Raw genomic sequence first — 72,089 nt, forward strand, 5'->3', positions numbered from 1 at the left:
GCCAAGACATGGAAACAACCTAAATGTCCATTAACAGAGGAGTGGATCAAGATGTGGTACATATACACAATGGAATATTACTCAGCCATTAAAAAGAACGAAATATTGGCATTTTTAGCAACATGGATGGACCCAGAAACTATCATGCCAAGGGAAGTCAGCCATACAATGAGACACCAACATCAAATGCTTTCACTGACATGTGGAATCTGAAAAAAGGACAGACGGAACTTCTTTGCAGAACAGATGCTGACTCACATTCATTGAAAAACTTATGATCTCCAAGAGGAGACAGTTTGGGGGGGTGGAGGGATGTGCTTGGGCTGTGGGATGGAAATCCTGTGAAATCAGATTGTTATGATCATTATACAACTACAGATGTGATAAATTCATTTGAGTAATAAAAAAAAGTAAAAAAAAATTTAAAACTTCTAAAGAGAATTTAATTAATCCTGATGAATTACATCAATCCTGAATTGTTTGTTCATAATAGGCACCAAAATAAGTCTTCTGAATTCCTTTGCAGTTTTGACATTAAAAAAAAAAATTAGTCCAAATCCATAGACTGTGCCAACAGTGGACTCTAACATAAACTATGGGCTTTGGGTGATTATGACACGTCAATATAAGTACATCAATTGCAACAAATTACCCGTCTGATTGCAGATGTTCATAATGGGCAGGCTATCCACTGGGGGAAGGGGTGGGTGTAAATGGGAAACTTGTTTTACCCTCCTCTCAGTTTTGCTGTGAACTTGGAACTGCTCTAACAATAGTAATAATGAAAACTAAAAAAAAAAAAAAAAAAAAATTTCAAATAATGGCCTTTACAAAATCCAGAAATTACAATCCCTGATCTCTTCTCTGGAACACATTCCCCCTAATAGGCCTGCAAGTTGAAAGTGATGCCGGAAAGATGTTACCGAAATCTGGGTTCTTGTTCGTTTGGCAGCCAAAGAATGAACTTTGAGAACACACAGGCAGCAAGCAAGCAAAGTCTTTATTACAGGAAAACAAATAGCTCCCAGGACAGGGTGAGAAGGGGAAGAAGAGTCCCCTCTATTGTCCTATAGGGGTTTTTATCCCTTAAAGATGGGGGTTACCAATGTGGAGTCCAGAAAGATGTGGTTTTCTCCCATTGGCCTTGCCCAGTTACCTGTATCAGTCCTTGTCCAAAAGTGGTCTTAGGGGTAGAAATGCACCGTAAGTTTTATGGTTTCTTTGCCCTTCTCTTCCTTAGACTGAGAGTCACCATTCCCCTCATTCCTTTTCATTCATTTGAGGAGTTGGTTAGAGATTAACTTCCACCTGGACTTAAAACAGGTACATTTCCTATAGTAAACAAGGCCTGCGGGGATGTTACTCCCTGGAGCCCTTAAGCCACAAATTTTAATCAATGGCCATAGCAAAGAATCAAAGCCCATGCTCCTACAGTAACTACATGAGTTATCTTGCCTCAGAATGGGATGACATATTTATAGTTTTTACATTCCAAGTTAAAATAGTGAAGTATGAGAAAGCAGTAAAACCATTTCTCAATTTTCATAAAGTGGTGTGAAATAAAGAGGTTCCACCACTGTGGCTCGGGGAATTCAGCTAGTTCCTCAAATCACCCAATGCACCAAATAACACTCAACAAATGGAAGTATATAACATGTTTATAGAAAGAGACACTTAATAGCATAAACGTAAACCTCAGCAAATAGAAAACTATGAGTCCTTAAAGAAAATGTTTCACAGAATAATAAAAAATAAAAAATTTATTGTCAATAGGTGTGAACTGAAGTTTGACACTTGCCATCAGCCTCTACCTGGAGCAGAACATGAGCCACTGCAGCTACCAACCCACAGCAACCCGAGTGGAGCTCAGGGTGGAGACCAGGAGGGAGGCTCTCTGTGCTCTGGGAAAGCCTTTGGATAGTTAGACAGTCTCAGGAGATTTTATGAGCCCAATTCCAGCATCTCCTTATATCCAGAAAAACACTAAAATCCATCATTGATGACTTAATGTTTGTGACTAGTAGTAACCTTCACAAGACCACCAGAAAACTTCTGTAAAATGTGTGCGTGGCTGCATGCACCTCCTCCCCCTTTTCATGACTTATATCTTGATAGACCCCCTTTCCTCTTTGGGACAGTATCTCATAACTATCTGAAATACTGTCTCTGGGCTGTAGTTAGTGGGCAAAACAAAAGATGTCCTGGTCACCTGTGAGAACAGCCACTCCCATGGGTGGGCCAATGAACCCTGAGGGAACTCAGGAAAGCATATCAAAGGAGTGATTCCAATAAGCCCAGACCTTTCTGCCTTCATATAGCAATGGTTTTCTGTAAATTTGGTTATCTATAAATCTTTTGTTCCTACTGCCTCCCCATTGTTACAAAAACCCATATGCCTAGCTTCCTCCCTCTCCTCCTTGGAGCGGTTTCTTGGGGCTACCTGAGATGCTGTCTCCAGGGCTTAAGTTCTAATTTCACCCCAAATAAAACTTAACTCTCAACTTTCAGGTTGTATTTTCATCTATTTAAACGCCCTACATTTGTTTCCTAGGATTTAGGAGTCAAAAGATATGATCATTTTTATGGGTTTTGACATAGATTGCCAAACTGCCCTCTATCAGAAAGTTGTTATATATATATATATATTTTTTTTTGTCTTTTTTCTATTTCTTTGGGCCGCTTCTGTGGCATATGGAGGTTCCCAGGATAGGGGTCTAATCGGAACTGTAGCCGCTGGCCTATGCCAGAGCCATAGCAACGTGGGATCCAAGCCGCAACTGCAACCTACACCACAGCTCACGGCAATGCCGGATCGTTAACCCACTGAGCAAGGGCAGGGATCAAACCCACAACCTCATGGTTCCTAGTCGGATTCGTTAACTACTGCACCACGGCGGGAACTCCCAGAAAGTTGTTATATTTTTATACAACTCCAGAAATTAATGAGAGCTACTTTCTTTTCACTTTTCATAATAATGTACATTTCTCTTTGAAACATTGTCATTTTTATAGATGAAAATGGTTATTCAAATTTGCCTTACTAGAGAGTAGATATTTGTTCATATAACTATTATCCATTTGCATTTGTTTCGTTAATAAATTGCTTCTCCATGTTCTTTGCTCATATTTCTACTGACTTTCCCTTACTGGTAGGAGCTCTTCTTTACAATAAAGTGACCCACTCTCTAAACCAGGTTTTAGACATGCTTTCTTGCTGTCACTTTTAGAAAGTTTTTCAATTCACTATTTGAAAAATATTCACCAAGCATTTTCTTCCAACAATCTTTAAAAACTAAAGAAAAAACAATAATATGAATTCATTTTGGAAGTTGTGAAGAAGTGAGGCTGTTGTTTCCGCCCCTCATTTGGCTACCCAGTTGTTTTCCTTTTAATAATTCATCCTTTCTCCACTGACAGCACATGTGAAATTGTGAGATGCTGTTGTTTTTAATACAAAAGGTACACATGCACACACAGACTTTTCTCCTTCTTTTACTAACGCAGACCTAGACCCCAGGTGCTTGTAGGAGCAACCTGTGTTTAAGTATTTATTTTAAAAAAATCACTCCAGGAGTTCCCATCGTGGCGTAGTGGTTAACGAATCCGACTAGGAACCATGAGGTTGCGGGTTCAATCCCTGGCCTTGCTCAGTGGGTTAAGGATCCGGTGTTGCCGTGAGCTGTGGTGTAGGCTGCAGATGAGGCTCGGATCCCGAGTTGCTGTGGCTCTGGCATAGGCAGGCAGCTACAGCTCTGATTAGACCCTTAGCCTGGGAACCTTCAATATGCGGTGAGAAACGGCCCAAGAAAAGGCAACAAGACAAAAAATAAATAAATAAATAAATAAAAAGTCACTCCTGTTTGTACTTAAGCACTATTCTCTTTTGCACAGCCGAATATTTGCAATTATGTCTATGTTGGGCATTCTGTTGCAAAAATAAAATCAGGTCAAGAACTCTGAAAAAAAATTTTAAAAATAAAAATAATAAAAAGCAATAAGTCAATAAGTTTTGGACCTGAGCCAGTCCCAATCTTGAGCCAATCATTCTCAAGGAACACAGAAGTATTTTTATTGCCATGCCCAGTAACTAATTTGATATTACCCAGTAATTTGGTACTAGTACTCGAGTAATTGTAGATACACTTACTAGAGAAAAGACTCAATACATTTGCTGTAGCCATATTATAACTCAATTTAAGAATGTCAGTGGACTCAAGACGAAGTTGATAATCACTTAAATAAAGGTTCGTTTCTGGAAGCTTGCGAACAGTGCGTCAGGGTTCTTTTCTGAAAGTTCTCAGATTCCTGGGTGTCAAGTGGGGCAAAAGGGCCACAGGAGGAACCCATGTTAGGTTCGATCAGGTCTAGGGAGCTGATAAAAACAGGTAATCGGGGACACTCTTTAATTTTTCAACTAGGGTCTCGATTTTGCGATTTTGAGTGACATCACTTGGGATTTAAATACCATGAGTGATTTAGCTCCACCAGAAGAAAACTACAGAGAACTATCTATAGTCGTTTTGTGGCCCTAGAAAAGCAAAATGCTAATTCCTAAATCTCAGAGAGTAGTTTTTATTCTCAGGGGGGAGCAGGGAAGAGAAAGGTAAAGGAGGGTTTTCTCCTGCTACCTCCTTTTCTAAGGTTTGCTCTAGCCGTCAACAATATTTTGGGGTTCACTGAGCCGAACCAGATCTCTCAATCGATTCTACCCAGAGCGCTAAGTATGGCAGGCAAAGCTACACGTAACGTTAGGAACATCCGCAACTCTAATCTCTAATAGCTTCTCGACGGCAGGCCGGGTATTAGCCCAGCGAGAAAATAAAAGACGTAAATCTGGGACCTTTGTATTCCATGGGGCGTTTCCAGCTGAGATCTGATTTCTAGAGTAAGCTCCACCCACCCGTTAGCTCCCTCTAGGAAATATTTTTATTCGACCTCTTCTCACCCAGGCCACCCCTCTCACCCCTGTTCCTCTACAACATCTCTTGTTACCGTGTTCCATTAACCTCACAGTCTTGTTTCCACCTCCTCCCGAAAAACTGCAGTTTTAGGGGTTACGGCCGCGTCTCCCTAGCAACCGTGTCTCAAATGGCCGCCGGAAGAGACTACGGTCACGTGGTCTCCGGACTTCCGGATTTGCAACGTGACTTCCGGTTGTCAGAATTTCCCCAGACGCGGCGGCGGCTGCAGAGAAGAAGCTGTGGACCTCGAGGTCGCTGTGGCCCCAGTGGTGGTGGGGTCCGGGTGAGCTCGCCTCATCCTGCCCCCTCTGCGATGCATCCGAGGCGCCCGGACGGATTCGATGGCTTGGGCTATCGGGGCGGTGCCCGGGATGAGCAAGGCTTTGGCGGCGCTTTCCCTGCAAGGTCTTTCACCTCGGCGTCGGACCTGAGCCACTGGGTGACCACTCCCCCAGACATCCCGGGTAGCCGCAACCTGCACTGGGGCGAGAAGAGCCCGCCCTACGGCGTGCCCGCCCCCTCCACCCCGCTCGAGGGCCCAGCGGAGGAACCCTTTCCCAGCGGCAGCGGTGGTAGCGTGCCCGGGCAGAACAGCGGTGAGGGAAATGGGGCACAAGCAGGGGCTGGTGGAGTAATGGGGCCGTAAGGGAATCCGCAGAGCCCAGAAGCCGAACTCCCAGGCCTGGAGGGTCCCGCCTCCCGGGCCTCTCGGCCTATCGCGCACCACACCCTCTGCCCTCTTTTCGTCCTCTGCCTCTCAGGCGGGGCTCCTCCCTCTTGCTCACACAAATGTTTTCTCCGGGATCGTCTCCTCTTGCTCACACAAATGTTTTCTCCGGGATCGTCTCCAAAAAAGACACCTGCCTTAGCTGTGGGGTGTGTGGTAGGAATTGCGGAGGGTTTTGGCGTATTACAACCCATAATCTGATTCAAGAAAGAAGGAAGTCGGTTTACTGTGTTGAGAATCATGCGAACTATACCTAACTCACCGACAGCTGTATTCCTTTGATTTAATTAATCACTGTGGCTTTGTGTTGTGGAAAGAGAAAAGCCCTCTTAGGCTCAAACCTGGCTCTACTTCTTGAAAGCTGAGAGACTTAATTAACCTTTGTAATCCCCCAGTTTTCTCGTCTCTAAGAATAACTCAGGGTTTTAGAAGTGGCAGGTAAAATGAGGTATGAGTTATGCCTAGTACAGAGTAGGCTAAAAGGATACCTCTCCTTTTCCCATTTAATCATAGAAGTCGTGCCCATGTTCTAGATCCCCCAACTGCCCCTGTATTTTCCCACCTAATGCTTTCATTTTTCTGATTTAAAAACTCAACTAAAGAATGAAAAAACAGGAGTTCTCGTCGTGGCGCAGTAGTTAATCCGACTAGGCACCAAGAGGTTGCGTGTTCGATCCCTGGCCTTGATTAGTGGGTTAAGGATTCGCGGCTCGGATCCGCGTTGCTGTGGCTGTGGTGTAGGCCGGTGGCCACAGCTCCAATTAGACCCCTAGCCTGGGAACCTCCATAAGCCGCAGGGAGTGGCCCTAGAAAAGGTAAAAAAAAAAAAAAAAAACAGGTAGTTTCAAGATAATACTTTGGAATTAAGATACGATTATTCTCTGTAGGATGTCAGAAGACCTGTGTTTTAATTGCAGCACTGTGTGATTTAGACAGTCTTAAAGTCTTCATAAGATGGAAAAATTTGCTGCCTCTCTTCGTTCTCCTGAAATTGTTAGAATAATAGATTGTATCATTAAATATTATGTATATTCTGGATATAAATTTTATTCTTATTTCTTTGATTTTGACTTGCAGGCACGGTAATATTTATTTGATTTGGGTTACTGGGAGGAATAGACTTTAAATACTATCCAGCGAAGATATTTGGAGGAGGATCATTGACTTAGTGTCATGCAATTAGTGTTTTCACTCTAGTTTGATTTTTTCTATTGGTCCCAAAAGGAGTACTGGAAAGTTACAAGTTAAATAAGTTGAAATGCATATATGATTGTTGCAGTTACCTTCTTAGGCAGTAAAGCTGATGTCTTTATCTTTTCATAACTTATGCTTTGATGGTTACAGTGACCGGGAGCTCTTAATAACCAGGGTATTGTGGCTTTTTTGCAGTAGTTAAGAGGCTGGTTGGAGCTCCTGTGGTGGCTGGGTTAACGAACCCGACTAGCATCCATGAGGATGCGGGTTCCATCCCTGGCCTTGCTCAGTGGGTTAAGGATCTTGAGTTGCTGTGGCTCTGGCATAGGCTTCGGCTACAGCTCCAATTGGACTCCTAGCCTGGGAACCTCCATGTGCCCGGCGTGCTGCCCTAAAAAGACAAAAAAAAAAAAAAAAAAAGAGGGAGAGAGAGACTGGTGAATGTAACTTTGCAAAGAGTTTAAAAGCCTGAGCGACTTATACAGTTGACAGTAATAAACCTTCCAGAAAATGTCATTCGTATTTCTGTTAATATTAGTGGATGACCTCTATACACAAAAAAGGGAAAAGCTGAAAGGAGGAAAGCATCTTAATTGAGCAAAAGAAGCGTCTTTCTGTCTAGCTTGTACATTTTTCAGGGCAAGGATGAACCAAATGGTTTCCCTAGAAACTGTTGACATGGCCTTGTTCTGGCAGGAAATAGTGAAGGCTTTACTTCATTCAAAAGAGCAGAGATGAGAGGGACAGATTGGAGAAAAGAGAATGAGAGAGAAAAATTACCCTTGTGAATATTGTATTATTACTGAAATTTACTGCCTAGTCTCCTATGGTTATGATTTATCACCTTTATGATTTTAAGGTTTTTAGTCAAAGAGAAAAAAATTATTTTAGTTTTTTAGGAATTTTTCCAGCTGTAAACTCTCCTAATGACTATAGATATGGCATCATCAGTAGCACATATGTACCTATAGTAGCCTATCACAGAAACCTAATTAAGTAGCTACTATCAAAGTATTTAAAACTTTGGGAGACAGAAAAAAGAGCCTTGTTTACCCATTTCAATGACCCTAAGTGCTCTTTCAATTTAATAATTTTCATGGTATTTATTTATTCATTTATTTATTTTTACTTGCGACTCTTGAAAGTAACAGTCAGAGCCTTCTCTAGGAAAAATTTTAAATTGTTTGTAGTCAGAATTTGAAAATTCCTAGCGCTTAGATTCTACCTGCAGATGTGTTTCATCTGGCCCACACAACATTTTAACGCTTATAAAAATAGTTGCCAGTATTTTAAAATTGGAAGATACTATATAAAAATGAGAATATCTCTTTAGGAAAAGCACAGCTTTGAAACCCTGGACTTAAGAGTCCCATGTAGTAACAATGAATTGGAGCTGAAAAGCAGTTGTTCCTTTAGGTCTATACCTTGTAACTTGCCACATGCAACAAAAGAGCCCTCGTGCCTTAAATGGACTCCCTGACCTCTATCAGAATTTGATTTAGGAGTTCCCGTTGTGGCGCAGTGGTTAACGAATCCGACTAGGAACCATGAGGTTGTGGGTTCGATCCCTGGCCTTGCTCAGTGGGTTAACGATCAGGCGTTGCTGTGAGCTGTGGTGTAGGTTGCAGATGAGGCTCGGATCCAGCGTTGCTGTGGCTCTGGCGTAGGCTGGTGGCTATAGCTCCGATTCGACCCCTAGCCTGGGAACCTCCATATGCCGTGAGAGCGGCCCAAGAAGATGGCAAAAAGACCAAAAAAAAAAAAAAATTTGATTTAGGGACAGGGAGTTTAAAAGAATGTCACAGTAGAAGAAAATATTTTTTGTTGTTTTTACAGTAAACCTAAATACTGGTTATGAGTAATCTTATTCCTTTTATTTTAGAACAGTTGAATAGATTTGCTGGATTTGGTATTGGACTTGCAAGGTAATTAATGTTTCATCTAAAGATTTTTAATTCAAGTTTTTATTTTAAGTTGTTTCTTAAATTTATAGTATTCAATAATTAGTATTGTTTCCTTTAGGTTGATTCTTTGGAGCAGTCGATTAAATATTGAAAAATGTTTTGCAGAAAAAAATTATTTAAAATCTATAACTTGATTTTTTTTTCCTCAGTAAAGATGGAGGATAGTCATTCAGTTTTGTAATCACAAATTAATTTTGCGAGGAATATTATAAGAACTTCCATGTGTCTATCCAAAGAATGAAATACAATCTAATCTTGTCTTCCCCTCCAAAAAAAATGATTGTCCGTTAAAACTTTTTCTAATATATTTAAATTATAACAAGATATTAAGCAACACGGCATCTAGGTTTCACTTACATAGTCATTAAAATCCCTATAACATAAATGCAGAGTACATCAAAACCAGACTTTATAGAATGGGGTTCATGAGAAGTAGATGGCTCTTCTGATAGAAACATTGTTCATAGAGCATCCTTGAAAGAAATGGAAAGGGGAAGGGGTGTTTAAATTGTATAGGGAAGAAGTTTTCCATATCAGGGATATAAGATGTAATTTCATTTTTATGCTGTACGTGTTAATATTGTGTGTTATTTCCTTTGCTTACCAGTTTGCAGGTCTGGCTTTAGTTTTATTCATATTGAATCTTGTTATTGATAGAATGCTTTGCAAACATGTCTAGACATTAGAAAACTCTTTGTTTTTTTACTCTTAAGAAGAATGCATGATTAAAATAATGCATGGTTCTGTAAGAATAAATTCAGATTACATATGCTGTAAGTTAAATATGATGTAAATATAAATTATTTTTTATAGTCTTTTTACAGAAAATGTACTGGCCCATCCTTGCATTGTTCTGCGCCGCCAGTGTCAGGTAAGTGTACTTCTGTGATTTTCTAAGAAATAATCCTAACCCTGATTTGAAGTAGAGACCTCAGAGAAACAGCTGAGACCCTTATTCTATGTGACATGTACCAAAATGTATGATATATCAGTTCTCAAACTTTTTGGTCTTTGAAAGCTCTTAAGTCTTAAAAATTATTGAGGTTTCCAAAGAACTATTGTTTATGTGGATTATATCTGTCAATATTTGCCATTTCAGAAACCGAAACAGGGAAAATTTTAACATATATTTTGAATTCATTAAAATAATAGTAAACTCATTCGATGTTAATGAGTTTTTTATGCAAAATCACTATTATTTTGAAAATACCTTTAATGTATCTGGCTAATATAAGACAGCCAGACTTTCACATCTGCTTCTGGAATCAGTCTGTATCAAAACACTGTTTTTGAAAGAAGTCTAGCCTTATATACATATGTCTTTAAAAATAGGAGTATCTTTTTCAGATAATTTGCAGATAATGTTCTTTGCTCCTATACCAAAACTCAGTGTCTTAATTTTTTAAAAGTGATTTGCAGTATGAAATCTGAAACCACATCCATTAACTTTCTGTACTCTTAAATTAAAATCTGTTAATGTGTACTTCCTGTTGAATGGATTTTTTTACCCATGCATGATTCCGTTACATCATGCACTGATTAATTGAAAAATATTGATTTACCAAATTACAGAGATCTTCTAAATGGTATGACATTTGATTTTATAGTATCAAAAAAACACATAATTAAACTCATTACCAGGGAGTTCCCTGGTAGGCTAGTGGTTAGGACTCAGCACTTTTACTGCTGCAGCCTGAGTTCACTCCCTGGTCTGGGAACTGAGATCCTACATCAAACCACTGCACACCACAGCAAAATAAAAAATAAAAGTAAAATCACTACCAATATCACCAGAAAAGCATTTCAGTTTTGGTAGGTTCCTGATGGTTGGATATAGGTTTTCCAGAATTCTAATTTTTGCTTGTAAGCCCAAACATCATTTGTAATAAATACTTTTGTGTTTTTTAAATCAACAAGCCCAGTTTTAAAACATGTTTGTCCCAGGTGTGAATAATTATAGTCTGTTAGTTTTTCCAGAAATGGTGTTCCATGAAAAAAGTGGATAGTTCAATCTTAAAACTCCACCAGACATGTTATTTTCCTTACGATAGCCGTCTTCATTATGAAACGTACAAAATATTAATGAGAAAGATGATATGTACTTAAGAGTCAAAAGTTAATAAAATTAGTATATTTTACTGTTTCCCCAAGGGCATTTTAGGGAGAGTGGCTTTTTCCTGTTGACAAGTGAGTCATATGAAGAATACAATTAGTATAAAAATACATTTTGGTGCTACTGCCTTGATTCATGCCATGGATAGTTAGCAGTTAGCATTTTTACCCACCGCTGCTTTTGCATTATTATCGGAAATGTCAGTACAATCAAAAAGGCAAATGATGCCTTAGTATCATCTTTGAAAAGTTAGAAAAGATATAATTAAAAATTAAACTGTTAACGCTTAGTACCACAAAGCAAGAATATAGAGAGAATTAGCTATTTAAACAGCATTTACAGGAAGCTCCCTGGTGGCACAGTGGGTTACGGATCCAGCATTGCTGCAACTTTGACTCGGGTTTGAGCTCTGGTCTGGGAACTTCTGCATGCCACAGGCACAGCCAAGATAAAATATTTTTTAATTTTTTAATTTTTAATTTTAATTTTTTGCTTTTTAGGGCCACACCTGTGGCATATGGAAATTCCCAAGCCAGGAAGGGTCTAATCCGAGCTGTAGCCACTGGCCTACGCTATAGCTACAGCAGTGCAGGATCTGAGCTGTCTGCGACCTACACCACAGCTCACGGCAAGGCCGTATCCTTAACCCACTGAGTGAGGTCAGGGATTGAACCCGAGTCCTCATGGATACTAGTTGGGTTCTTTAACCACTGAGCCATGACGGGAACTCCCTTAAGTACTTTTTTAAAATAAAATAAATATCATAAATAGTGTTAAATGCCCTAGAACAGTGAATTTCACACACAAATTTTACATTGCAACAATATTAGTGTGATCCAGTGTATACATATATATGAGTAACTTTAAAAAATGTTTTAAGAAATAATACCTCCAAAATGTATGATGCATTTTGATGGGTTTTTTTTTTTTTGGTCTTTTTGCTATTTCTTTGGGCCTCTCCCACGGCATATGGAGGTTCCCAGGCTAAGGGTCCAATTGGAGCTGTAGCCCCCGGCCTACGCCAGAGCCACAGCAACGCGGGATCCGAGCCGCGTCTGCAACCTACACAACAGCTCACGGCAACACCGGATGGTTAACCCACTGAGCAAGGCCAGGGATCGAACCCGCAACCTCATGGTTCCTAGTCGGATTCGTTAACCGCTGCGCCACGACGGGAACTCCTGATGCTATTTTATTATTTTACTTAGTATGTATTAATTACGACCCCCTTTACTTATTTCATAATTTACCAATTGTTTATAGCTTGTTATTGCTTGCCTTTGGGAGATAGGAATCTGCTATTTCCTGAGTCTTTTGTGGGTCCTTTGAGTCAAATGGCTTAGCATTTTGCCACACTGAATGTAATTCTTGTGTTTAAAGAAACGTAAATATCGGGGTTCCTGTTGTAGCTGAGTGGTTAACGAATCCGACTAGGAACCATGAGGTTGCAGGTTCGATCCCTGGCCTTGCTCAGTGGGTTATGGATCCAGTGTTGCCCTGAGCTGTGGTGTAGGTTGCAGACATGGCTCGGATCTGGTGTTGCTGTGGCTCTGGCTTAGACCGGCAGCTATAGCTCCGAAGAGACCCCCTAGCCTGGGAACCTCCATATGCCGCAGGTGCGGCCCTAGAAAGAAAGAAAAAAGAAATGTAAATATCAAACAACAAATTCCTCTTCATTGCATATTCTACATTACTATATATATTGTGCACTGATCTTCAGGGCAGTGTTTGTATAACCAACCACATGTACTGTACTTTTAAGTTATTTCAAATAGCACATTCAAAAGTCATTTTGCTCATGTGTAATTTATGCTGACTTTAGAACTGAACTTTTATTTATGCTATGACTCACTCTATCTTTCATGTCTTGTTATTTCTTGATAAAACAATAACAAAATAATCATGAAATATCTTTTTTATAGGTTAATTACCATGCTCGGCATTATCATCTCACTCCATTTACAGTCATCAATATTATGTACAGCTTCAATAAAACTCAGGTGAGAATTAGTCTGTATATTCTATTAAAGTTATTTATAAAAACCATCACCTTAGGAATCATTAAAGCATCAATAATTCCTTTTAATTTAGTTATTAAAGATATTTTAACTCTTGTACTAAAACTAATGTAACATGGTAATGACATCTTTTTGATGTTGCTGAATAATTAGTGAATTCACACCCTTGCCAGAATTAATTAAATATTATGGGTGTTTAATCTGTATTAGAGGTTTTTTTTTTTTTATGGCCACACCCATAGCATATGGAGTTCCTGGGCCAGGGATTGAATGAGAGCCATAGCTGTGACCTATGCTGCAGCTATGCCAACACCAGATCCTTAAACCCACTCTGCTGGGCCAGTGACCTGAGTCACTACAGTCAATTCTTAACCTACTGCATCACAGCGGGAATTCCTAGTGTTATTTAATTAAGTGGAGTGTTTGTCTTGGCCTAGATGTAGGTTAGCTGACAAATATTAAAATAAAATGATAGGAATTAATTTAGTTGAAGTTCTCTACTAAAATGTCTTAAAGAATAATGCCTTACTGGAAAATAGCAGTAAACATTTAATATCAAGTATTATTAAGACCTTTTTTGTGTTATTTAGGCATTAACAGAAATAATAAATTTTGTTCATTTTAGGGACCAAGGGCCCTTTGGAAAGGAATGGGAAGTACATTTATTGTCCAAGGAGTTACACTTGGAGCAGAGGGAATAATCAGTGAATTCACACCTTTACCAAGGTACCCTTTTGGCGTTTTCTCAATATTAGCTTCATATTAAAAATATGACAAAACGTAATAGTTTCTAAAAATACCTTGATTTTGAAAACTTGCCTGAAGTAGCTAAGAGAAGGAACAGAGAGTAAAGTTAATTATACTTTACTGAATTAGCATGTGAGAAAGAAAATGCTTCCTGGTCCAGTATCTATTGAGATATGTCTTTCAGTTCTTATTGCTATGTGTTAACAATGATCAGCTAAGGAACAAACATGAATGTGTGAGCAGTTCCTCTTCTTTAAGAGTCTAGTTGGGGAAGAAGACACCTGTAAGAAAATATTAGTAAATCGTGATTAGCGCTGTAATTAAATAAACCCCTTTCAGAGTGCAAAGGGCACTTTGCATAGAGTGATTGGCAGAGATTTCAAACAAGAACTGAAATCTGAGCTAGATCCTGAATTATGAGTAGGAATTAACTTGGCAGAGAAGCAGAGCAAGTAGAGGTGACAGCATGCCCAGTTTTATGGAAGTTGGAAGGTCTCCGAAATAAGCGTCTCATGCTTGGACTATTGGGCATATGTGAAGCAGAACACAAAAAGAGGCTGAGGTACTAGACTGAAGCATGGTTCTGCCTCTGTAAGTGACTTAGGCCTTACTTTCTATGGTGCTGGGAACCTAAGGGGGTTTTTGTTTGTTTGTTTTGTTTTGTTTTCATTTCTAGAGCCACACCCACAGCATACGGAAGTTCCCAGGCTAGGGGTCAAATCAGGGCTACAGCTGCCAACCTATGCCATAGCCACAGCCACATGGGATCTGAGCCACATCTGCAACCTACGCCACAGCTCACAGCAATGCTGGATCCCTAACCCACTGAGCGAGGTCAGGGATCGAACCTGCATCCTCATGGATACTAGTCGGATTCGTTAACCACTGCACCACGACGGGTTAACCGCTGAGTCACAAAAAGAATTCCCCTAAGGGGGTTTTTTTGTTTGTCTCTTTTTTTCACTATGTGGGTTCTCTGATCAAGAATATACCTGAGCGGCAGCATTAAAAAAAAAGAGGTGAACTGGTGGAAAACAGTTACAGTAATCTAGGCCAGATTAAGAAGGTCTGAAATATGGAAAAGAACCAGAAAGGAGGAGCTGGATTGACATATCAATATAATTGATAGATAATTGGTGCTAGATTGGGAAAGGGGTTACGGAAGAGTTAATTAGCATCAGTGACAGATTTCTAGATTAGACCTGAGTGGGAAAATTCATAAAGAAGAGTAAGTTGGAATGGAAGAGAAGGTAAGGAATGTAACTTGCAATAAATGAAGTTTGAAATTTCTGCAAGACAGCTAGAGGGACATGTCACGAAAGTGGTTGGCACTATGGATCAGCGTCTCAGAGAAAATTTGTAGCTGGAGGCATTGCTTTGAATGTTGTGGCACAAAAAGAAAATATTAGCAAATCATGGAGCATTCAGATGGATGAATTTCCCTAAGGAGAATGTGTAGATTGAATGACAGGACGTGGACAAAGACAGGATCCTGGGTGGTAGGAGAGTGCATATCTGTGCGCACTGCCCGTGTGTGGTAGGAGAACTAGTTGAGTGGAGTAGTTAGAGATGTTCACAAAACAAACTGAAAATGGGAGTAAGCTATAGGACTAGAGTCTCCTAGAAGCCGAGAGAGAATTAGAATTGTAGATCTTTTGGAGGGAGAGGGCAGAGAACCTGGGGATATTTGCTTTTGAGTCTTGTTTTCTCTCTGAAACACAATACAAAGTCATTAAGTAAAAGAAGGATCAGTACTAGGGTCCAAGAAAGCGTAAGAAAGATGATAGATGTTTGGGACAGTCACAACTATTCATAACAGAAAGGGACCCTCACGAGGAATATATGAGAATAATGTAAATACGTAACATTGGAGATCATACATTTCTTTAGGTACTATTTGGCAGGATTCTGTGATTTTCTGTATTAAAAGTAAATCCCAGAGATGGTATTAAAGACTTGGATCTGTTAATCCAAAATTGGCCCCTTGCAGGGTGAATTTTTTGTATTGACAGGGAGGTAAGGTAGTTGAAGGTACCGCCACTAGCGGTCAACCTTGAGATTCATTCTTTGTAGGAAAGGAAATAAAGGCAGGAGAGACTGCTACCAGGCTGCCAATGTGACAGCTTTCAAAGGACTGCATAGCCTTGAATTTCCTTTAACACAGCTTTGCCAAATGTTACAAACAAAAAAATGTTTTGTTCAGCTAGAAGTTTCTCCTCTCATACTTAATATGAATCTCTGCCCTTGGCTAACTTTATCACCCCACTGCTTTTTATATCACAGGGTAAGATCAAAACTTAGTACTTATCGCATGTTCTTGAAGTTCTCCCACAAACACAAATATCTATACAAATTTAACAAAATTCAAGTCCTGTCTGCATGGTAAAGCATAAAGAATTCTGTATTTGCAGTTAGAGCATTATTGGTCCTGGCTATTTGTTTCTGGGAACTTAGACAAGTAACACCATTTCTCTAAAGCAGAGATGAAGTAGTAACTTTAACCTCAGGTTGAAGGGAAAGGAAAAGAGAGATGGGAATGAGAAGGCAGAGAATTTTATTATCTTTCTTGGTCTATTGACATACAGACGTGTCCGTTATGTGGGTATGTATTTTCTCTTGGTCATTTTGAATCTTATTAAAGACAGAGAAGATTATTTTTGTGGTATTCTAGTTAGATTAAATTTTGGTGCTAAATCACACTCATTAATTCATTTATTTAGTTCATATTTCCTGAGTACCTACTATGTGCTAGGTCCTGTGCTGGAAATCAGGTATACAGTGAGGAAAAGAAACAAACAGTATCTGTGACCATAAAGCTTGGGATCTACTGTAAGAAACACATGTTAAGTAACATAATTCCACTAGTGAACAGATAATTACAAATTAATATTTGTTAAAGTAAAATATGATTCTGTGAGAGTATTAGAGGGTAATAAAGTGATACTTAAGCTAAGACCCAGATGGAAGTCAGGAGACACAGACCAGCTTGTGGCAGAAGGAAAAGAGGGTTCATGTAACTGAGGGAAGGCTCATAGGGCTGCAGCTCAGAGTAGGAGGGAGAGCAATCTGCGTATGAAAAAGCAACTAAGAGCCAGTTGCTACTTTTGTGTCACTTAAAGAGTAGTGCAAAGTTTTAAGCAGGAGTCAATGACATGGTCATGTTTATGTTTTTAAGGGTCATTGTAAGGAGAGATGAACAGAAAGTTCAGGAGGACCAAAGCAGATAGAAGGATACGTGTTCATAAGCTATAACAACCTAGGTGAGAAGTAATAGGACCATGATGGTATCTTTTGAGATGGATGTAAATGGATAATTTTGAGATATGTTTAGGTAAAATTGATGGAACTTGGTGATGGATTAGAGGTGGTCAATGATAGACAAGGAGGTGTCAAGAATGACTGTGAGGATATTGGCTTGTGTAACTGAATACCAAAGCTATTCTCTGAAATAATAGTGTAAACTTTTTTTTTTAATTTTTTTTTCTTTTACTTATTTTTTTTGTTTGTTTGTTTTGTCTTTTTGTCTTTTCTGGAGCCGCTCCGGCGGCATATGGAGATTCCCAGGCTAGGGGTCGAATCGGAGCTGTAGCCACTGGCCTACGCCAGAACCACAGCAACGTGGGATCCGAGCTTCGTCTGCAACCTAACCACAGCTCACGGCAATGCTGGGTCCTTAACCCACTGAGCAAAGCCAGGGATTGAACCCACAACCTTATGATTCCTAGTCATATTTGTTAACCACTGCGCCACGACGGGAACTCCTTTTTTTTACTTCTAATATCTTTGGGCAAGGTTGACTTCCTGGGGGAAAACAGAGTCATAGCAGACAAGGCAGCAAAGCAGTAACCCAAAGCATTTCACAGAAGTCAGCGTATGAGGAGGATGGGGCTCTCAGGTCTCCTAGACTGAAGTCCTTTAATTGCACAGTGATCACTAGGTACAACAGGTGAGGCAGTTTGCATTCACTAATATTTAGTTGTTTTATACTGATTATGATCACATCTGAGAAAAAGAACAAGCCTGTAGTACTTATTAAATTACCAAGCTTTTAGTTTCGCTATATTATCACTTTTAAAAAAATGTATATAACTTAGAATCTGCATCCCTGATATTTTTTATCTACTGTTCAGACCACTCCAAATTCTTCCCCAAACCTTCCCCCAGGCAGAGTGAGTTATAGACTTTGCATTGCTGTATCCTGAAGTACCTTTTCCTTTTTGTGTGGCATTTCTCATATCATTAACATTAGGAGCACCTGTGTAGTTCAGTCTCTCACAGAACCCATTTGGTTGAACTCCAACTTCGTTTGATACATCTCACACTTGTACTTCTATCAATATAACCATTTTGCCCTTTTCTCCTCATGTTGCCTTTTTCTCTTGACTCCTCTGAATTCACTGACTTGAAACATATTCCATTTTAAATACAGTGGAATCTTTCTTGAATTTAATAGATTTCCTTTCTGATTAACAGTTCTCAGGGACACTAGGAGAGTCTTAAGGAAAGAAAAATCACAAGTTTGATTTTGGACGAATTCATTTTCGGGTACCTTGCCATATCTAGGTGGGGTTGTCAGTAGGCAGATGATACATCGGGCTGCCACAGAGAGAAGTCTTAACTGAAGCTAATAGGTTTGGAGGGTGTGAAGCCTTGTCTTGGATGAGATTGCCTAGGGAAGGAGTTTAACATATAAAGTAAGAAAAGAAGAGGTCTTGAGCCTTTAGGGAGTCCAGAATAAGTTGCTGGGTTAAGGAAAAATGCCCTGGCCAAAATGACTCCGGTTAAGGAGTCAAAGTGGAGACCAGAGAGAGGAGAAAAAGCAGAAGATACGAGACAGTGGAATACAGGGGCAGGGAGTGCTTCCAGAAGGAGGGAGGGGCACCAGTGCCAGATGGCTGCGGAAAGGTCAGATAAGGTACAGACTTAAAAATGTCCATTGGATTTAGTGACATGGAGGTCACGGCCACCTTGGCAAGAGCTGGTTTTGTAGAATAATAGGGTGGAAGCCAATTTGGAATGGGTTCAGAGGTGAGTGGGAACATAGGACATGGAAATAGCAAGTTTGCGAAGTTGGCTGTGATGAGTGGAGATTAAAAGAAGGAGCTGGAAGATGAGGGGTTTGGTTTAGGTGGAGGGAAGATTTTTTTTTAAGAGGGCAGCTGTTTCAGCATGGGAAAATAAGAGGCAGTGGAAGGTAAAGACTGCGTAAATACAGTCATTTAAAAATTCTATTTTTGTATATTGATGTGTGAGAATATGTGTGTTAGTCCATCAGATGGAAAACATTTAATAAAAAGCAAGTCACTTCTCTCAATTTTGTTGCTCATTTGAAGGGCAGCTTTTGCTTGTGAAATAGTGAATTAAATATATTTACATATTTGATATTTGACAGTGAAATATAAAAAAGTTTAATCACAAGTACATTTTTGCACTACTCTCTTTCCTGAGGCATTTAAATATGCTAATTTAAATTTCTAGAGCTGTAGCATTGTTTTACTCATTTTATTCATTTATTTATTTATTGCCTTTTTGTCTTTCCTAGGGCCACACCCGCAGCATATGGAGATTCCCAGGCTAGGGGTTTAATCGGATCTCCACTTGGGATCTGAGCCGCATCTGCAACCTACACCACAGCTCATGGCAATGCCAGATCCTTAACCCACTGAGTGAGACTAAGGATCAAACCTTCAAGCTCATGGTTCCTAGCTGGATTTGTTAACCACTGAGCCACAATGGGAACTCCAAGTTTTACCCGTTTTATGAAGAAGTAAAGAGCCAGATACAAGGAAGAGCATTTTTAATTTTTTTGTTTTTTTTTTTGTCTTTACCTGTAGCATATGAAAGTGCCCAAGCTCAGGGTTGGATCAGAACTGCAGCTGCCAGCCACAGTCACAGTCACAGCCATAGCAACGCCAGATCAGAGTCATGTCTGTGACCTACACTGCAGCTGGCAGCAATGCCAGATCCTTAACCCACTGAACAAGGCCAGGAATAGAACCAGCATCCTCATGGATACTAGTCGGGTTCTTAACCCACTGGAGCCACAACAGAAACTCCCCTGCTTTTTTTTTTTTTTTTTTAAGATTTTTTTTTTAAGATACTTCGTTCTAAATTAATTTATTTATTTTTTTGCTCTTCCTACCTTAATAATCCTAATGACCTTAAGAATTGGCAGTGGTAATTAGTATTCAAAGGAGAGGTGGCCCAGTCCTTACAGAAACACCGGTCACAGACCCCTCTGTCCATAATGTTAATGACATGCTCAAAATTAATGTCATGATAATCTGTGGTAACTGTTTCTGAGGCCATAATAAGAGTAACAGCAGTGCCCAAAAGATTTATAAACCATTTAGCACATTTAGTTTTAGAACCATAAAGTCGCTGTCTGTAAGATGGGTGGCCTAATCTTCTACATTTTTCAACTTAATCATTAAATGTCATTCCAGCTATATTTTTCTGTAGTTGTTCAGGCTTAATATAGTATTCTAGTATTAACTCAATCAGAATGGCACCCAGAATGCTCTCTCAGGTCCTATAAATCAGACATGGTCGTTCTATTGTAAAATTTCTCTGCATACCTTTCAGTCTCCTAGAAAAATGAACAAAAGTTTGCATACCACCCATCCTGTAAGTGTCCCAAGTTTGTTTTTAGAGCACTTTATTATAGCGTTTTTATTAGTGATTTTCTTCATCTTTTTAATATAAAATTCATGTGGGTATATGTATATATATGCATGTGTGTGCATATATATATATATATAATTTGTTTGTTTGTTTTTTCTTTTTACGACCACACCTGCAACATTTGGAAGTTCCTGGGCCAGGGGTCGAATCAGACTTGAAGCTGCCCTCTACACCACAGCCACAGCAACACCAGATCCTTAACCCCCTGAGCAAGGCCAGAGATGGAACCTGCATCCTCCCAGAAACAACACTGAGTCCTTAACCCACTGAACAACAGTGGGAATGCCTAAAATTATTTATTCCTTTATCTCCTTATGACTGTCATATTTACTCATTGCAGTAGAAAATGGTACACGGGTAGCACTGTCATCAGGGCACTGGTCGCACCCAGTCTCCCCTTTATTTTACACTTCTTTTCTCAGTCACTCCACCTTTCTTCCTCCTCTCCCTTCCATCCCCTCTGTTTGCCTTTTCAGATTTTTTTGCCTCCTTATTTACTTTCCCTTTTACTCGCTATATTTTCTCCTTTTTGATTTTTCTCTTGATAGAATTTTCTCCCTTTTTGTTTTTCACTTAGCTTGCCTCTCTTTTTCTTCTCTTTTCTTCTGGTTTCCAAAGGTAACCTCAACAGCAGGTCCTAGACCTTGGTTCCAGACCTGGCATTTTGCCTATATCCTTTGAACATATTCCTGTGATCTTTTTGACCTTTATTTTTCTCATAAGTAAAAGAAATAGGACAATACCTGCTTTGCTTATCTCATAGGATTCCTTCTTTTATAGCAAATGAAATGAGAGGCAGTACAGACAGAGAGTACAGCCATAGAGGTCAGGGTTTAGACGCAGTTCCACCACCAGCTAGTCTCATGGCTTTGGGTAAGTTATGAATCAACTCTGAGCCTGTCCTCATCCATGAAGTGGATGTAATAGGGTCACTGTGAAGGTTAGAAGTAATGCATGCAAAGCACTTTGCACAATGCCTGGTGTATAGTAGGAGCTCAAAAACATAATGGAATATAAAAAAGGTCACAAAATGGAATATAAAAAAGGTCACCTTTGTAAATTAGGTGCTGCTACACCAATCTGTGTGTCATTCTGCATTACAGTTACTTTCTTTTTTTTTTTTCTCCTTCTAGGGCCGCACTCGCAGCATATGGAGGTTCCTAGGCCTGGGGTCCATTTGGAGCTACAGCTGCCGACCTACACCACAGCCACAGCAATGCCAGATCCGAGCTGCGTCTGCAACCTGTACCACAGCTCAGGGCAAAGCCGGATCCTTTAACCTACTGAGCAAGGCCAGGGATCGAACCCAACCTCTTGGTTCCTAGTCGGAATTGTTTCGCTGCATCACAACAGGAACTACTTGTTTTTGTTTTTTTATTTTCATTCTTAACATACATATATAAAGCTTTTTTCTTCCTGTGTCTAATTTTCTTGCTTCCCTTTCCCTTTGCCATCTAGTCTGTTGTTTTTGAGTCTCCTCCTCAGATGTGGCATGCTCATTTTTATAATCAGTTATAACTTCCTCTTCTGTCAGTATTACAGAAAGACCTCATATGTTTTTTCTCTTTTAAACTCACAACAATTGTGACAGGTCCCAGAAAGGAAAATGTTCACAGTATATTTCTCCTACAGGTTAAAAACAATAAAAAATTAATAACCTTTTTGAAATTTGGTCTAATTCAAGATGTTTTAAATAACATGGCTTTTGTTTTATTTATTTTTAGGGAGATTTCACATAAATGGAATCCTAGACAAATAGGAGAACACCTTTTACTGAAATCGTAAGTACCAAAAGCTGCATTTATATTGAATTTTACATCAGTTTTTATAGAGGTAGAACTAAAAAAAAAAAAAAGCATTAAACAAATGTAAGAAAGTAGAACATTGACGTATTTATGGGACTAAACTTCATAAGAAAAGTAATGTAGAGTTTAAGAATAAAATCCTGAAATATATATTATCTTTTAAAATGATCTTTCTAATTCAAAGGGCTGAAGTCACAACCTAATTATTCAGTATGTTCTTAGGAAGTTACCAAAGGTCTTCAATTTATTGAACCTGAATTGCCAGAAAAATTATCGTCATCATTATTATTACTATTATTATTTTACTTGTAAGCAGACATACAAATTCATTTGTATGGTGATAAACAAACTCAAAACCTTAGTGTCATTAAAATGTAGTCCTTAAAAATATATTGTAATTATATTCAAAAAAAAAAAAATAAAATATAGTCCTAAAGGTACTTAATGACTTTACAACACTGACCATTTTTGTAGATTAGAATTTTACTCTTCACTTTTTAATTTTTTTTGAAGATTGTGAATTGGAAACCCCCCAGCTTGCTGGCTCCCTCTGTGGGATATTCCAGCACATTATTACTTAGTGATGTTCATTCACCTTGAAAACCACTACTTGCCAGGACCTGGCCCATAGGGTTAGGTAAGTCCCGCCTTGATATCATTTTAAATAACTATATTTTGCAGGCTTGCAAAGTTGTAGTATTACTAAACAGTGGCAATAGGAAGCAACTTTGCAAAGCTGTACAATATTGTTTTTTAATAATAAAAGGGGACTTCACTCATTGTGGAAAACTGGCTTAGCTCTGCTGGGTGGGACATCTGGGAATGGCTAATGCTAATAGATAGGACAGTAGCAGAACAGTAGACTTGTTCAAATATCACTAAAAAGGCAAGTCATGGAATGATCCCTCATCCTAAATTTTAAGTATCAGATTTATAGGCTACATTAGCTATATGCAGGTCAATGTCCAAACAATGAATCATAAACAAGCCTACATTTTACAGGTTTAAAAAAAATTATTTTCTTTGCAGGCTGTCCCTGTATTACTATTAATACTTAATTTCTCATCTTTAATTGCTGATTAAAGCCTTTTGTGTTATAGGTCTCTGAAGTACCTTTAGGCTAAGGTATTAGTAATTGAAAACCTTAAAAAATACTATTCAGGCTTGAAAATAAATTATGTTGATATATTAAAGTAGATATTTAAAAATTTACCTAAAATGTCTTGCTTCAAGTTTACTGATAAGTTTATTTTAATTTCTACAGCCTAACTTATATAGTGGCAATGCCTTTTTATTCAGCAAGTCTAATTGAAACAGTACAGGTGAGCTATTTTTTATTGTCATTTTTAATTAAGAATATTTTTGGACTATTTAGTATATTTATGCATGATAATGTAACAGAAAAATTTAAGATAGTATTCTTTTAAAATGTTTATTTCACAACTGTCTTAGATATATCAAAGATGATACACTAGGCACATTGCTGGTGTGTCTATTTCCTTTGTGAACTTCCTGCACACCTCCAATTTTAATTCTTTTCTTCCTTTACATAAGTAGCTATGTACTATCTATGGGTACTCTTCATTCAGACCTCTCAGAACCCAGCCTATGCCTTGCTCTGAATTACAAAAAAAACTATAGGTTTTTTTTTTCTTCAACTTTTAACACCCTTATGTATAATTCAAATGGTTATGGCTTATCAGACAATAAATCACTAATTACCTGAACATAAAATATGATGGAATAATCATCCTAACAGTGAGATGGTGGTTCCCACAGGCAGTTTACTAACAGCGTTCTTTTTAAATATGCCTTTTAAGGAACATTTGATGCTATGGTGTGTTAAGTACTACAACGCTAAAGCAACCTTCTTCTAACCACATGGTGGCGCATCAGGTACATTGAATTAATGTACTTTCTCACCAGGCCATTCCTATACTTAAAACTATGAGATAGGATAGTTTAACTTTACCTATACACAAATCCAGCTAATTGACTGCCCCCTGTTTTCTGTTACCAGTATTTGATCCTTCAGCATATTTTTGTCTTGAGTGTGTATGAATTTCATCTTTATTAAAAACTTCACTAGATCAACCTGTCCTCTTCTAATTATTCTTCTCTACTTAATTGCTTTTCTGGCCCCATTTTTGGTTTTTTTTAGGTATTTACTTTTTAGAATAATTAACTGAAGTTAATGTCTTGCTACCCAGATATCCTTTCCTGTACCCTTGTACTTGGTATTGTGAAATAAAACCTTTGTATGGGACTGAAGTTTGCAGTGATCACTCTCTGAGAAAGCCTCATCATATAAATAAGGGGGGGAAAAGAACAGCAGAAAGGTAGTTTTAAGGAAAAAGAACTAGACAATGTAATATATTGGGTGGAAACAAGTTTTACCTTTTGACAGACCCATGTCTAGTCAAAATTCTCTATTTAAACTAGACTTTAAGCAGTTGTCTTAACTTATCTAAATCTTAATTTTATCATCCATAAAATGGATGTAATATTTTACTACTGGATTATAATATTATTTATGTAAAGTGCCCAGCTAGGAGTTGAATCAGAGCTGTAGCTGCTGGCCTACGCCAGAGCCACAGCAACATGGGATCTGAGCCGCATCTGCAACCTACACCACAGCTCACTGCAACGCCAGATCCTTAACCCAGTGAGCAAGGCCAGGGATCGAACCTGGAACCTCATGGTTACTAGTCGGATTTGTTTCCACTGAGCCACTACGAGAACTCCCCCCCCTTTTTTTTTTTTAAAAACACAATATCTGCCCCCTATTTTTTCTGCTCCAGGTTCCACCTGCTGAGTGCCTCCTTTTGACTCCCTTTTTTCTGATTTCCTTTTTTCCCCCCCGTCTTTGAATTTTTTTCCCTTCCTACTGTCCCGAACATCCTCTTCTTAGTAATCTCCTTTCCATCTCTTCTCCTGTGCTTCTTGACCTTCTCTGCTTTTTATCCCATATCCACTGTTCTGGAGAACTCATTTACTCTCATGAATCCTCTTAACTCAAATCTTTATATGTACTAAAAAATTAGGACAGTTTTGTCATATTTCTTTCATCATTCATAGTCAGTCAGTCATCATGCTTTCTCAGGTAAATGGATTAGGATAGGTGAGCTAATTTTAGTTTCATGGTTTTAAATATATTCTTTTTACTGAAAACTCTTACATTTACATGTCCAGCTTGGACTTTTCCCTTGTAGTCCAGATGGTAAACTCCACTTTAAAGGTTATACCTTAGACTTAACATTTCTGAACTCTGGCTCTTCTCCCCCAAATTGCTACCCCCATAATATTGCCCAGCTCATTAGCGTTGCTGTTCTGCTACTTCCTCTGGCCAACACCTTTGAGGTCATCTTTGTCTTCTCTCTTACATACTCCAAAACCAGTCCACCAATAATTCCTATTAGCTGTAATTTTAGGATAAAAGCACAGTTGAAGCGTTTTATTTACATTCCTACCTGTTAGTACAACCCACCGTCTTATCTTTAACTCAGTCTCTGCTCTTATCCTCCTCTGCACAACAGCCAGTGTAACATAAACGATATGTCATCCATCGTGTGCTTAAAACCAACTGATTATTTCCCATTTGACTAGAGGCCAAAGTCTGCACAGTAGCATAGTATGGCCTCTGACTGCCTTTTGAACTTCATTTTGTGCTATTATCTTCTTCAGTCATTGCTGCAGCCAAATTGGCCTCTTAGCTGTTCCTTTTCTGCTAGTCCACGCCTCTGTAACCGGTATCAAAAACTTAATTATACACATCTCTAGAATTGTAAAAAGGCAGACACCTCAGGCAATAATGACTCACATTTCTTGAGTGCCTCTGGGTGTCAGACCTTTTTTCATGTAATGCTCCCAGCAATGCTGTGCATAAAAGGTAGATGGTACTAATGCCATTATTTGTAGAATGGTACACTGACTCTTAGGAGAGATTAAGTAAGTTGCCCTTGGTCACATAACCATTAAGTACATGATGGAGGCAGGGTTTAAACCCATGTTTGCTTAAGAACTCTAAGCACTGTTTTACCTCTTGAGAGTCCTGTAGTTGTTGCTTTTCAAAATGAGCTCTAGAAAGCTTCTTGAGGGTGGAGAAACCAATCAGGTGTGTTCCCCTCCACATCTCTTCCCGTTCCCCTTCCCCAATAAAAAGAGCTCCCAGCTTCACTGCTATCTGTTTCATGAGATTTTATTTGAAAAAAGAATCTAATGCCTAGATAACATTTGAAGTTTGCAGACCGTTGATGTTTTTCCTCTTTAGTCAGAAAATTAGGATTGAAAGGGGACCTAAAAGGAATCCTTTGTGGCAGAAGAAGCAAATGTTCACTTTTACTTATTTTATCACTTTCATTTCAGAGTGAGATCATTCGAGACAACGCTGGAATTTTGGAATGTGTTAAAGAAGGGATTGGAAGAGTGATAGGCATGGGAGTGCCTCATAGCAAACGCCTACTTCCGCTTCTTTCCCTGATCTTCCCTACGGTGCTGCATGGGGTTCTTCATTACATCATCAGCTCAGTCATTCAGAAAATTGTCCTGCTCATTCTAAAGAGAAAGACTTATAATAGCCACCTAGCTGAGAGCACTAGCCCGATGCAGAGTATGTTGGATGCTTATTTTCCAGAGCTTATGGCTAACTTTGCTGCGAGTCTTTGCTCTGATGTTATACTTTACCCACTGGAAACAGTTCTGCACCGCCTTCACATTCAAGGAACACGCACAATAATTGACAATACAGACCTTGGCTATGAAGTGCTTCCAATTAATACACAGTATGAGGGGATGAGAGACTGTATCAATACCATAAGGCAGGAGGAAGGAATGCTTGGTTTTTATAAAGGCTTTGGTGCTGTTGTAATACAGTACACACTGCATGCAGCTGTTTTACAGATTACCAAAATTATTTACTCTGCACTTCTTCAGAATAGTGTTTGAAATTTAGATTCCTGGTTAGTCTAAAAGACATCATCTGGATGCTTCGTTATGAAATTAGAAGGGATAAAAGTGAAATACTGGGGTGGGAAATGGATTAGAAAGTGAAACTGGTAGCAAAAGCCCATGCTGATTATATTAACTCTTGTTTAAAAAGGCATGAGTATATATTTTGGATTTGAAGTATTCCAAATTTGAAAACTGAATAAAAATAACATATGAATTAAATTCTAGCTAGTGTAGCACTCATGCTGAACTAAAAATGATCTTGGGAAGATGCAAAAATTTGTCGGCAAACTGAAAACAACATTTCAGTTATTCCACAGAGCCAAATTTATTTGATCTGACTTTAATATGTATTTCATGTTTAATTTCACCTTCTAGATTGATATTGGTATATCATTCTTACTAAGTGTACAGTAGCAGGAGATCGTAGTTTACCTTTAAGCAAATAAATTATGTTATCAGTAATAAAGACAAGGATTAGATTTGGCGCTCCGTAAACCGGAGCTAAGAGTTTTAAAGTGCACTGTCCCTGTATAACTTTAATGGCTGTACATTTATTGTATAAATCCATTTATATGCATACATTTAACTTGGAATTTCCTTCATCCCTGTAAAATTTCCACACTAAGATCAGCTTACTGCATCAAATGAAGTCATGTACTTTCTGCTTGAATGTCACGACAAACCATTAAAAGCCAAGGGACCTGAAAGATTTAAGGCAAACAGCATTATTTGCCCATATCCAAACTCACCATTTCAGTGCCAGCACCTTGAAATTCATCATATTTTTATAAAGTTTGATTTGCTAACCTAGTTTTATGAATCATCAGGCTGTTTTTAGAGCTGCTCTTAACAGAGGTAGAACATAAGATAATCATGATAACTATTCCTGTTTCCACATTTACAAATTGTGTACTGAAGGGAATGTTACTTGCCTTTCATTTCTGAATGACTTGTCTTAGAGGAGACACAATTAACATTCACCTGGGAATCTGTCTCTCTTGCCTTCCATATAGTCATCATTAAATAATGGCCTCAGTTTTTTATTTTCTATTAGTTTTGTGTATCGTTTCATCCTCCAAACTAAATACACATAAAGGGAAAAACAGATTTATCCTTATCAGCTTTTATTGAAACTTGTTTGGATGAATACTGAAGAAAATGGAAACCTTAAAGGAAGTTTGTCCTTGCTTTTTATGTGTGAGGAAAAGTAAATTTCAACAAGTAATAAGGGAAAAAGTTGATGATACACTTTAAAAAATTCTCTGTTCCTAAATTGAATTTGGTGGGAGAGACTCTTTGTATAGTGAAATGATATGCATTTGACTGATCATCATTAAACATTTCGAAGTTTCATTTCCTCGTGTGAGTGATCAGTTTTACTGGGAACCCTTTAGCCCAGTGACGTACAGTGACTGCCTTGATGTTGTCCAACTTGGAATGCATACAAGCTGAGATTTATTTTACTTGCTACACGTCAGCAAAATGGTTACATTTTGTGACTAGTAACATTGGAACCAAAAAAAATGATATCCAAAATGTGTAAAACAGTATATAGGTAGCATCTCTACTATCTTGTGTGTTTTAATGACTAAAACTCCTAAGTTTTCCATGTTAAAATTCTACCAAGAGGGGGAAAGTAAAATTAAACACACGTTGTACTCTTCCAGATTACTGTTTACTTTGTCCAGTTTAGTGACATTTAAATTGTTTTCATTGTTTTTGAATTACTGCATACATTTTTAAATGTTTATAATATGTCCAACTTCCTAAAGACGCTTTATTTTATTATAATCAAAGAAGATGGTTTTAGATAAGAGTAAATTTCAAGTTTCAGGAAATTTCTAGAAGAAAAGAATCTGAATGAATTCAAGTATTTACTAATGAAAATCTGTGGGATCCTTTAGCTAAAAATAATATTTCAAGATTATTTGACAGACAATGTCATGAAGATTCAGTTACATGAATTGTCTCGTGGAATTGTTACAAGATGATAGGCTAAACCACACATAGGTAGGCTGCTCTTATTTTCTGTCTCTTTAAAAAAGGAGAAAGAATATAAATTAATAATAAAACTAAAACTGAAATGTGGCATACAAAGTACTAATCTTTTAGTACCATTCCAAATTAGGTGAAACATAAAAAATCTTTAAAATTCAAGCATTTAAATGCTGGCCAAATATGTTTAACTGCATTTAGAAAGGAATATGTGAAATAAACATTGGGCATGTTCTTTCCCTTTAAAAATTACTTTATTTCTTTAGTATATGGGTGCCAAAATCAAATACCCATGAGCTACTTTTCTTAAGATAATATCTTAGAATATTTTTAATTCCATATAATTGATAGCATCATGAATAAGATTCTATTAAAATGTTCCATAGTCCCAGTGGTCCTCTTATATAAACTAGACTTTGGCCATGGAGCTGGAGTATGATATGCTTAATTTACATTGCAGGGTTTAATTTCAGTCAAATAGTCTGAAAGCAATGGAATTAAAAACTGAAACACCTCGTAAATACTAACTTACTCTGTTAAGTGAATTTATGAATTGACTTACTAAATCTGTTTATAAATCTCCTTCAAGACACTCTATTTTATGGTTTCTTGAAAAATCATCTCAAGGTTTAAACAATTTAAGCCTCCAAACTCCAACACTAGCATTGTAAATATGAACTAGTAAAAACAAACTAATTTTGAAATGGCTATGGAATGTGGCATTTGATAACTTTAGCCAGTGTTTTGAGGAATAAAACTGGAGAAGAGGTCTTGCTCACCTTTGCAGATGTGCTTGACTCCCCACAGTTGTCTTTTCAGCACTGGCTTTGTTATGAATTTCTACGTATTCATACATCTCAGAAAAGAAAACAAAACACACAACTTTGATACTTGTTTTTGACAACTGAGACTGTGTAGGATGTTTGCCCTCAGTTTGCTTCCTAGATCTGTGGCGGCACAAAAGACTAATCCTACTAACTCTGGAAAAGAGCCAGGTGTGCATTAATTCTTTTCAATAATATATAAGCAAATAAAATCTCCTTAGTAACAATTCACATTGCACTAGAATTCAACAGATAACTTCAGCATTTCTTTCCCTTCTCTTTCAAATAGTTGTACATTGCTCTCCCTTTCCCTCTCCCTCCCTGTCATGTAAACTGGATATATAATGTCCTTTTAAGTCACTGAGTATCATTAATATGGTACCAAGTTGTATAGCAGAGTAACAAAAACTTGTGATTTGACAATGAATCTTATACAATATTACCTCAGCTAGAGGAGGTGTTTTGTCTGTGTGGGTGTGTTTTTGTTTTTTTTTAAGTTGTTTTTGTTTCACTGGTATTTTAATGTTTTAAGTAAATTGTATAATATGAAAAGGTTCAATAAAATGTTGAAATAAAATCAGTAATATTCTCTTACTGATGCTAGAGAACTATTCATTAAGAACTCAAATGCACTGTCTCGTGTGTTCCTATAGCAACCTTGTGAATAAGGCAGGTGCTGATATCCTCATTTTACAAACGGAGGAACTGAGGCTGGGAGTTTAAGAGCTTCACCCAAGATCATTAAGTTAGTAAGTAGCATAGCTCAAATTTGGCTCAGGTCTCGCTCAATTTTAGGTTGTTCACCAGGCCAAAGTCTGCCTTGTTTAAATAGTGGCCTTCAGCAGAAGAACTGAAGGAAGGACACTACTGTTATCACCAACGAATGACTTCCCAGCTTAACCTGTACTTGAGTCTGCAGTGGAAGAGCTCTTTGCTGGGTCCTTCCACAGTTCTCAGCATTCCCCTCTCTTCTCCAGGATGGAAACAACCTCCCTCCTTTTCTTTGAACCTTCATAGCCTACCTCTTAACTCTTTCTTGTAGCTTATGAACTTTCTACCTTGTCATCTGCGAGCATCTCTTAAGTTCTCTAATTTTATGCTAGAGATCATGTTTTCTCCCCACTCCCACAACACAGACACAGTTAATTACACAGACAGTGAATGAATAAGTGGATCTTATAAAGCTGTACATCATCTTGCCTATATAATTTTAGCTTAGAATGTCAGCACCAAGAATGACCTTTGGAAAGCATCTCAACTTTCCTTTCACAAATTTATAAACTGAGTAACAGCTGGTGCCACAACCCACATCTTCTCATTCCCAGGCTAGTTTTTTCTCCTACATCACTCTGCCTCTTTCATTCACCATTGACTCCCTCCTTTCCATCTACATATCTGTACAAACATACACCTGAAACTCTTTTGAGCATTGTGGTACTTAGTGGATCCTACTTTAAAAAAAAAAAAAAAAATCTACTTGTACATTTCTTATCACTTTTTTTGTTTCATTTTTGTCTTCACTGACTCCAATTTTTAACTCTGTTCTTATAATTTTCCTGACTCAGTTCTAAGACTTTCCTTTTCTGTGCCTAGGTCATAGCATCCACTCCCATTGTTTCCAGTGACTTCACAACATCACAGCCCTCATTCTCTAAACTCCAGACCCATGCCTCTAATTATTTCATAGATATTGATACTTGCATTCCCCATTATTGCTTCAAGTTCAGTATATTGAAAGCTACTTTTCTTTTGCAAACTGGCTCTCAGTTCTCAATTATGTTAACATTTTTCCAATCATATGCAATCAATTTGAAATTATTCAATTTCTCCCCAGATATTTCATAGTCAGTTGTTAATGCCTATCAAAAGAATAAGTCTTGGAGCCTGGAAAACCTGGCTTTGAATTCTGGTTCCGTGACCTATTAATATACTCTCTGAGCCTCAGTGTCCTCGCCTGTGAAAGGAGGATAAGGCCTACCTCATTGAACGCTGAATGAAATAGTGTCTGTAAATAAACTGCAGCATTAAAAGTTCTCTCCATTCCAATCTCCCTCTACCACTGGAGTGTTTCTCATTGTCTCACATGTGTGTACTAGGTTTTCTCTATAGCCTCAGCTTATAAGAATTCCACAGGCTATGAGAAGTTACCCTCTTGGAGTTTCTGTTGTGGCTCAGTGGTTAACGAATCTGACTAGCATCCATAAGGATGCAGGTTTGATCCCTGGCCTTGCTCAGTGGGTTAAGGATCCGGTGTTGTCGTGAGCTGTAGTGTAGGTGGCAGGCATGGCTCAGATCCTGTGTTGTTGTGGCTGTGGCGTAGTCCAGCAGCTTACAGCTCCGATTCAACCCCTAGCCTGGAAACCTCCATATGCTGTGGGTATGGCCCTAAAAACCAAAAAAAAAAAAAAAAAAAAAGTTTCCCTCTTAACTGTCATTTTATTAACACTGCTTCCCTGCTCAGTTGCTTTCATTAACCATCTAATGCCCATAAAAGTAAGTTCCTGCTCCCCATCCAGGTGCTTCCACTTTCACAAAGGTTTTCTGTCTCTCCTCTGGCCTCTGACCACGCTCAACCACTCCACAGATGCAGGCACAAGTTAATCAGTCACCTCTGCACTCATGTTACTCTTGTTGCTGTCTATGCATCCTTGTTCAACAATTTCTGCTTCACCAAGATTGCTTCCTGCTGCTCAAATCCTAAGTTCACAAAGCACATTTTAAGTGCTAAATGCCCTAACATAGTAGGAGAGGAGCTAGGGATCAGACACCATCATGCGCACAAGGAACTGTTAGCCAAGCTTTCTCAAGCTATTCCCATCCACATCTACCTTTCCTTCTTTGAAGTCTCATAGAAACAATCGCCTTATTATATCTTGGGCAGGTGTCATGGGTTTCTTAGTTAACAACTGTTTATTATTGTTCCCATAAGACTGTCATCTCCATCATAATAATGGCTAAATTTTTTGGGGTGTTGGATGTATGCCAAACACCATACTGAATGCCTTACAAATACTGTTTATAAATTCTACAAACATTATTCCATTTAATCCTTACTGAGACGCCATGAGGGTTATCCTCGTCAGTTTATTTTCTACATCATTATATAATTATTATATATCATATCATTTAATAAAGATAACAGTTATAGCAATATAATTATTCATAATCTTAATATTCTACTACTTTATTATTATTATTATTATTGTTTCGAGGGCCGCCCCTGCAGCATACAGAAGTTATCAGGCTAGGGGTCGAATTGGAGCTGCAGCTGCCGGTCTAAGCCACAGCCACAGCAACACCAGATCTGAGCTGTGTCTGCAACCAACACCACTGATCACAGCAATGCTGGATTCTTAACCCACTGAGGGAGGCCAGGGATCAAACCCGCATCCTCATGGATATTAGTCGGATTTGTAACCTGCTGAGCCAGAAGGGGAACTCCCATTATCTCATTTTAAGTAAGAGAAAACCAAAGCTTAAAAATGTTCACAACTTGGAGTTCCCGTTGTGGCGCAGTGGTTAACGAATCCGACTAGGAACCATGAGGTTGCGGGTTCGGTCCCTGCCCTTGCTCAGTGGGTTAACGATCCGGCGTTGCCGTGAGCTATGGTGTAGGTTTGCAGACGCGGCTCGGATCCCGCATTGCTGTGGCTCTGGCGTAGGCCGGTGGCTACAGCTCTGATTGGACCCCTAGCCTGGGAACCTCCATATGCCGCGGGAGCGGCCCAAGAAATAGCAACAACAACAACAACAAAAAGACAAAAAAAAAAATGTTCACAACTTAGTGGAAGTCACATACTTAGCAGGTACTTGAGGTAGCAGAATCACTGGCTGGTTAATTACAGATCCCTTATTCTTATGACCTTCCAAATATCCTTCTCAAGATTAGAAATAAATTCATTGCTCCATCCCACCCCAGCACTTAGCACATTTCTTGGTATATACAAGCATACGAAAATGCAAACTGGGAGTTTCCATCGTGGCTCAGCAGTTAAAGAACCCAACAAGTATCCATGAGGGTTCGAACCCTGGCCTTGCTCAGTGGGCTAAGGATCTGGCGTTGCCATGAGCTGTGGTGTAGGTCACAGAAGCAGCTCAGATTCCCTATTGCTGCGGCTGTGGTGTAGGCCGGCAGCTATAGGTCCAATTGGACCTCGAGCCCGGAACCTCCATGTGTAGCCATAAAAAGACAAAAAAAAATGCACACTGTATTTGCTACTAGCAGGTAGCTTAAGATTATAATTGTATCACATAGAAGAGGCCCTTCTGATCATTAAATGCTCATACCTAGAAAATGAGCTCAGAACTCCTGTAAGTGCTAGCCTGAAATCCAGCCCTGAGGCTGGGACCCATCCTGAGATAGACTTTGAGGAACGGCTCACAGCCTCAGAACAAAGGTAGACTTTTTAAGACTATGTAGGGAATCTCTCTACCCCAAATCATATTCTACTGGCAGCTGTTTGAAACTATTTTTAAACAAAAGTATAACGTGCTTAACAAAGCCTATTTCTGGCTATTGTAAAATCTTATTCATCTGATCTATCTTGTTGATAGAGGAAAACTTTCCATGCCTTCCTCCAGCACCAGTGCTCAGGGAAAATATGTGTTTGAAATATGAACTTCTTTAATTACTGGTTTCGTCACCAGATTCTTGCATCCAACAATGGAAACTTAGGGCCCAAGTACATTTCATTTCTTTAAAAAGACCTATGATATGCTGCAGCTAGTAGAGCAGATACTTCTCTAGGCTAGCTGAAGCAGTTCTGAGCTAGGCAGAGAAGATGTACAGCCTAGGAAAGATAAACTTGGCATGATGAAGATTTGAATAAAAAAAGAAGTCTGTGCTCAGTTACCAAGTTTGCCATAATTGCTACTGAAAAATCCACAACACTGACATCATCCTCAGTCTTTTATAAACCAAAGGGAAGGACTTTTAAGTTCCTGGATAAAATATCAGCCTGGGTCCCCACATCAAACAACTCCTGGATACCAGCAGAACACCCAAGAATTCAACTCATGTCTGACGCTATCCATGTGGAAATAGCATCCCATTCCAGGTTAAGAATTTAGTTCCACAAGATTGCCCACCCCCATCCACTCACCCCAACACATCAGAGGCCAACCCAGGCTTTAACTTGTAATGACCCATGTCTACAGATTGGAGGTTCCTATGACCTCCTCCTTGGGTTTGGTTAATTTGCTAGAGCAGCTCACAGAACTCATTTTACTTTCTAGATCACCGGTTTACTATAAAAGGTATAACTCAGGAATAGCCAGATGAAAAAAAGGCATAGGGCAAGGTATGTGGGAAGGGGCTTAGAGCTTCCATGCTTTCTCTGGCTATGCTACTTTTCCAGCACTTCCATGTTTCACCAACTTAAAAGTTCTCTGAACCCTCCCCTTTTGACTTTTTATGGAAGCTTGATTTCTTAGTCAAGTGATTGATGAGATCACTGGTCATTGATAAGTGATTCACCTCCCGGCCCCTCTCCCTCCACAAAGGTGGTGGTGGGGGGGCAGAAGTTTCAATCCTCCAATCAAGGGGTCGGGTCTCCCGGCAACCAGATCCCACCCTTTGGTGGGCCCCAAAGGCACATTATTAACACAACAAAAGACACCTTAAAGGCTCTCCTCTCAGGAAATTCCAGGGGTTTTAGGAGCTCTACGCTAGAAGCAACTTTAAACACCAAGGACCTATTTCTTATTATAAATCACAATATCATAGATGGTAAATAGAAAAGTTGTTTGTTATGTAATTTTGCATTTAGCATTTTCTTGAATGAGATCCTGAAGCTAAGTTACATTTTTTCCAAGGATGACAAAAGGGCTCTCTGTTCCTAATGTCTTTGCAGAGTATCTAACCCCACTTAAAATAAAACTGGAATATTTACAGTGACACATATCTATGTACAAAGTATAGCCAAAGAGGGCAAAATTTGATAATTCTGTAGACCTGTTTTGTATTGAAATTTAAGGACTCATACTCAAAATATACAAAGAATCCTTAAAAGTCAATAATAAGAAAACAACCCAATTAAAAACTGGGCAAAAGATATGAACAGACATCCAGACATCTCACTAAAGAAGATATGAAGATGGAAAACAAGTATATGAAAAGATGTTAAACATCTTATGTTATTTAGAAATTGCAAATTCAAACAACGAGATACATACTAATTTGGTTAAAATCCAAAACAGTAACACTGAATGTTCACAAGAATGTAGAGTAACAGGAACTCTCATTTACTGCTGGTGCAAATGCAAAATGGTACAGACACTCTGGAAGATAGTTTGGCAATTTCTTACAAAACTAAACAGACTAAAACCATAGTCTTACAAGACAAGCAATCATGCCCCTAAGATATTTACTCAACTGAGTTGAAAATTCACGTCCACACAAGAATGTTCACACAAGTGTTTACAGTAGCTTTATTTATCACCGCCAAAAAGTGAAGCAATGGAGATGCCCTTTACTAAGTGAATGGATAAATAAACCAATCGTGGTACATCCATACAATAGAATATGATTCAGTTGTAAAAATAAACGAACTATTAAGTCACAGAAAGACATGGAGGAATCTTAAATGTTTGTTGCTAAGTGAAAGAAGCCAGTCTGAAAAGGCTACATACTGTATAACTGGAACAACATGACTTCCTAGAAAAAGCAAAACTGCAGAGACCCTAAAAACATCAGAGGTTGCTTCCTTGGGGGTGGGGAAGAGAAGGAGGGATGAACAGGTGAAGCACAGGAGATTTTGAGGGAAGAAAAACAATTCTGTCTGATACTCTAATGGTGGACATGATATGCGTATTGTCAACACCTGCAAACTGTATAACACAAAAAGCAAAAATTAATGTGAAGTATGGACCTAAGTTATTAGTGATGCATGAATATTGGTTCATTAACCGCAGCAAATGCACCATACCAATGCAAGATGTGAATAAGGGAAACTGGCAGGGAGGTGATGAGTATATGAGAACTCTCTGTACTACTTGCTCAATTTTCCTGTAAATCTAAAACTATTATTTTTTTAAAAAGCCTCAACTAAAAAAAAGTTTCCTTTTCTCCCTCAACATGCTTCCTTCAATGTTAGCTTCTTATACAACCTAAGTAAAGTAAAACAAACAAACAAAAATACTATTACAAATATATTACCGACAGAATTACAGACTTTATTTGAATTCCACCATTTTTTCCCGCTAAGGTCTTTTTCCAGTTCCAGGTGACTATCCAGGATCCAATATTGCATTTCACTGTAAAAATTCCACTCTTTCCCTTTTTAATCTCTCTATGACTTTGACACTTTTGAAGAGAACTCATCAATTATTTTATAGCTTGTATCTCAGTTTGGATTTGTCTTATATTTTTCACTATTAAAATGAGGTTATAATTTTTGGCAAGTATTCCACAAATATGGTACTATGTCTTCCTTCTTATCAAGCGATTTATAATGTGATAGTATATTATTACCAGTGATGTTAACCTTAATTACTTGATTAAGATGGTGTCTGCTGAGTTTCTGCTCTGTAAAGTTAGTATCTTTTCCTATGTGGTTAATGCAAACTCTTTGAAAGAGATACCTTGAAACTGAAAATTCTTTTTATCTTCAATTTTTTACCCACCATCTTTAATATTAATTGGTGTATCTTCCCTGCAAAAAATTATTATTGTGATGTGCAGGTAGTGGTAATTCTCTATTTCTATATTTCCTTTTAAATTTATTAATGGAAAAGTTGTAAGAATAACTTTTACACTTATTTATACCAGAATAAATGTGTATATAGAAGAGCACATTTGATTGTTGAGTCAAAATTCACAAAAAGGTAAGACATTTATAAATAATTAAGTAAAAATAGCAACCACCCTTATAAAACTAAAAGTACTTAAGATGCAAAGAAACAGATATAAGCTAATGATAGGAAATTTTAACATACCATTCTTAGCATAAGACAGATAAATAGGCCAAAAAAAGTATTATTAAAGATCTAAGTAACATAAACACTCAGGTAGAATTTATGGGTTATGTCTAATGTTACCTAATGTTGCATCCTGATACTACAGACTAGGTTTTCTTCTCAACATACCACTGGAACAAATATATGAATCAAATGATCACACAAAAATTGATCATATATTAGGTAATAAAGCCAACCTTATTAAACTCTATAAATTAGAAATATATTAAGCAGTATTTTCTAAACACCATGCAATAAAAGTAGAAATTATTTTTTAAAAATTTAAAAAGACCCTTTCACATAAAAATTAATACAACTTCCTCCTAAATAGCTCTTGGGTGAAAGAGGAATAAAAAATAAGGACAAAAAAATGCCATATGTTAGAATCTATGGGATATGCTTAAAACAGAGATAAGAGGAAAATTCATTGTGTTTAAACACTTTTTATCAATAAAATCAAAGAATTAAAATAAATTAATTAAATTCCAAGGTTAAAAAAGTATACCTGGAGTTCCTGTTGTGGCCCAGTGGTTAACGAATCCGACTAGGAACCATGAGGTTGCGGGTTCAATCCCTGCCCTTGCTCAGTGGGTTGACGATCCGGCCTTGCCGTGAGCTGTGGTGTAGGTTGCAGACGCGGCTCAGATCCCACGTTGCTGTGGCTCTGGCGTAGGCCGGTGGCTACCGCTCCGATTGGACCCCTATCCTGGGAACCTCCATATGCTGCAGGTGCGGCCCTAGAAAAGACCCCACCCCCCAAAAAAAAGTATACACAAAGAAAACATAAGAGGGAGTAACAGCGGAGAAAAAGCAATTAATGAAGTAGAGTGAAAAAAAAGATTTGACATAATTTTGAAAGGATTAACAAAGTAGACAAAGTAGAACCAATTCTAGACGTAAAAAATCAGTTAAATCTAAAAAGACCTCTAATTAAAAATTTTTTTTTGTCTTTTTGCCATTTCTTGGCCCGCTCCCGCAACATATGGAGGTTCCCAGGCTAGGGGTCGAATTGGAGTCATAGCCGCTGGCCTGCGCCAGAGCCACAGCAAGGCGGGATCTGAGCCGCGTCTGCAACCTACACCACAGCTCACGGCAAGGCCGGATCCTTAACCCACGGAGCAAGGGCAGGGACCGAACCCGCAACCTCATGGTTCCTAGTCGGATTCGTTATCCACTGCGCCACGATGGGAACTCCTACAGACAATATTTTTGTATCCTTAGAAAACCCTGGCATAACCATAATAAAACTTTAAAAAAACTCAGTAAGGGATTAGTAAGATGTTCAGTTGGATATAAAACTGATATATAGAAATAAATAACCTTTATCTATTCAAATAATAACCAGCTACAGGAATTAATGGTGTGGGTGGGGGGAAATCCCTCTTTCAATATCACAAGATTAAATATCTGGTAAAAAAAAAAAAAAAAAGAAGGAGTTCCCATCATTGCTCAGTGGTTAACGAACCCAACTAGCATCCATGAGGATGTGGGTTTGATCCCTGGCCTTGCTTAGTGGGTTAAGGATCCGGCTTTGCTGTGAGCTGTGGTGTAGGTTGCAGACTCGGCTCGGATCCCGCGTTGCTATGGCTCTGGCGTAGGCTGGCAGCTACCGCTCTGATTTGACCCCTATCCTGGGAACCTCCATATGCCGTGTCAGCAGCCCAAGAAATGGCAAAAAGACAAAAAAAAAAAGAGTATGACATCTATTTATGGATAGAATAACTCAACATCATCAAGATATTTATCATCCCTAAATGATTTATAAAGTTGATATAATCCTAATAAAAATGCCTACAAAATTTCATGGAGTTAGACTAGTTACTACTAAAGTTCAAATGAAAAAACAAACATGCGAGCCAGGACAAACTGAAACAGAAAACTATGAGTGACACCTGGTCTTATTAGACATTAACATATATTATTAAAGTCTCTGAAATGAAAACAGTGTAGGACCAGAGCATCAATAGACAAAGAAACTTTTTATTTATTTATTTTTACTTAATTTTGTTGTTGTTTTCATAAACAGCAGTTTGTTTATAATTTGAGGGGCAGGGAGGAGAATGCATTTAAAAGTCTGATGACTCCAGAGCCAAATTAAGGTGAGTTTTCAGATGAAAAACTGGTTACCATTTATCCTCAGTGTCTAATGCAGCCACTCAAGGCTCCTGCGAAATTCCTGAGCTGGGTGAACGGGGTCATATTGTGAATACCTCACTATAAAATGACTTGAGTCCAGTGAAATCGCATTAGGGTTAGGAATATTTCAGGGATCCCTAATAGTTTTTCATTTTCTAAAATTGGATTTTATTTTAAGTTCATCTAAATTTTGCATTCTGTACATGTGATGTTTGACTGTACCATTGAATGTTATGGAAGTTCAGCGTTGTATGGCTCTCTCTATACCGTGGTGTACTTAAATCGTGGATTTTTTCTATGCTAAAAATGTAGAATAAAGACCATTTTGAAGATTTGAATAAAGTGATGAAGTTGCATTACACCTCACTTCAAGGATTCTTTATTCAGCTTGTTTTTATATATCTTCTGTGTATGTTTCCTCTTACAGCCCTCCTAGAAGGCAGATGGGCCCTGCTTTCGTTCTGCTTTTTAAAAATGAAGACTTTGGGAGTTCCCATCGTGGCGCAGTGGTTAATGAATCCGACTAGGAACCATGAGGTTGCGGGTTCGATCCCTGGCCTTGCTCAGTGGGTTAACGATCCGGCATTGCCGTGAGCTGTGGTGTAGGTTGCAGACGTGGCTTGGATCCCACGTTGCTGTGGCTATAGTGTGTAGGCCAGCAGCTGTAGCTCATATTCGATCCCTAGCCTGGGAACCTCCATATGCTGCAGGAGCGGCTCTAGAAAAAGCAAAAAGACAAAAAATTAGAAAAAAAAAAAAATGAAGACTTTGAAATAAATTGAGGAGTACAAGGCTACGATTTGACATTTTCAACAGTTTCACTCTAGATGTTTAACTCTTCTTCATTTTATACTTCCTAAGCTCTTTCAGAGTTCTTTTTTATTTTTATTTATTTATTTATTTTTTGCTTTTTTTTAAAGGCTGCACCCTTGGCATATGGAAGTTCCCAGAATAGGGGTCGAATTGGAGTTACACTGCCAGCCTATACCACAACCACAGCAACATGGGATCTGAGCTGTGTCTGCAACCTACACCACAGCTCAAGGCAGTGCTGGATCCCTGACCCACTGAGCGAGGTCAGGGATGGAACCGCATCCTTGTGGATACTATTCGGATTCATTTCCACTGCGCCACAATGGGAACTCCAGCTTTCAGATTCTTTACAACCTATTATTGCCAGAGGAATTCAGAACATAAACTTAAAAATAAGAGAACAATGGATTTTCCTAACTTGCCCTTAAGTTTGACTTGAGGAGAATGTTTTCAGTATAACAATCTGTGTAAGTTGAGGGTGACCCTCAGATTGTCCCAAGTTCTGTGTGGAGAAATACTGAAATATAGTAATAAAGAACTACTGTAAACTCCTGGAATCTATGTTGCCAAGATTAATTCCTCAACTCTTGGTTCTTACCCTGGGAGGACTTGAACAATGGAGGCAATATATTTAACACCTCAAAGGAAATTTAGCTTAATTCCAAAGAAAACAATACCTGGAGAGCTAATGATTTCTACCAAAACATTGTATCTTTTAAACATACCACATTTTGAGATGAAGTTAGATCCAAGAAGCTTCTCTGGGCTTGATAGAAAGGACACTGGTGAGAAAAGTGGTAAATTGTTCCTGGTTTCCTGAGAAATTCTGGCCCTTGCCAGGGTGGAGTCTAAACAACTCATCTCCCAGGCTGTGTTTGGAATGACACTCCTCTAGGACAAACTTCCTAGGACTATTTTTGTTTCAAAGCCCTGAGATCATTCTGGGAACTGCAGAAACTTCCTTCCTCTTTTTGCATGGGAGAGAACAGGCAAAGGAATTAAGTAAACAAAAGGAAAGGTCAAAAAGTTTACAAGGATAAATCAAAACGTGAAGGTCGTTATTTCTTGCACATGAGAAACCGATTTCGGGTATCAGTGAAAAATTTTAATTCCAATAAAAATAGTTTAAGTCTGGGTTGCCGGGGAATATGGAAAGGATGGGTTCAGGTTAAGGGCTGTGGCCCGCCCCTCAGGGGTGACATCTTCAGGTCTTCCTGCCTCTCCTGGGCTGCGGGATCCAGCCTCTGGGAGGAGCTTCCATGGGATGCTATTTGCACTCAGGCTGTGACTAGGTGACCAAGTAGGGAACAGAGGAGCAACCAGTGACCCCCAACTCTCCTTCCTTATGACCTATGGAGAAAGACAACTCCCACTGGAATAAAATATTTGCTGCATAGTAAAGGGCTATTAATCCTAAAATGAAAAACCTTAAAAATGGATGGAATTAAGTTAAAAAAAAAAGTAGTAGAAAAATGGGCAAGAGATACAACACAGAAAATTCATCAAAACGATATAAAAATGACCTTTAAGTATGGGATAAATTGTTTGCCCTCATTCACAGTTACAGAATTAAAACTATGCTGATACCATTTCTCAAAAGATGAGATTAAGGAAAATTGGAAAGTGTGACAGGAGTTCCCATCATGGTGCAGCGGAAACCAATCTGACTAGGAACCATGAGGTTGTAGGTTAGATTCGCGGCCTCAGTGGGTTAAGGATCTGGATCTTGTGTTGCCGTGAGTTGTGGTGTAGGTCCCAACCTTGGCTCCAATCCCGAGTTGCTGTGGCTGGGGCATAGGCCAGTAGCTGTAGCTCCAATTTGACCCCTAGCCTGGGAACTTCCACATGGGTGGAGATCCTAAAAAAAAAAGCAAAAAACAAAAACAAAAACAAAAAAAGAAAAGTGTGACAATATCTTTTTGTAAATACTGATGAAACAGAGACTTGCATGCATTTCTGGTAGAAATACAATTAGCACAAATTTTTTTGGAGGAAAACTTGTCAATATCTAACAAAAAGTAGATATGCATTTACTATGTGACATATATACCACCCACAAAATGAAAATATGTATTTTCATGGTTACTTGTTTATAATTACAATATATTAAAAATCACCAGATACTTCTAAAAATGAGTGTGATTGAATAAACTATAGCTGTCTATATGAGTTCTATACAGCTGCAAAAAAGAATGGGAGAAGTAGAGTATCTGAACCCAACATGCTTGTAATTTCCATAAATAAATCTGTTGTGGTTTTATTAATTCTTTAAAAAATTGGAGTTAATATTTATAAACTGGGTAAGATATTCACGTATTTTTATGAGGTTACATTTATGCTTTTATTATAACACTATGTGTTCTGTAGTCACCTTAATTTGCAATTGTTTTCCTATACATGATTATATTATTTAACAAATACATCTGCATTGCTAGTATCTTAGTTGAGGTAATCATCTTCCAAATAAATTTTTACCAACCCCCCCTCCCAAAAAAAAGAATGGGAGTTCCCTGGTGGCCTAGTTGTTAAGGATCCAGCATTGTCACTGCTGGAGTGCAAGTTTAATCCCTGTCTCAGAAACTTTCACATGCTGTGGGTGTGGCCAAAAAAATTAAAAGAATGAGAATGTTCTTGTATGATTTTCACATATGTGGCTATAATAAAATAGCTATCCTATAAAAGGAAAGGGGAATAAATATGCAGACATATTCAGCAAAAGAGAAACTACTTGCTATCAAAATGATCTGAGTTATGCTATTTTAGCTGTTACCCAAAGAGCTTAGCCCATACTTGCTCCATACCTCCAAGCTATCAGGCTTGCTTTGGGTTCCTCCAGGTACTAAACCAATATCCTACCTTGTCTTCTGCCAAGAAAACCTACATGGGAGCAGTCTTGATATCCTCACTGCCTCTTAAGGAATTCCCTGGAAATTAAGAAATTGAAGGTGTGCTAGACTGGATTTCATTAATGATCAAAGGGAAGGAAATGATCAACTCATCTCTTTATCTTTAGCCAGCTTCTGCAGATAATGTCTCAAGAAACATCCATAAATTACAATATAAAAAAGTTCAACAGAAGGGAACCCTCCTACACTGTTGGTGGGAATGTAAATTGGTGCAGACACTATGGAAAACAGTAAGGGGTTCCTTAAAAAACTTAAAGTGGAGTTACCCTGTGATCCAACAATCCCACTCCTAGGCATAAATCCAGAGAAAACTCTAACTCAAAAAGATACCCCAGTGTTCACAGTGGCACTATTTGCAATAGCTAAGACATGGACACAAACTAAATGTCCATCAGCAGATGAATGGCTAAAGAAGATGTGGTATATCTATACAATGGAATATTGCTTAGCCATTAAAAAAGAATGAAAAATGCCATTGGTAGCAACATGGATGAACCTCTGAAGTAAGTCAGACAGGAAAAGACAAATACTATGTGATATGGCTTACAAGTAGAATCTCAAATATGATACAAACGAACTTATAAAACAGAAATGACTCACAGATACAAAAAACAAACTTATGGTGACCAAAGGGAAAAGGGGTGGGGGAGAGATACATTAGCAGTTTGGGATGGAATTAGTAGATACAAACTACTATACGTAAAGTTGCTAACACAAAGTCCTACTGTACGGCACAGGAAACTATTTAGTATCTTGTAACATATATTATACCAGAAATTAACACACTGGAAATCAACCATACTTCCCTTTTTTCGCTAGTGGCATGTGGAAGTTCCCAAGCCAGAGAACTTCTGTCACAGTAGTGATAATGCCATATCCTTAACCCACTGAGCCATGAGGGAACTCCATCAACTATATTTCAATTAAAAAAAAAAAGAATTCCAACAGAGAATTTATTAATTCCATATATCATATAACATATATAATCATCTATCAATGTCATACTATGTGACATTTTAATATAATACACCATTTGCATCATATCATTTATATCATAAATGTGACTATATATAAACTATGCCTACTTTTTGAATGTGAGTCTACATAGGCAGGGATCTTCTCTTTATCATTCTTCACTTTCTCCCTAGAGTCCAGCACAGACTCTAAAAATATTTACTGAATGAGGTAATGAGTGAGTCAGGAAACTTTTCAAGAGGAGAAATAAGAAAGGGTACAAACAGGTGGGATGGTGAGAAGTTGAAGAAATTCTATAGAAAATTCTAAAATGTATCTTAAAACTTAATCCTTAGGAATTAGAGACTATAAAACAAAGCAGTTTTTTTTTGATGTTTTGGGAATATGTATATATATATATAGTTTATCATTATATATACACCAGTTATTGACTTATGTCTCAATAGGACTAAGGTAATACTGAAATACTATATATGCTAACACTAGTGTTTCTATTTGCTTTCCTGTTCATCTTAGTTTTTCTTTCTTAGTTTCTTTCCAGCTATGCTAATGATCACTTCTTGTAATATTTATAAACTTGTCTGATTCCCAACTGTAGAGGCTTGCATGGTATACTGGAAGGAAAATGGATTTGGACTAGACAAATCTAGTTTTGAATTTCAACTAGATCTTTTACTAGTGTTGTATCCTTGAGAAAGTTAAACACTTGCACTTCTGTTTCCCTTCTGTTTTCTCTTTGATAAATTATAAATAGTAATACCAACCAAGAAAAAAAATGGTGATTATGTAAGAAAACATGTGCAAGGTTGTAGTGCCTAGTGGGTCCTCAATAAAAAGTAACAGTTGTAAAAAAAAGAAAGTAGACTTTAGACTTTTTTTTTTTTTTGCCATTTCTTGGGCCGCTCCCATGGCATATGGAGGTTCCCAGGCTAGGAGTCCAATCGGAGCTGCAGCCACCGGCCACAGCAACGCAGGATCCAAGCCGCGTCTGCGACCTACACCGCAGCTCACTGCAACGCCAAATCTTTTAGCCCACTGAGCAAGACCAGGGATCAAACCCATAACCTCATGGTTCCTAGTCGGATTCGTTAACCACTGAGCCACGACGAGAACTCCCAACTTTAGACATTTTAAAACTCTTGGCATTTAGCCCATTTCTTTGCTGCATCAGGTCCCTGATAAATGTTTGATGAGTTGAATTCCTTCTGCTGTCAAGAAATCTGTTTCCTTTTGTTTTCATTATAATTTCTTTCCTGCTGATGTTGCTGTCACCTAAAAAACATAATTTCTCTCTTTTCCTCCTTTTTCCTTTCTCTCCCCAATTATAGATATTTCTTCATTGCACTGTTGCAGGAAAATGTGATTCATGCACATTTCTCATTAGCTAGTACTTGTCCTAGATGAAAAATCTTGTAATCATTTTCTCTTGTAGTGTCTCCAAATGTCTGTTTGGTTTTGTTTCTCTGGTCTCCCTCCTCAAGCAGAAGATTGCTTGTCTTTTTGTTTCTGCAGTTAGAGAAGTCAGGTGAGGGGTACTTTGCAATGTTAAATATGCTTTGCTGATTAAAGAGGACATCTACGATGCAGCTGTTCCCAATATCCCATTGAAAAACCTCCCAGAGAAATAAAAGAAAAACTCAAAGCAATAAAAACAAGGACTGTCAACCAACTGCCAGAATCTCGAAGGATTTTCCACTAATTAAATGTTATGAAACTTCACCATATGTTGCTATCAAAGACTGACCCACAAGGAATAAATCAATTCTAAATGTCCAAAGGTAGGTAGGAATATATCTATCTTTTTACCCCTATTGTCTGCTCAATCCTATTTTTTTAATTCAGTCAGGGAAGAAATCTTTATAATCATTTTCTGGCAGAGTTCCCATGCTAGCAAGATCCTTAACTCCTACAATACATTCTTACAAGGCTCAGTAGATAAGTGTGTTAGATTTTATAGACATAAGGAGCTCCTCAAGTAGCTTCAGAAACCCAGAATTCTGTAACTGGCTTTCTGAGACCCAACCCTAGGAGCATCATAAGGTAAGAGGGTATTGCAGCTTTACTGGGATTTGAACTGATAAACTTTTTAAAGTTTGGGAAAATAACTTAAGAGCAAGTCATCTTTTTGTCTTCCTTCAGATGTAGGTTTATGTTGTTTTATGTTTTTTTCCTCCACCCAAACTTCACCACCTCCAAGTCACTAGCCTAAGTATAAAAGCTTAGAGGTAGTGCCAATGAAAAGTAGTTGATGCTACACCTGATTAGGCATTCCAGCTGCCTTGCTATTTTCATCAGTGGTTGGATATTTAAAACAACAAAGATCCACTGTCTTCTACTCATCAGATTGGTAAAAAATTTAAAATTTGAGTGTACAAAGTGCTGGCAGTTTTTTGGAGGAAACAGATTTAAAAAAAGAAAAATAATTTTACTGAGATATAATTTACATACTAAAAAATTCACCCATCTAAAGTATATAGTCAATGGTTTTTTAGTACCTGCACTGAGTTGTGCAACCATGATCACAAGCTAAATTTCTATAATTTCATCATCTCAAAAGATATCCCATGCCCGTATGTAGTCATTTCTCATATTCCATCCCATCCCACCCCCCAAAGACTTGGGCAACCATTAATCTACTTTACATCTCTGTAGATTTGACTACTCTGGGCATTTCATACATGGAATCACATAACATGTGGTCTTCTGTGATAGACTTCTTTTACTTAATGTTCTCAAGCTTCATCTATTTTGGAGCACATATCATGTATTCTTCTTCTTAGGACTGAATAATATTCCATTGTATGAATATATTGTTTTTTTTATCCATTCATCAGCTGATGGACAATTGGGTTGACTCTACTTTTTAACTATTATGAATAATACTATGAATATTTTTGTGCAAGTTTTTGTTTTCAGTAGGTTTTTATTTCTCTTGCCTACCTAGGAGTAGAATTGTTGAAACATAGGATAACTTGATATTTACAATTTTCAAGGAATAATAAGATGTTTTCCAAAGTGGCTGTACCATTTTACATTTCCAGCAATAATAAAGAGGGTTCCAATTTCTCCATATGCTTTCCAACACTTATTTTTTTGTTCTGTTTTATTATAGCCAACCTAGTGGATGTGAAATGATATTTCATTGTGGGTTTGACTTGCATTTCCATTGCATCATAATGACTAATGATGCGGATCGCTATCCATGTACTTATTAGTCATTTGTATATCTGTTTAGAGAAACATCTATTCACATTCTTTACCCAGTTTTAAACCAAATTGTCTTTGTATTATTGAGTTGTAAGTGTTCTTTATATATTCTGCATGTGAGTCTCTTATCATATACATAATTTACAAATATTTGCTCACATTCTATCGGTTATCTTTTCACTTTTTGGATGATAATTTTGCAGCATATAATTTTAACTTAAGGTAGGCAATTTAAATATTTTTCCTTTGTTTCTTGTGCTTTGGTGTTATGTCAGAGAAACCATTGCCTCACCAGAGGCATAAAGATGTATTACTAAGATTTCATCAATAATTTTATAGTTTTAGCTTCGATGTTTAAGACTTTGATCCACTGGAGTTAATTTCTATATATGGCATAAGGTAGGAATCCAACTTTATCTCTTACCTATGGAAATCCATTTTTCAGCACCATTTCTTGAAAAGTCTATTCTTTTCCCCTCTTGAATAGTCTTGGCATCTTGTTGAAAGGGAAAGAGATTCTTATACATTGCTGGCAATGATACCAAATTGGTATAGTATGTGGAGGAAAACTTGATGATATCCTTTAAAATTTTTATTTTTTAAGTTTATTTTATTTTTTTTCCTTATAGCTGGTTTACAGTGTTCTGTCAGTTTTCTACTCTACCACATGGTGACCCAGTTACACATACATGTATACAATCTTTTTTCTCACATTATCATGCTCCATCATAAGTGACTAGACATAGCTCCTAGTGCTATACAGCAGGATCTCATTGCTTATCCATTCTAAAGGCAATAGTCTGTATCTATTAACCTCAAGTTCTCAATCCATCCCACTCCCTCCCCCTTGGCAGCCACAAGTCTATTTTCCAAGTCCATGATTTTCTTTTCTTTGGAAAGGTTCATTTGTGCCATATATTAGATTCCAGATATAAGTGATATCATACAGCATTTGTCTTTCTCTTTCTGACTTACTTCACTCAATATGAGAGTCTCTAGTTCCATCCGTGTTCCTGCAAATGGCATTATTTTGTTATATTTTATGGCTGAGTAGTATTCCATTGTGTATATATACACCACATCTTCTTAATCCAATCATCTGTTGGTGGACATTTACATTGTTTCCATGTCTTGGTTATTGTGAATAGTGCTGCAATGAACATGTGAGTGCATGTGTCTTTTTCAAGGTAAGTTTTGTCCAGATATATGCCCAAGAGTGGGATTGCTGGGTCATATGGTAGTTCTATGTATAGTTTTCTAAGACACCTCCATATTGTTTTCCATAGTGATTGTACCAATCAACATTCTCACCAACAATGTAGGAGGAAGATTCCCTTTTCTCCACACCTTCTCCAGCGTTTGTTATTTGTGGATTTATTGACGATGGCTATTCTGACTGGTGTGAAGTGGTACCTCATGATAGTTTTGACTTGCATTTCTCAATTCATCAGTGATTTGAGTATTTTTTTATGTGCTTGTTGGCCATCTGTATACCTTCTTTGGAGAAATGTCTATTCAGGTCTTTTGCCCATTTTCAATTGGGTTGTTGGCTTTTTTGTTGTTGAGCTGTATAAGGTGTTTGTATATTTTAGAGATTAAGCCCTTGTCAGTTGCATCATTTGAAACTATTTTCTCCCATTCTGTAAGTTGACTTTTTGTTTTCTTTAAAATTTTTAAATATACTAATGCCCAACCTTAGGAATTCTTCTTCTAGGTGTCTGCAGTCTGGAAAAACACTTGTATGTCTTTACAAAGAGGCAAATATAGGAATGGTTTTGTAATGTGAAAGGAATTTGTAACAGTGAATAACTGAAACTTTCTATCATTAGGAAACTACCTAAATTAGCTATTTTATATCCAAATACAATGCAGCAGGGGGAAAAAGCAAATTAAAGACCAGAATGTACCATGTATTAGAATTTATAAAGAAAAAAGGAATACACCTACCATAAAACACATGCACACAAACATAAATACAAATGTACATATATTTTTATAAATTAAATACATTAAAGTATAGTTTTGTTTTGTTTTTGTTTTTTGTTTTTTGTTTTTTGTTTTTATTTTGCTTTTTAGGGCCACACGCATGGCATATGGAGGTTCCAAGGCTAGGGGTCGAATCAGAGCTATAGCTGCTGGCTATATATGTTACCACAATGCAGGATTGGATCCACGTCTACAACCTATACCACAGCTCACAGCAACACCAGATCCTTAACCCACTGAGCAGGCCAGGGTTTGAACTTGCAACCTCATGGTTCCTAGTAAGATTCGTTTCAGCTTCACCACTGAAATATATTTATATATTTAGGAACTCCCTAAAATATAGTTATAAATATACATATTTATAATGTCTATATGCCCATGATAATATATAATATATAATTATAAATATACATATTTATAATATGTATATGTATATACACACATACATACACATACAAACATATATATATATAGTCTCTGAATCTAAACTTTCATATAAAAATACCTAGAAAATGTTTGGAAGAGTACAAAGCAAATTTATAGCAATAATTGTTTTTAGAAAGGGACTAGTCGAAGGGAACTATTCCACAGCCACAGCAACCTGAGATCTGAGCGGTGTCTGCGACCTGCACCACAGCTCACGGGCAACACCAGATCCTTATCCCACTGAGCGAGGCCAGGGATCAAACCCACAACTTCATGGTTCCTAGTTGTATTCTTTTCCTCTGCACTACAACAGGAACTCCTAAGTTATTTTACTTTTTATGAAGAAAAATAATATATTACTGCTTCTGTGATTGATGCTAATAATAAAAAGAATAGTCACTAAACATACTACCACCTTTCACCCCAGTACATGGCAAATATCCTGAAAGAGGTTTGAATTTTCAAGAAAGTTTTCAGGTAAAGTAGAACTCCTTCCATTGAAACATGGTAAAAAAAACACATTTAGGTTAAATTATTGTGATAAAATATTAAAAATGGGGAAATTTTCTCAGTTTTAGCTAAGGCAATAAATATCCAGAACAAAACAACTTGTTCCAAGTATTTTTATATTCCAAAGTGAGGCACTGACCCAAATACACAAGAATTGCAAAGGATATGATAAAAAAAAAACAGTTATCAGAGTTCCCGTTGTGGCTCAGTGGTTAATGAATCCCACTAGGAGCTATGAGGTTGCGGGTTCGATCCTTGGCCTTGCTCAGTAGGTTAAGGATCTGGCGTTGCCATGAGCTGTGGTGCAGGTTGCAGACGCAGCTCGGATCCTGTGTTGCTGTAGCTGTGGCATAGGCCGGTGGCTACAGCTCCGATTCGACCCCTAGCCTGGGAACCTTCATATGCTGCGGGAGCAGCCTAAGAAATGGCAAAAAGACAAAAAAACCAAAAAACCACTTTATCAACCCATTGCCTATATCTTCTCAGAATTATAAAAGTTTTAAAGCTGGAATAAAAGAGTTGAAATTAGATAATTTCTTTAAAAAGAACTGTCAGTAAAGTATTTCTCCGATCACTATGATTATTGTCCACCCCTACTCCCTAAATGAGAGTTTAAAGCAGACCACACTCTAGCCTATGTAAGTGTCTTCTGGCACTTGAGAGAGACAGTGGATTTATGCCTGAATCACACCTAAAAATTCTGAAGAATGACATTTGGTTGAAGCAGAGTAGAGAGCTAAAGTGTGGGAAGTATCTGTACTCACTTCTATATATACAAAAGATACATGTGTATGACCAGATGTGGACAGTGCACATTAAGAGTTTGCTAGCTTCCAACCAGGATTTTGTATGTGTCAAAGAAATGCAGATGAGTGACTCTCTAGTGACAGGAAGTCTCCAAAGAATCCACAAATCATCCTGTGTCCCATCTAAGGTCAGAAATCCTCTACAAAGCTTACAATTCATTCAGAGCCTTTATGGTTCCTTCCTTTTCTCCCCTCCCTGCCTCTACCTTGGCGGAGCAGAGGTAGCCTCCTCAGAAGGAGGAGAGGAGACGTAGCAAGGGGGAAAATAGAAGCTAACAGCAAGTTCTTTCACTCCGCAGCTTCCAAACCTCCATCACCTCTCAGAAGAGGGGAAAAGTCTCAACTTTAAGTGAAGTCAGGAGTTTTAATCATTATGCTGAGATGCCCACATTAATTACTGAAATATGTTTGAGAGACCATTCAGGAGCAGATGAACCTTCTGTAAGTTTCACCACTTCCTGAACTAGCCTCATAGAATGAATGTGAAAGGCAGTTTTAGGAAAAAAGTCAAGTCGATGCTTGATTGCACTCTACTGGTCCTGCTCTTTTAACACCTCAGTTATATATATAGAGAGAGAGAGTGAGAGAGGGCAAATGAATGTAAGTCTGACAGCCTTTAGCATCAAAATACACAACTGAATATTTAAAATTTGTGTTTGATATATTTTATAGGTATAGTGGCTAATAAATTCTGTGTTTGCTCTCTTCACTATCAAATTCATGTATTTCATGCATAAGTCACCTGGAGTTGTTTGATACCCTGAGGTCTAAATAATTTTAGATAAAATAGTCATGACATAGGTCACATAGCAAATTAGAGTAGAGGAGTTACTTGGAAGAGAGTTATTGGATTTCAAACCCAAACTCTTTCCATTTAGGAAATATAGCTATACAAGTAAACATTATCTGAAATTTGTCAGACTTGGAAAACCTCAGAGAGGTAAGTAAAATGCCATTACCAGTCATTATGGATGTCTCTCAAACCTGGAACTTTTACACAAGACCGCCAGCCATGGAATCAGTCATAACATCTAACTATCGCCAAAGTAATAACAGCCATTAACTTAGTTGTTATAAAACCGTTCACAAACTGAAAAGTGTATTCAAGAATTTGACAGACTCACAGAACAAACCAGTGGTTACCAGTGTGAACAGGGAGGGCAGTAGGGGCAAGATAGAGGTAGAGGATTAAGAGGGACAAATTATTATTATTATTTGTCTTTTCTAGGGCCGCTGCTGCAGCATATGGTGGTTCCCAGGCTAGGGGTCTAATTGGAGCTGTAGCCACTGGCTTACACCAGAGCCACAGCAATGTGGGATCCAAGCTGCGTCTGCAACCTACACCATAGCTCACGGCAATGCTGGATCCTTAACCCACTGAGCAAGGCCAAGGATCGAACCCACAACCTCCTGGTTCCTAGTCGGATTTGTTAACCACTGAGCCACGACAGGAACTCCACAAATTATTATATGTAAAATAAATAAGACACAAGGATGTAATTGGCACAGCATAGGGAATATAGTCAATATATTATAGTAACTATAAATGGAGTATAAACTTTTAAAAATGGTGAGTCACTATGTTGTATACCAGTAACATATAATATTGTACATCAACTATACTTCAATTTGAAAATTTTATTTATTTATTTATTTATTTATTTATTTATTTTTGCTTCTTAGGGCCGTACCCGTGGCATATGGAGGTTCCCAGGCTGGGGGTTTAATCACAGCTACAGCTGCTGGCCTACGCCACAGCCACAGCAATGCCAGATCCAAGCTGCGTCTGTGACCTATAGCACAGCTCACAGCAACACCAGATCCTTAACCCACTGAACAAGACCAGGGATCAACCCCACAACCTCATGTTTCCTAGTCAGATTCGTTTTTGCTGTGCAGGAACTCCTATACTTCAATTTTTAAAATGTTTAAAAAAGATTTTAACAAATTAAATATAATTTGTGTTGTGTTTGTAAATTAAACAAGTGTCTTAATGATTTTTTAAAAATCCATGATCTATGGATTCCAAAGTTGCCTGAAAAATGTTTCGAGACAGGCTAACCTTCTCATGGTTGCCTCTGTCTTCAATTCCCTCTTTCCTGGGCTACATCTGTCTCACATTTTATACATCTAATGTGAAACAGTCCCTTCCTTGATTACCGACAGTTATCTACTTGCATTAGGTCTAAAGGAGCTTGAATAATGACCTTTTACCAATTACTTTTACTAAGAGTTTGGGGGGGTCATGCCCGGGGAAGAATATGTAGTTACTTTGCAGCAATTAGCAACTCCAAATTCAAAGTTAAATTCTCCATTCTTGGAAAGTTCTTTAAGTCACTTCTTCTTCAGAAAATTTCCATGGGTCTTTTCTCCAAGTCCCTAAATTAATACCATTTCCTCCATCTGCCCATGATTTTCTCCTTCCGATTATAAACAAATTACGTTATTATGCAGAGCAGTGGGGACATCTTCCTGTTATTGTTCAGATTTTTGTTTTCTCCCATAGGTGAATTAAGTCATCTTTGCTTCAGAATTTGCCATATCTGAGAATGCCTTGTCTCTGGGAAGTACTCACTCTAATTTTTAAAAAAATTGAAGTGCAATGAGAATTTCAGAATGTCAAGAGATTAAGACCACTGAAAGGAGACTATATATTTTTTCCTCTTGTCCATTTCAATATCTCTGGAATATACGGATATTCTTTCCAGTGTTTTCAACACTCTGTGTAAAGAAGTAAGTCCTGGGCATAGGAATGGCTTTGCACGTATTGAATAGGAACCCCAGAAAAGGGAGGGAAGGACTTCTTAGGGTAGAATTCTTGAACTGACAATGTAAGGATTTTATCTTTTGCCTTATGGATATGTCATAGGCTTCAATTTTTCCTTCAAGGAGATTAGACATCAAAAGCCTCTGGCCATGTCTCTTTGTAATGCCCCTTCCCCTACCTTGAACAGCCCTGTAGGGCTCAACTCACCTCTATATAACCTGTTCCCTGTGCAAATAAGTTACCTTGCCTGAAGAGATCAAATATGCCCCCATACAGAGATAAAACAACACTCAGCCCTTATGCACAGTGGAGGGGGCTGGAGCAGGAGAAATTGAATCTTCACTCAGGCCTGCCTTGAGGGATATAAGAACGACTGTAAAATGAATCGGGCCTTCTTTTTTAACTGCTTACACGTGAGTTCTCTCTCTCTCTCTGAAAGTGTACTCTCACTTTAATAAATTTGTAAAACATCCTCCGTTCCAATGCTTTGTTACAGCGAGATGGGGACCAAGCAAACTGTGACTCAGATACATAAGAACAGGTATTGCCCAATGTCCTCCTAGAGCCATGCATATAAAAAAGAGAAAACAGAATTCCTATATTAAAAGGATTTTCATAAAATGATAATTAACCATCACTCATTTCCCCATGGTAAAAATTATATAAGGACATTTACTCTGCTTTAAGCATAATTCATTATTCTTCTCTCTTCTTTGATGGAAAAAAAAACCCAAAAAAAAAAAAACCCCAAAAAACTATTTCTTGTCATACATGGCAATGCCAAGAGGTGCATAACAGAAGAGTTTGCGAGAGTTCCCGTCGTGGCACAGTGGTTAACGAATCCGACTAGGAACCAGGAGGTTGCGGGTTCGGTCCCTGCCCTTGCTCAGTGGGTTAAGGATCCGGCGTTGCCGTGAGCTGTGGTGTAGGTTGCAGACGCGGCTCGGATCCCGCCTTGCTGTGGCTCTGGCGTAGGCCGGTGGCTACAGCTCCGATTGGACCCCTAGCCTGGGAACCTCCATATGCTGCGGGAGCGGCCCAAGAAATAGCAAAAAGACAAAAAAAAAAAAAAAAAACAGAAGAGTTTTTGGATCATCCACTATCACAGTGTAAGAAAACTATGGCTCTGCCTGTTTTTGTAACTGAAGTTTCAATGGAGCACAGTCAAGCCCGTTTATTTACATATTGCCTATTGCTACTTTTGTGCATCATTAGCAGAGACAAGTAGTTACTATAGAGATCCTATTGCCAGGCCTTCAAGATAAATATGTTCACTATCTAATCCTTTACGAAAAAGGTTGACAACTTCTATTATACAAAGATCTTCTTTGCAAAGCCACTTACAAAGATATTTTTTCCAAAGATAGTTCTCACCTAAGCTGTTGCCAGCTCTTAAGATAAAAATTTTTCTCTGTTTCATATAGGTAGAGAACATATGAGAACATACATAATGTTTCAAATAGCATTCTCAATCCCCTCTTGGTTGCTCTTCTATTTAGAACAGGAGGTAAGGTCCAACAAACCTGGGTAGTAGGAAACAATGTACATAACCGTATAAATAAAGTAAGGTACCAAATGGATTATCCATTTTTCAGAGAAATAAGAACAATGTCTAATCAGAGATATTGTCTGTGACAAGTCTATAACACGTCATAAACCTGTTATGAGAGATGACAAAAAAAAATGTCATGGCAGTGAAAACTTTTATCAAGATGTTTCTCCCAAAGATAATGCTGGCTTCATCATCAGGGTTTAAATTGCTAGGACATATTAAGAATGATCAGGGCTTTTTTTCCAGGAAATATACATTCAGACCCAATTAGACTTAAAAGTTTGCACAGCAAAGAAAACTATCAACAAAACAAAAAGACAACCCATGGAACAGGAGAAAATATTTGCAAATAATATGACCAATAAAAGGTTAATACCCAAAATATAGAAACAGCTCCTGTAACTCAACATCAAAAACCCAAAAAACACAAAAGAAAAATAGGCAGAAGACGTAAAAAGACATTTTTTCCAAAGCCATGTAGATGGCTAATAGGTACATGAAAAGATGCTTAGAGTCATTAATCATCAGAGAAATGAAAGTCAAAAGCACAATGAGATATCACTTCATGCTTGTCAGAATGGCTATCATCAAAAAGAACACAAATAGGAGTTCCTGTCGTGGCTCAGTGGTTAATGAATCCAACTGGGAACGATGAGGTTTCGGGTTCGATCCCTGGCCTTGCTCAGTGGATTAAGGATCCAGCATTGCCGTGAGCTGTGGTGTAGGTTGCAGACACGGCTTGGATCCCGCGTTGCTGTGGCTCTGGTGTAGGCCAGCAGCTACAGCTCCGATTCGACCCCTAGCCTGGGAATCTCCATATGTGCGGGAGTGGCTCAAGAAATGGCAAAAAGACAAAAAAACAAAACAAAACAAAACAAAAAAACAGGAAAATTGACAGAGCACTATAAATCAGCTATAATGAAAAAAAAAATCAAAATCAAAAAAAAGAACGCAAATAACAAATGTTGGTTAGGACGTGGAGAAAAGGAAACTTTCATACATCATTGTGGGAATGTCAAATGGTGTAGTCACATGGAAAACAGTATAGCAGTTTCTCAAAAAACTAAAAATAGAACTACCATTACACCCAGCAATTCCACTCTTGGATATCTATGTGAAGAAAAGGAAAACACTAATTCTAAATGATACACATACCCCTATATTCATAGTAGCATTATTTACAAAAACCAAGATATGTAAGCAACATAAAGGCCCACCAACAGATGAATAGATAAAGAAGATGTATATATACATATGTAAGTATATATATGCATGTACATATCACATACATGTACACATATATACTATATACAATAGATTATCACTCAGCCATAAAAAAGAATGAATTTTTTTTTTTTCCATCTTTTCTAGGGCCACACTCGTGGCATATGGAGATTCCCAGGCTAGGGGTCCAATTGGAGCTGTAGCCACCGGGCCTATGCCAGAGCCACAGCGACGCAGGATCCAAGCTGCGTCTGCGACCCACACCACAGCTCATGGCAACGCCGGATTCTTAACCCACTGAATTAGGTCAGGGATGGAACCTGCAACCTCATGGTTCCTAATCGGATTCGCTAACCACTGAGCCACGACAGGAACTCCCGAAAAAGAGAATGGAATTTTGGCATTTGTGACAACATGGATGGATTTGGAGGTTAAGTGAGATAAGATAAAGACAGATACTGTATGACATCACATGTGGAATATAAAAAATACAATGAACTAACAAATGTAACAAAAAAGAAATAGTCACAGATACAAAGAACAAACTAATGGTTAACACCGGGAGAGGGGAAGGGCAATATAGGAGTAAGGAATTAAGAGGTATGAACTAGTACATATAAAATAAGTTATAAGAATATATATTGCATGACAAGGGATAAGAGCCAATATTTTATAATAACTATAAATGGAGTATAAACCCTTGAAAATTGTGAACCTCTATGTTGTACACAGGTAAGTTATGTAATACTGCATATCAATTTCTCTTAATTTCTAAAAAGTGAAAAAAAAATTTCACTTGGGCAGCAAGGTTTCTCTGCCTTCACATGGGGAACTTCTCACAACGCAAAATCCACTTCAGTAGTGTGGGATGTGATCTGGGATTGTGTGTCCCTAACACAGTCACCTCTGGACCACACTTTGAGTTGTCAAACTCTATTACTTTGTCTTTACCTTCCTGTGGTAACCAGGCTCTAAGATGACTCCCAAATCATCCTCACTTGCAGAATTCACCCTCTTGGGTGGTGCCCTCCCACACTGCCAGGGTGGGTCTGTGTGACAGTTTATATGTGATATGTCCCTTCCAAGGTTAAATTATAAAGACTTCTGTCATGGGTGTCCGCTCACATATGCTCGCTTGCCCTCTCTCTCTTTCCCTTCCTCTCTCACTCTCTCTTCTTCTCATTCCATCTGGGGGAAGCCAGTCACCAGGCTATAAGGCAACTGAGTGGAAAGGACCATATGCTGAGAAACTGAGTTACCTGGTCAACAGCTACTGAGGACCCAAGGCCTACTAACAACTATGTGGGTCAATTTAGAAGCAGATCCTTCAATTCTGGCTAAATATCAACATGCACGCAGCCCTGTCTGAAAGCTTGACTGCAGCTTCATAAGAGACCCCGAGCCAAACCACACAGGTAAGCCACTCTCTGATTCCCGACCCTTGGAAACTATGTGAGATAATAAATACATGGTTGTGGTTGTTTCCAGCTGCTAAGTTTTGTGAAAATCTGTTACCCAGCGATTGGTAACTAATATCTTTAGTTAATGATTTTAAGAACTTTTTCAGAGTTTGCACTGATCAAGAAAAAAGGTAAAATGCAGTTATTTGTGGCTGATCAGAAAAGAAAAAAGGTATTAATTTTAACTACACCATCTTTCAACATTAATCACCATTCTTTAATCTCAGACTCTTAAGAGGTACAGATAGCAGGATCATCAGTTCCCCTTGACAGATCTGGAATGTGGTAGGACCAGAGAAGCTTGCTACTGTTCAATATCATATAGCAAGTCAGCCAAATCTGGACTGGACCTCCACATTTCAAACTTCTCCCAAGGTTCTACTCTGCCTTTACTTACTATTTCTATCCATTAGTTGGCTGGTGGTCAACTAAATAAGGAAGGTGGGGGAACATTTAAGACTTTTGTTCTGGGTTGTAAATACTCAATATCAGAGTAAGAGGTGTAATGAGTGCTATCAGCTACTGCATCCCTGTGCCATTATTGTTTCATAAGATTGTAATCAGCTAAACTGTCATAGGATATATAGCCTGGGACCTAACTGGTTAAAGTTGCTAAACTCAGTCTCTTTCTAGAAAATTGGATCCTTAATCCAATTGGATCCTAATCTTTAAAATTCTTTACAGTATTTTAAAGAGAATTAAATAATTTAATATCTATAAATTACATATCATTGTGCCTTTGGCATAATAACTTTCAGTAAATGCTGAAAATATGTTATTTATTTAGTAATAGTTTCTTAAATAATAACAATCAGGCAATGGGGACCATGTTTCTTCTGCTTGCCGTAGACTACGAAGAAGAAAGCTATGAAAATTATAGTAAGTGAGAAGGAACAGAGGTTAGAAAAGTAAAAGATAAAATCAGTTATATTCATTTTAATTCAGATTATCTAAGAATAGATCATATAAAACTTTGGGAGGAAGATGTACATATTTATGAAGTATGTATCAAAGCATTTGAAACTGTATTCATCTTGCATTTAGCCTGCAGATTTCTGAGAGCTAGTTGCCTTATTTCTTCATTTAAATTGTAATACACACAATCATCTTTTCCTAGGTGACACTTTGAAATATGAAATGCAATTCCCAGTTGTGCAGGAGGTTTGCGTTCCTCTTAGAAATGCTGGGCCTTCCATGCATTTCGATCAGATGAAATGTGTCATCTTCAGTAAAGCTTTACTCAAGTCCTACAGGCAAAGGCAGTTTTTCCTTTGGGCTTCCTCAGATTACATTTTGCAACTTGCTCTTCACAGTGTTTAAAATACATCTGTTTACATACATCTTTTCTCCACTAGGTGGCAGTCACTTCAGAAACACAAAGTACAAATTTTTCCTTTGGTTTCATCTTTTGTTGAGAGGGAATACATAAACATTAACTGAGCAACTGATGAAAGGAACGAATTTTTTCCTTTACTATGGAGTGGAATACATAGAAATATATGGTCTTCTGAGATCTATATCTATATATCAATTAGATATAGATATAAATACACAGTATTAGAAAGTACAGTGACCTTAACCCTCATTCCAGACCTTTGAGTTTACTTGTGAAGGTGTGATAAAGCTGGCTAAATGGAAGACAAAGGAGAATTTTTTTTTTTTAAGTAACACTTTCAGGGAGTTCCGGTCATGGCTCAGCGTTAATGAATCTGACTAGGAACCATGAGATTGCAGGTTTGATCCCTGGTCTTGCTCAGTGGGTTAAGGATCCAGTGTTGCCTTGAGCCGTGGTGTAGGTCGCAGATGCAGCTTGGATCTGACATTGCTGTGGCTGTGGCGTAGGCTGGCGGCTATAGCTCCAATTCGACCCCTGTCCTGGGAATTTCCATAAGCTGAGGTTGCGCCCCTAAAAAGCAAATCAATCAATCAAATCAAATCAAATCAATTAATTAATTAACACTTTCAAAGAATATTTTGCAGTTCTGAGTTCAAAGGTCAGCTACTAGTATCTTATATCTTAACATCCAGAAGCAGGAATTACTCCTCAGTTGCACACATGGTGCTTATAGATCACCTATGAAACATTCATACCTTTTGGCTCTCAAGAAGTGTTTTGTTGTTGTGATTTCTGCACCTGCCTTCCCTGAGTGAATGATTTAAAATTAAATATCAGTTTACATGGGGAAAAAAAAGATGGCTAAGATTTTTGACAGTTTTTCTTTCTGCTCCCAGAGTGGCTTCCCAGCAGCTCCTCTGGCAATTGCTCTTGGCAGTATCTCCTGGCACAGGCTCCCAACAGCTGCTCCCACCTGCAGGGGCTCTTCCCTGAAATGGCTCCCACTGGCAGTGAGTCCCATTTTTAAAAGTGCAGGGCGACAGCAGCTCATCCTGTCTTCGCACTTGTCTCCTTCCTTCTCCCCTTGATGCTTGGTCCCTGCTCTCTTAGCACCATTTCTAGGGCAGCTCACAGAAGGATCCACAGAGTCCTCTGGGCAGATACAGAACAAAACTGCTCTTTGCAAGAGACAAGTTCAAAAGCATGAAGATAAAAATCCTAAGTTATAGAACATATTGCTATAGTCTCTGTAATTTTTTTATGGTCCACTTAATGCTTCCTGAGGTTCGGGATCCCCTTTTGGAGTTGTAGCTGCTTGAGGACATTACACTAACCCTCAGTGACTGGCAGAAGACAGCCTTGTGCAGAGTCTGCTGTCTCGTCTTGTCTTATCCTATCTTATAGCACACACCCCTACTTCTGCAAAAAACACTGATGTTATTTTGGGGGATGCTCCCCTCACCTAGTTTCCATGCATGTGGCTAAGGCAGAGATATAGGGGTTCAAGGGGTTATAATATGTTCTATGTTCATAGATTCTACATTGATTCAAGCAACAAAGTTCCAGAAATTTTATCTATATATGTTTCTATGTATTAAAAAAAAAAAAAAGTAAGGAGTTTCCAACCTGGCACAGCAGAAACGAATCCGACTAGGAACCATAACGTTGCGGGTTTGATCCCTGGCCTCACTCAGTGGGTTAAGGTTCTGGCATTGCCATGAGCTGTGGTGTAGGTCACAGATGCTGCTCGGATCTGGCGTTGCTGTGGCTGTGGCATAGGCTGGCAGCTACAGCTCCAATTAGACCCCTAGCCTGGGAACCTCCATATGCTGTGGGTGTGGCCCTAAAAAGCAAAAAGACAAAAAAAATAAATAAAAGGCAAACTTTTTTTTCTAATGGCCTTGTTAAATATAAAAGACTGTGTAATCTTTAGCTACTAGTGGAAACTATGGGGAGGTGGCCTGCCTGTGAGAATGAATGTGTGTGTGTGTGTGTGTGTGTGTGTGTGAGAGAGAGAGAGAGAGAGAGGAGGGAGAGCGAGAGAGAAAGAGAGAGAGAGACAAGTACAAGCACAGAGACAGAGCAAGAAAGAGAATCCTGAAAATAATATTTGAATGCCTGGACTCAACATGTCTGACCAGCTCTATTCATGGGTTTCTCTGTTATATGATTTGATAAATTACTTTATTCTTATTATTTGCATGAGCTAATTTGCATTAAATTTCTGAAACTTGTAGCAAAAATGTCTCACGTGATCAGGAAACTAAGGGACTGATAGAAACCTGAAATCCCACTTGCCCATTTTCCCTAGATAGCCCCCGTATAACTAGGTAACCAGTTTTCCTAGGACGCTCTTAAATGTTTCCTCCTATTTTCCCCATAGATATATTTTTACATTTCATACTTTATTATTTTTTTCCAGAAATAAATGGTAATTATGCCTGGAGGGCATAAGGACACCAGTGAAAACTAAGTTTCCCCATAATCATCTTGCATCTTCTGGTACTCTTTATAAATCTTATACTACAAATGGAATTAATAATAGCTGCTCTTCCACAGACCTATTGTGAAAATTAGTTCACATTTGTAAAAATAGAAAGGTACATATATCAAATAATAGTATATCAGTTTACATAGCATATAAAATAGAAATGGTATACAAATGTGTGGCATCAATACTATTATTTCTATGAAAAACTCTGTAATGATTGTTAGGTATTTGTAAATGATCATGTCTCCCCTAGGACAGACTAAGCCCTGGAAACAGTGTCTGTATCCAGACAGCATTTAGAAAATTTTTCTGTTGCATGTGAAACACTCTTTTGTTGGCTGCTTGATCTGGTTATAGTCCTCAGGAAAGTTCTAATTGAAAACATTTTACTAAAATCAGGTGGTCCCACATGGAAGGAAAAATGGAAGATATTCATTCAGCTAATTAACACCCCCCCCAAAGTATAAGACAATTTCCAGAGAAATGAGGTCTATTGTAGGAACAGTAGTTAATTCCCTTGTAATTACATATACAGATGTATTTAATATTGTGATATATGATTGGAATTCCATAATAAAGCCCATATTTTCTCATTATCTAGGATGTAAGTGTTCACAAAAGGTCCTGTGGAGTCATTTACTTACTCATGAATGAGTTGGGGTGCCAGGAAAAACAAACTTTGGTCTTTCCTGAGAAGTCTTTATAGATGCAGTCATCACTCTTAGAAGAAATATCATGAGAAGGACAAAAAGAACTTAGAGACCATCTATTTCACCCCCTGATTTTCTACACAAATAAATCAAGTCTCAGAGAGCTTCACTGATGCAGTGATGATCATTTGCGGTCATAATCCACTGACCTATTCTCTATCACTCTGTTCCAAATGCTGTTACACTGGGGGTACTAGGTATGATTTGAGCATGCATAGAAAAGACATTTGTTTTAATAATCACATTCGTACTGCATGTTTAAAAAACTACAGCTAACAATCAAAGTTGTGATTTCACAAGTATTAGTACTTAGAACAAAGATAGTTAAAAATCCGAGAGAGTTGGGTTAAAGTAGGATTAGAAAAAAATAAAACATTACATGTGACAAAATGGGGTAATGATCCCACATAATGAATGTAACATTTCTATTCAGGACATGTAATGTGATAAAATATATATGTATGTATACTATGTAATAGGAAAAATTCCTGGAAAAATGTAAACATGAAATAATTTTGTTATGTTTTGAACAATTGATTTTATTAAAAATAATGAAAGTGCATGAAAATATAAAACAGAAAATATGTATCAATTAAAATTAATTTTAAAATTTTTGTGTTGAAGATAAATTTTTTAAGAATTTCATCCTCTTAAAGATTATTAATTCTTTTTTCTTTTTCTTTTTTTTGTCTTTTTGCCTTTTCTAGGGCTGCTCCTGTGGCATATGGAGGTTCCCAGGCTAGGGGTCTAATCAGAGCTGTAGCTGCTGACCTATGCCAGAGCCACAGCAATGAGGGATCCGAGCCACATCTGTGACCTACACCACAGCTTACGGCAATGCAGGATCCTTAACCCAATGAGCGAGGCCAGGGATGGAACCCGAAACCTCATGGTTCCTAGTCGGATTCATTAGCCACTGAGCCACGACAGGAACTCCGATTAGTTCTTTTTTTCTACCAAGTCTTGACAAGAATAAATAAGTTATCTGGAAAATTTAGAGAAATTAAACTTACTTGCTAATTAGTGATGTTTTTCCAACTATTACTTTTTTCATTTAATAAGTAATTATTGAGGAATCCTTACATGTTGAGCACTATTCTAGGCATCAGGGACACAAAGGGGAGTAAAAAGTAAAAATAGGAGTTCTCTTGTGGCACAGTGGGTTAAGGATCCAGCTTTGTCACTGCAGTAGCTTGGGTTTCTGCAGTGGTGTGGGTTAAATCCCCAGCCCAAGAACTTCCACATGCCACAGGTATGGCCAAAAAAATAAAATAAAATAAAATAAAATAAAATAAAGAGTAAAAATATTTGCTATTATAGAGTTTATGTTAAAGTGGATTAAGAAGGCAATAAGGAATGGTTATGTAATATGTTAAAAAGTGATAAGTACTAGAGTTCCCATTGTGGTGCAGCAGAAACAAACCCAACTAGGAACCATGAGGTTTCGGGTTTGATCCCTGGCCTTGCTCAGTGGGTTAAGGATCTGGCATTGCCATGAGCTGTGGTATAGGTCACAGATGTGGCTCGGATCTGGTGTTGCTGTCTATGGTGTAGGCTGGTGGCTACAGCTCCGATTAGACCCCTAGCCTGGGAACCTCCATATGCCGCAGGTGTGGCCCTAAAAGGACAAAAAGACAAAAAAAAAAAAAAGGTGATAAGTACTATCATGAAACACAAAGCAGGAAACAGTGATAGAGACTGACTAGAGGGCACTTTTGTGTTAAGGACATCTCTGAAGTGTTAAGGACATCTCTGAAGTGACATATGAACAGAGACCAGAAGGAAGAAAGAGAGTGAGGCTTATGAATGTCTTGGGAAAGCATTTTGGGAAGAAGGAAAGGCAAATGCTCAGAAGGGCCACTTCATTTACTGAGGTACATGTAATACCCAGAACTAGACATATGATCAGAAAATACCTGAGGGGAAACTAGACTTGCACCTCTGACAGATCTGTATATTCTGGGCTCTGCTCAACCAGTACACAAAAATGAAGGCAGAGTTCTAAGCAGCCTGGTTTAGTGATGAAGAGCTGAGCTGCAGAGACTAAGAAAGTAGTATTTATTTTCATCATCCTGGCTCCAGCAATTTAAGGAAATCTCTGTTGGGTCACTGACATAATAGACTGAAATAATGAATGTAATTTAGTGCCCATACATGATAAGAAATATAATCTTTGCAAAAGTAGATTGGAAATGTCATCAAAAATTGGAAAACTGCCCTCAATTATTAACAACAGAGAATGCTAGGAAAGAAAGAGAATTTGATTTCCAGCATTATCACATGCTAATATTTAAAATACCTAATTTGGGGGAGTTCCTATTGTGGCTCAGCAGTAAAAAACCCAGCTAGTATCCATGAAGATCTGGGTTCAATCCCTGGCCTTGCTCAGTGGGTTAAGTATCTGGTGATCTGGTGTTGCTATGAGCTGTGGTGTACTTCACAGACATGGCTCAGATTCTGTGTTGCTGTGGCTGTGGTGTAGGCCAGCAACTGCAGCTCTGATTTGACCTCTAGGAACTTCCATACACTGCAGGTGTGGTCCTAAAAAGCAGCTAACTAACTAACTCACTAAAATGCCTAATTTTGAACAACAGCAACAACAACCAAAACCGAAACAAAACCAAAAACCCACAGGACATATAATGAAACAGTTCCAAGTATGGTCCATTCAGAGGAAAACAATACGCTGACAGATATGGCCTTTGGAAAGCCCAAGCATTAGACTTACTAGATAAAGACTTAATTGTGTTAAATATACTCAAAATGTTAGTGAAAACCATAGACAAAGAACTAAAGGAAGAAAATTTAAAGGGATATATGAGCAAAATGAAAATATCAATAAAGTGATAGAAATTTTACAAAAGGAACTAAATATAAACTCTGTAGATTAAAAAGTACAATAGCTGAATTAAAAAAATTAGAAAGATTCAACAGCAGATTTGATCAGGTTGAAAGGCTCTGTGAACTTGAAGATAAGATAATTGAAATTATCCAGTCTTAGGACTAGAAAAAAAAAAATGAAGGAAAGTGAACAGGATCTGAGGGACTTGAGGGACACAATTAAATAAGTCAAGATATGCTTTATGGGAGTACCAGAAGGAAGAGAGAGATAGAAAGGGGAAAAATATATATTTTAAAAAACAATATATGGGGAGTTCCCATCATGGCTCAGTGGTTAACAAATCCGACTAGGAACAATGAGGTTGTGGGTTCGATCCCTGGCTTTGCTCAGTGGGTTAAGGATCCAGCAATGCCATGATCTGTGGTGTAGGTTGCAGATGGGGCTTGGATCTGATGTTGCTGTGGCTCTGGTGTAGGCCAGGCAGCTACAGCTCCAATTCGACCCCTAGTCTGGGAACCTCCATTTGCCATTGCCATGGGAGCAGCCCAAGAAATGGCAAAAGAGACAAAAATAAATAAATAAATAAATAAATAAATAAATAAAAATTAAAAAAATGAAAAGCAGTATATGTAATCTATTGTGATTTCTTTTCTTAGTCTAAGTAAATACTCCATTTAACCTAAAACAAACAAACAAACAAAAAACAGTAACTGAAAATCTCCCAATCTGAGGTAGGACACAAACCTACACGTTAAAAAAAAATCTCAACAAACTCTAAGTAAGATAAGTGCAGAGGTCAACATTAAAACATTAAAATCAAGTGAGCTACAAAGCAGCAGGAGAGAAGTAACTGGTCATGTATAAGGATTCTCAATGAGATTAACAGCCAAATTCTCATCAGAAACCACGGAGGTTAAAAGATAGTGAAATGACACCTTTAAAATTCTTTAAAAAAAAACTGTCAAGCAAGAATTCTATATATGGCAAAACTATCCTTCAAAAGTGGCAGAGAAATTAAGACATTCCCAGATTTTAAAAATTGAGAGCTCTTTGCTTGTAGACTGAATTTATAAGAAATCCAAAGGAAATTTTTCAGTTTGAAATGAAAGAACACTGGACAATAACTCAAAGCCATATGAGGAGTTCCCGTCATGGTGCACCAGTTGGCAAATCTGACTAGGGACCATGAGGTTGTGGGTTCAATCCCTGGCTTTGCTCAGTGGGTTGCCATGAGCTGTGGTGTAGGTTGCAGATGGGGCTTGGATCCCATGTTGCTGTGGCTCTGGTGTAGGCCAGGAAGCTACAGCTTTGATTAGACCCCTAGCCTGGGAACCTCCATATGCCATGGGAGCGGCCCAAGAAATGGCAAAAAAGACAAAAAAAAAAAAGCCATATGAGAAAAAGAACATTGGGTAACAGTAACCACATAGATAAACTTAAAAAACTAGTACTCCATCAGTTCCATCATAAGTGACTAGATATAGTTCCCCAAAAATAATGTGTATATATGTGTGACTGGGTTACTTTGCTGTGCAGTTGAAATTGACAGAACTCTGTAAACCAACTATAGTGGAAAAAATAAAAATCATTAAAAAAATAAAAATAAAAGCCAGTACTAATGCATACTTTTTGGTTTGTAACACCTTATAAAATTTCCACACTATTTAAAAGACAAATGTGTAAAATAGTAATTATGAACCTATGTAAATGAACATACAATGTATAAAGATATAATTTGTGACAAAATTTAAACAAGGTAGGAGTAGCTGTCTTATTCCCTGGTTTCCTCCTGGAAACTAATCAGCTTACAGTTTATCCTGTGTTTTGAATCTCCTCCCCACTGCCTTCTACCACCTTTACTATTCTCCCTTTAGGATTGAACCTTTCCATGCTCTGTTGTAGATTAAGTCAGTTTTGGAGGAAAGAGGTTAAGAGTTATCTATTTTATGACTTGCTTCTCCTCCCAGGGACATTTCTGAGTCAAGCTGAGGGGCAAGCTTCTCTCTGAGTTACACTTTCACTCTAGGAGCGAAGTGCTTGATGTCGGTAAAGGAAGTAGCCTGATGTCATTTTGGCTTGCCTTTCCTGCTATGTAACCATCATTGCATGAGCTGAAAGGGTAATCAGAGGTTCAACATTCTCAGGATGTTGTGTTCATGACAGAACCCCCATTCCATAAATCAAGGTTGGGTGGAAAAAAGGAGCTCCCATCTATCAATTGCACACACCACAGACTTAGCCTCAGCAAAAGTAGCTGTTTTTGAAAGACAAATGATTATTTAAATAAAATATAATATTATGTTGTGGGCTTTATATATGAGGAACTAAAATAAATTAAAACAATACAGAATGGGGAACTTAATGGCATTTTTCTATGATAAGTTTTTTTTTTTACTATCACAATATAAAGTCTAAGTAGACTGATAAGATAGTAATGGATACTGGAATTCAAAGATCAATTATTTTAAAGTTTATATAAAGAAGTATAGCTAACATCACTAGAGAAACAAAATGGTTTGTAAAGAGCAAAAAAAACAAAAAACAAAAAAGCAGATGAAAATAATAGAAAATAAATAGCAACATGGTAAACCCAAATATCAATACATATGTTAACTACTAATGGCTTAAACACATCAATAAAAAGGCAAAGATTGACAGACTGACTATAAAAATACCAACAGTCAAGTTTATCATTTCTACAATACATACATTTTAATATAATGATGTAAATATGGAAAGCAAAAGATGAAAAAGACATACCATGCAAACATTTAGAATAAGTCATATGGGTTTCCTTTGCTGTGGAGAAAATAGTTACAAATGAAGCAATGGACAAGGGCTTAATCTCTAGAATATATAAACAACTTATACCACTCAACAGCAAAAAAGCCAACAACGCAATGGAAAAATGGGCAAAAGACCTGAATAGACTGTTCTCTAAGGAAGATATACAGATGGCCAACAAACACATGAAAAAATGTTCAACATCACTGATTATAAAAGAAATGCAAATCAAAACTACCATGAGATACCACCTCACAACAGGCAGAATGGCCATCATTAATAAATCCACAAATAACAAGTGCTGGAGGAGCTGTGGAGAAAAGGGAACCCTCCTACACTGTTGGTGGGAATGTAAACTGGTACAGCCACTATGGAGAACAGTTTGGAGATACCTTAGAAATCTATCCATAGAACTTCCATATGACTCTGCAATCCCACTCTTGGGCATCTATCCGGACAAAACTCTACTTAAAAGAGACACATGCACCCGCATGTTCACTGCAGCACTATTCACAATAGCCAGGACATGGAAACAACCCAAATGTCCATCGACAGAGGATTGGATTCGGAAGATGTGGTATATATACACAATGGAATACTACTCAGCCATAAAAAAGAATGACATAATGCCATTTGCAGCAACATGGATGGAGCTAGAGACTCTCATACTGAGTGAAATGAGCCAGAAAGACAAAGACAAATACCATATGATATCACTTATACCTGGAATCTAATATCCAGCACAAATGAACATCTCCTCAGAAAAGAAAATCATGGACTTGGAAAATAGACTTGTGGCTGCCCGATGGGAGAGGGATGGAATGGAAGGGATCAGGAGCTTGGGCTTATCAGACACAACTTAGAATAAATTTACAAGGAGATCCTGCTGAGTAGCATTGAGAACTATGTCTAGATACTCATAGTGCAACAGAACAAAGGGTGGGGAAAAAAATGTATACGTATAAGGATAACTTGATCCCCTTGCTGTATAGTGGGAAAAAAAGAAAAGAATAAGTCATATGGTATGGTTATACCAGTATCAGACAAGTAAAATTCCAAAGAATGAAGAATTACCGGATCCACAAAAAATTCCATAATGAAAAATATGTCAGTTTCTTAGGAAGACAGAGAAATCCTAAACAAGTATAGACCTAATAACAGAGCTTCAAAACTGGAAATAGAAGAAAGATTTTTCAATAGAATAATTGATTTTTTTGATGAAGTGGCAAAAGCAATTGAGTGGAGGAAGGATAGTCTTTCAATAGACGGTGCTGAAACAACTGAACAATGTAGACAAAAATATGAAATCTGACTTAATGTTAGACTGCATATATACATTAATCCCAAGTGGATAATGGATTTAATTTAATTTAATTTAATTTAATTTAATTTAATTTGCTTTTTAGAGTCTCACTCACGACATATGGAGGTTCCCAGGCTAGGGACCCAATCGGAGCTACAACTGATGTCCTATGCCACAGCCACATCAATGCAGGATCCGAGCTAAACCTGCAACCAACACCACAGCTCATGGCAACGCCAGATCCTTAACCCACTGAGTGAGGCCAGGGATTGAACCCACAACCTCATGGTTCCTAGTTGGATTAGTTTCTGCTGTGCCACAACGAGAACTCTTTTTTTTTTTTTTTCCTGAGTGACTAGACTTAATTTATTTCAACTCTTGTTTATAGAGTAGTGAGTTTTGTATTGTACCTGATATATGATTAAAGTTTTAAAATGGAAACTAAGGCTGCCATATAGGTCAAAGACGTGGCTTGGATCCTGTGTTGCTCTGGCTGTGGTATAGGCTGGCAGCTGCCCCAAGTGGATAATGGGTTTAAATGTAAAACATAGAAATATGAAACTTTTAGCTGAAAACACAGAAGAACATTTTTGAGACTGAGGGCAAAGGCAAAGATTTCTTAGATATGAAATCAAATGCATGATTCATAAAAGAAAAAAATCAATATGTTGGGCTTCATCAAAATAGCTAATTTGGAGTTCCCTTTGTGGCTCAGCTGTTAATGAACCCAACTTGCTGTAGTCGTGGTGTAGGCCGGGAGCTGTAGCTCCAATTGGACCCCTAGCCTGGGAACTTTCATATACTATGGGTGTGGCCATAAAAAGTAATTTCCAAACCACATATTCAACATACTTTTATATACCTAAACTAGATAAAGAACCACCAACACTCAATAGTAGGAACAAAAATATGACAAAAAAAAAAAAAAACCTAGGAGTTCCCATTGTGGCTCAATGGGTTAAGAACCAGACATAGTGTCCATGAGGATGTGGGTTCAATACCTGGCCTTGCTTAGTGGGTTAAGGATCCAGTGTTGCTGCAAGCTGTGGTGTAGGTCATGGATGCGGCTTGGATCTGACATGCTGTGGCTGTGGTATAGGCTCCAGCTGTAGCTCCAATTCAACTCCTGGCCTGGGAACCTCCATATGCTGCAGGTGCAGCCCTAAAAAGGAAAAAAAAAAAAAATCTGTTTTAAAATGGGCAAAATACAAGAATGAATATTTCATCTCAGGGATAATAAAGATGGCAAGCAGGCACATAAAACATGCCTAATACCACTAACCCAAATCTCAGAGTTGGAGAACTCATTAGTGGCTTAGGGACCTGGACTTGGAGGTGGTGGGAGGTGGATGAGAATACAAAGAGATACTGTGAAGGAGTTCTTTGTGGTGATGGAACACTTGTCTATCTTGACTGTTGGGGTAGTTCCATGCATATATACATGGAATAAAGTTGCATACAAGTATATTCACAAACACATAATAATTGAAATTTTATTTTATTTCATTGTTTTATGGTTGTACCCACGGCATATGGAAGTTCCTGGGCCAGGGATTGAACCTGAGCTGTGGCTGCAACCAATGCCACAGCTGTGGCAACCCTGGATTCCTTAACCATTGTGCCAGACCAGGGGTCAAACTTGCACCTCTGCAGAATTCAGTTAATAATTCTTTTTTTTTTTTCTCTTCACTTTTTAGGGCCGCACCTGTGGCATATGGAGATTCCCAGGCTAGGGGTCTAATCAGAGCTACAGCTGCTGGTCTACACCACAGCCATAGCAACACCAGATGTGAACCGCATCTTCGACCTATACCACAGCTCACAGCAGTACCAGATCCTTAACCTGCTGAGCGAGGCCAGGGATTGAACCTATAACCTCATGGTTCCTAGTTTGATTTGTTTCTGCTGTGCCATGAT

General features: G+C 38.1%; 1 protein-coding gene across 1 annotated transcript; it reads left to right on the plus strand.

The window, feature by feature from the left end:
- The first annotated feature begins 5,153 nt into the window (after window positions 1-5,153).
- On the plus strand, window positions 5,154-28,516 carry SLC25A46 (solute carrier family 25 member 46). Its single transcript, XM_047778403.1, has 8 exons — window positions 5,154-5,557; window positions 8,765-8,807; window positions 9,660-9,717; window positions 12,882-12,959; window positions 13,603-13,703; window positions 22,133-22,189; window positions 23,478-23,535; window positions 26,579-28,516. The coding sequence occupies exons 1-8, from the start codon at window positions 5,275-5,277 to the stop codon at window positions 27,155-27,157; spliced, it is 1,257 nt and encodes a 418-aa protein (XP_047634359.1). The 5' UTR covers window positions 5,154-5,274; the 3' UTR covers window positions 27,158-28,516.
- The last annotated feature ends 43,573 nt before the right edge of the window (window positions 28,517-72,089 follow it).

The sequence above is a fragment of the Phacochoerus africanus genome, chromosome 4 (assembly GCF_016906955.1).
Source record: "Phacochoerus africanus isolate WHEZ1 chromosome 4, ROS_Pafr_v1, whole genome shotgun sequence".
Classification (NCBI taxonomy): domain Eukaryota; kingdom Metazoa; phylum Chordata; class Mammalia; order Artiodactyla; family Suidae; genus Phacochoerus; species Phacochoerus africanus.

Coding starts and splice junctions, on each gene's coding strand:
- SLC25A46 (XM_047778403.1), top strand. CDS start 5,275: ATGCATCCGAGGCGCCCGGACGGATTCGATGGCTTGGGCTATCGGGGC. Junction 13,704..22,132: donor GAATTCACACCTTTACCAAG/GTACCCTTTTGG, acceptor ATTTATTTTTAG/GGAGATTTCACATAAATGGA. Junction 23,536..26,578: donor GTCTAATTGAAACAGTACAG/GTGAGCTATTTT, acceptor CTTTCATTTCAG/AGTGAGATCATTCGAGACAA.